This window comes from Tachypleus tridentatus, chromosome 9, assembly GCF_004210375.1.
Source record: "Tachypleus tridentatus isolate NWPU-2018 chromosome 9, ASM421037v1, whole genome shotgun sequence".
Classification (NCBI taxonomy): domain Eukaryota; kingdom Metazoa; phylum Arthropoda; class Merostomata; order Xiphosura; family Limulidae; genus Tachypleus; species Tachypleus tridentatus.
Genome location: NC_134833.1, coordinates 91,450,597 through 91,522,685, shown reverse-complemented (window position 1 = coordinate 91,522,685; position 72,089 = coordinate 91,450,597). Strand labels below are relative to the sequence as shown.

Sequence of the window (72,089 nt, the reverse complement as noted above, 5' to 3'; positions counted from 1 at the left end):
TTTATTTTTTTCACAGACTAGGTAAAATAGTGATTCAAGAACAACGTCAGTGTGGTGGTACAGCGGAACAATTTAGACTAACAGGACTAATGATCACTTTTCTACATCTGCTTGCAAACCATTTCAAGTGGACGAAAGTGATGACTCCCACAGTGAAAGGGGAGCTGTGGTAGGCCCTGGAAATGGTTTCGGGATAGTTATGAACCAGCTTGCGTTTGCTCACGATTTAGACTTCAGTAAAAGTTCTGTTATACCACAGTCAGCTACACTGCGATAAAGAACGTGCCATACCCACTGGAGAAATATTTTCGGAGATTTATTCCAACAGTTAGCCTGAGCTCACGACTTGGAAGTCGGTCGGCCTCAAACTCCTACCGGGGGTCATTGTAATAGCATAAGTTCTCAATCACGACCAACTGTTCCATCTCATGAACAAAACTACAATCCCACAAATACTATTCAACAAGTTACTGAGCCCTCTGCCATTTCTAAAATAAATACTAAAATCTTTTTCCCACCGAACATAGTGAACAAACCTCAGATCCAAAGATTCCAAAGATGAGCATGGTAATACAACAAAAGTAAACACTATGTATGGAATAGATAATACTGCTTTTGTACGTGATGCTGGGACATCTGCACAGCCGTCATAGTTGGAACAATTAGTGATGTCGAGAAAACCCACTTATAGAGAAATATATATGTAAAAACACCTGACGATGACTGAAAAAGGTCGAAACGTTGTTCACTCCTCTACGTAAAATATTTTCTCAACACAAACGAGCCGTTTTTACATATATAGAGAGTTGGAACAAGCTTTTAATCTTGAACTTCCCCACAAAAATCTGATGCCAAAAATTTTTATACAGCAACAATCTGACTTGGATAAAACACAGAACTCAACAACCAGAGCAATAAGAAGTCCATTAAACGTAAGGGACGCAAGAAACGTAAAAAGATGTGTTATTGGGGCAGAGTGGGAGCAGAAATCGAAACTTGTAGTCAGAAGTTTTCTAAATCGAGATGTCACAAAAAATCCAAATCTGCCAATAACTCTTCGTCTCACTCAAGATCTCAGAAACACGTGAAATTCAGTGACAAAAATGAGCATGCGCATCAAATGAAAAATTACAGTAACATCAGTGAAACATCATGGAGTTGTGATAATCCCAGGTCAAGAACAACATCAACTTTAGTGAGCAGTACTAGACACGAAAATTCACATAGTGAACGACAATTTTAATCCGTCTACGAGCTTACGTGGTGGAGCACTAAAAATGTCGTTCCTATGAAGTAACTTTTTCCATCGAACGACGATTTGGAACTATAAAAATAACATAAAATTTCGTCCGGTGTCATGCAAATATATGTTCTTCAAGTTTGTGATTTCCTCATGAACCACACCATGTTTTTAAATTACTACAAATTTAACTTCATATTTTATGAATTATATAAAAACATTGTTTCATTTAAACATGTATTATATATGTTAAAATGCTCGGAAAGGTTTTCGTACAATCAGTCATGTAACCGTACAACTATATATACATTCCTTGACAAAAGTAGTATAAAACACCGGAATTAATAACTAAAGTTTGTATTTTTCAAATATTATTTCCTACAATTAAGAAGAATTTTCAAATATTCCAAACGAAACGTAGTAAAAATCGCTAAAATACTTCAAAGAAGCAACAAGCCACTAACATTTCTAGAAACACGAGCTATTGTAGCAGTCTATCTGGTTTCTAATCTCCCACTTTACACTAACAACATTCATTCTGTTATTCTCCATAAACTTGATAATAAATTAAATAGAGGTTCGTTAACTCACCAGTAGGGATTAAGCATTATTTTAACACTAACACATCTTCAATACGTTTGTAACCTAAATAACATGTTGTGAATACAAAACTCAAACGTTCTCTTTGTTGAAAATATTCCTAATTTAATACTTTTACACTCCTAAGCAACATAGTAAAGGGAAGAATTGTACTTTCAAATATTCTAAAATATTAGAATTATTACTTATCATAAAATATTCCAAACTTAAATTTAGAAAGTTAAAATCTGAACCTTGAATCCTCATAATGTACAGATCAAACATAATCCACTGTTTAGCTTTACGTTAAGACAACAAATAAGCAAATATTTTAAAGTAAATAGCAATCAAGCAGTCTGGGATTCAATTTTGTTTGCTTTCACTTCAGCTTCAACGTTTATTTTTCAATTAGAGCTAAAAATATACAGATACATATTATACATTAGAGTGATTAACAGAGTATTAGATATAGATTTGTATTTGCTTATAATTCCCACATTTCCTGAAACATAAGTTCTACTCACATCTTTTACAAGGATCATATTTATCTACAACTCAGAAGAAAAATCACTTTCAGCCTAATTTTAAATGAGTAAAAAATCTTGTTATAAGCATTTTAAAAATCATTATTTATATTAGAAAATATAAGTAATTACTTTTAAACAGCGTATAACAAACGCCAAGGTAAAGCTTGTGAAATGAAACAAAACGTAAATCAATTATCTTTATTAGCTGTAAATTTTATCGACTTTTTCGACAATTTTAAACATTATTATACATGATGTTCGAGATTTTTCTCAGATGATTAATTAAATAATTGATTTCTCTCTCTTTCTTATAATAAATTTTACTTGTGGCAGTGTCATCCTTGCGTTATTAATTTAAATAACTTTACATCGTTAATTTAAATTTGTACAACGTTTTTATATAAGCTAAAGAATAGTACGTACAACTGATACATTTTATAAAAGAGTTTAAAATATTTAAAAGTATAAAGTGTTTGGTTTGTATATTTCCTATCAACAATCACTTCTTGCGACAGATAACGAGGAAAAACTGAAACTCAAAAATCTTGCACAAGTAATTTGAGACACTAGATGACATCATATAACATTATCGAAACGTGGCTTCTCAACCTTTTTTTAATATCAATTCCTGTCAGTTTTCGGAATAGCTCTCTCATCAGAGTTCGAAGAAAAAAAAAGCATTAAATTGAAAGTTCAAATACTTTATCATAGCTCAAATATACATCAGACTAGAAGTAGAATAACTACAACAAACAATAAATATACTTAAGAAACTACTTATATAATAAAATAACAGCGAACAAAACCTTACAAAGGACTTTTTTGTTATTATTAAGACGACCGACTTCATCTATAGCAAAATAATAATGAAACTCTCTGTTAATATATTTTTTAAAACTTCAATAATGTACGAGATACACAATTGTTATTTAACTGTTTTAAAACACGATAATAAATTCATTGTTTCAGAAAATAAGTAAAGATCTCATTGATTACTAAGAACAAAATTTACTTCTGGGATTTTAGACTGTTATTTTCTATTGTTGTTTTGTCAGTTTTGAGTCCTTTTCATTAAATTGTAATAACACATTTCTGATAGGAGTAGATAATCAGTCACGTGGAATCACTTACATTAGAAATGATTTCACATTTCATCTTGCAGAGTTCAATTCTCCTCTACAAAACAGGGTTAAGAAAACTAAATAGAGAACAACATATTTTTATCATATCAGAATATAAAACGTTTTATTTCAAACGAATGTTTTACAAAAACAAAAAAACACTACATATTAGTACGGGTAATATAGGATAACAAGTTATATCAACTGAAATTATTAACCGTAACTGTTTTGTTACCACGAAAAGTCTTCATCGGGTTACCTGTTGAAGTAAAATATTCTAATACATAACTTTATCCGAAACTTAGTCTATTCTAATTTTTAAGGTACAATATAGAAAGTATCCAATTCTCAAAACCCAAAGCCAGAGTAAAGATCTAATTTGCGATAATGAAACGTGTGGAGGATTATGTTACGCAAAATATTTTGTGATATAACTTTACGACAAACAAAGAATAAGTAACCATTTCTTCATTTTCTTTGCTTTCGTGAAAGAAGTTTTCCGCTTCTTACATGGAGTCCTTACTTTCGTATTTATAAAAAATATTGAAAACAGCTACTGATGAAAAGGTTGACTAGGGCGGGATTTAATGGGTCTTAAGGGCTTCCCAGATTTTGCCAGTAGGTGATATATTAAATTCGAATGTTAATTTGCTAACTTTGCTGGATCGCGTATAGCCATCATGACAATGTGTAAACGCAAACTGAAATTGTTGATGACTGTTTATTGCTAATGAAATGCGAGATACACGTGCAACGTTATGTGCGTAAACCTTTGCGTAATGTGCGTAAAAATATTGTTCATTGTATCAGACCACACAAACAGTTTTTTCAGTTATCAATTTTTATGTGTATATTATTTAAATATTTCCTTGTTTACTTCGCTGTAATCCTGAATCTAAGAGAAAAAAATGACTTTAACTAAAGGAAGCACCAGAACGTGCTTCCAAATTAACACAAACAAAATAAACACACAAAATTTCACCTAAACCAAAAATTATTCTCTTTATGTCCCTCATTTCTTTCTATTTTTGTTAAGAATATAAAATATAAAAGTTTATAATTTTAATCTTTTAATTACAAATATTATAAACTTTGATTGGCTGCTTTATTATCAAATTTAATTGCAACGTATATTACAGTAATAATTGTCTTTATTTTAGAACTGAAGTGTTTCTCATATCATTAAAGCCTTTACTTTTTAGCTTAATATATAATATGTCCTTATATTTGAAAGCACAGTTATGTAGACATTTTTAATGTGCTTTGTATATCTTGTAGTTTTTATATTTATGATAACAAGATAAATAATTATTCTTGTAAACATATTTTATTTACTATACATTTAGAAGGTGTTTATTATTCATAACAATAATAGACATGTGTTTACAAAAACACAAGAACAATACTGTTGTATGTGTCTTCACTTTCTCTTAATTATATATATATTTGTTACATATATTATTGTTCTTAGTTCTTAGTACAAAGCTACACTCAGGACTAACTGTACTTTACCCACAACTGCTGTTGAAACCTGGTTTCTAGCAGTATAATTAATTTTGGTTGGTGTATGTTTTTGGTACTCTGAAGGTCTTAGATCAATGTTCCACTTGCAATATTTATACCAACTGGACATCATTCGTTATTGTGGAATGAAACTGATGCTGTTACAACTATTTATATAAATTAAACGTTTATCAGTTTGAAAAACATACTATTTAGGAAATCATACAGCAATGAGAATTTCTTTTCAATTGTTTTTCTTGAGAAAAAATTTTTTTTCAAATATCGCAAACGCTTCTTCAGGTTCAGTTATTATGTTCTCTTCAATTGTTTTTTTTAATGGATTTAACTATAATCTCCAGAAAAGTACTGTGTTTTTTGTCTTAGAAATATTTAAGTGTCTCGCATACGTACCTATATAGTATTTAACCCATATTTAGTTATAGTCACTCGAACGACTGCGTGTATTCGTTCATCTTAGATTTGTATCTAACGTAAACACTAAGAAAAACATCTGTGGCAAAAACTATTGTTACTGACTAAAACCAACGATAAAGAAACGTGTCTTTTTCATATTGCACTACTCATCTTTCATACTTATCTTGTACAAGTCGTGGACTCATTTTGTACCATGAGATTTCTAGAAATTTCCCATTTTTTGTCCTGGAAAGAATCTTTAAATTATATAGTTACACTAAAGACATTAGCATTTTAACAGTTTACTTATATTCATAACCAGAATAAGAACAGAAATTATCCGTTCAAGTGGGGAGATGAGATTGAAGGGCATGTAATAAAGTTGAATCACAAAGCTAACACAGCGAAACTAAGCTTACGTGTTACGACAATCTTAAAACACTTGAAAGAAAATGGTAAATCTCTTCTTGGCTTGGGGGCAGAAGAATGTCTTAGGTCGATGTTAGAAAGCTGCCCAAAATAACCATATAAAGACGTTTCCGAGACTGGATATTCAGGTATTTACTGAACCGTATTATACGCCTACACAAATTCATGTATCACTATGTCACTCTTAGTTCCCGATGAATTAATCTGTAAAAATTACCCGATGTATAACTCCTGTTTGGAAGTTTCCAAGTTTATACACAACCAGTTGAGTGTCTTAGCTCCAAAAATGATGACTTTAAGTACATCTTTTCCAGTAGGAAGAAGTTACCTCACAACCCATGACTGTAAATGGCAAGCAATGGCTGAAGATTTTCAACGAACAGGATGACAAATAATCCATTCCGAAACATCAGATTACACTATGCAACAACATTTTTACTTTTTCTTCTTCCTCTGCAAAAAAGTGTTATTTCCCAATTGCTTGTGACTACAGTAAATGGAAAAGAACTATTTTATCTTCAAATTTAGCTTTTGTGACCTGGGTGAAGAAATTTGCAAAATTACCCATTTTCCTGAATATTCCAGGTAGATTCAATGCTGAGTAATTGAAAGACAATTTTTTCGAACTATAATAATGTTCAAGAATTTTCTAGAATGTTAAAGAACTTCAAAGAATTTTCAAGTATGTTGTAGAGCTTACAAAAAATTTTAAGAATCCTGTAGAATTTTCTAGAATTTTGCGTAGTAATATATTTTTAGGGACTCACCACTCATCACTTCAGTTTAGTTCTAGCTGCCTAAGTGAACACATACACCTATCTGATTTCATCAGAGATGGCATCAAGAAGCTGCAAGCATTCACTAGACACATTCTTTTAATTTATTTTTATTTCCAATACTATTGAAAAATATCACATATAAAATAATTTGCATGAGCCTCTTACACATTAGTTGTGGATGAAATAGATTTATTCTTCATAATAACAATTTTATTTTGCTCTTTTGCAGCATGGTACAGAGCCGTGAAGTTTGCTATTCAAGGCATTTTGCGTAAACACACTAATTACTCAACCAACTACTACTTCTATACGGTGGGCTTTTCCAAACCTCGGATTGGTAAGAATGCATTTGTTATCAGGTATCCGGACCTTCCATCATCCATCGCTCCAGTGCCACACTGACCTGAGCTCCCTGTACCCACTCCGCCAGAGTGCAAGCAGCCATCCTCAAAATAGAGAAACAAATCAGAAGAGAAGGTAGACGTTGAAGATCTAGATTACAATTTCAGTGATGCAGCTGGTGAAAGAAGCCCATACTACCCCAACCAAAAAAAACCTCAATTACTTGATCAGAGATCTCGGTTTAACAAAGACGAATGCCAACATTTTTTGACATCTAGACTCAAGGAGCGGGATTTTTTTAGATGAAACTGTGCAACTTGCAAGTCAGAAGAAAAGTAACCGACCTTTTTCAAGCTTCTTCACTCGTCAAGGTGGGTTGTGCTTCTGTTACAATGTATTCGGTCTGTGCGAGGCAATTGGAATTGCCTGTAAACCGAACGAGGGGCGATTCTTCATTGATATCTCATCTAGAAAACAGAATAATTTCTAAATTTCCTTATCCAAGTTACAAAAGCAAAGCTTGAAGGGAATAATGGCCATTTTCTGTACTTTTACAATATAAACAATTAAGAAATATCACATACTATCCAAGAACAAAATCTGTATTACATAGTGTTATAAAATTCCTACCCACTCTTGTTTGGAATCAATAAATGGAGTACATTTAAATGATTTACCCACTGTACACGGTGAACAATATTATGAAAAACTTACTTCGAAAAGAATAGATTCTGAGATTGTTCTTCAAGTGGCGTGTCTCTTTTGTGGTCTCAAAAACGGTAAGCTGGGGACAGCAAAAAAAGATGATGAAAGTGGAACAAGTAATTCTCTCACTCTTTTCCGTGTACAAGCTACTTCATTAAGAACCCCTGAGTATCACATCTCAGCATTCTGGCGTGTTGAATTCAAACCAATAACATATTTTGAGAACGCTGCTTATAATGTTTTCGTAGCTCTTTTCTCCAAGGTTGTTTCAAAAAAGAAACTGAGTTAGTTTATTCCCAAGTACAAACTTCAAGAAAATTTCCAGGCAGCACAGAAACCAGACGCTGGTCGTGGACAAAAGTTTTCAATTGTCCAATATCTACCTTTAACTGAAGGAAATGGAAAGCACACTGATAGAATACGAATATACATCCTCATACATCCTGTCTTTTTTGTAAAATTCACGTCTTCTTGTCTCAATTAATATTGCGTTATAACATTTTGTGAAAAATCTATACGTAATCAAAAAATAAATATAATTTTTGAATTCTGCGTAAATATATTACTGTTGAATATGTACAAATTTTAAGGCAATAAAACTATTACAGGCTTAGGTAGCAAAGTCTTACATTCACAAAGCATTAGATTTTTATGTATAAAAACAAACACAAAAACAGTGACACATAAAATCGTAAAAGATTCCAGAATTTTTAGGTTATTTGAAGAAAGATATACCAGGTTCTACTTTACATAAAATATCGAAAGCAGCAAAAAACTGCCATAAAATGTAAAGAGCACCAGTGGGCGTGTTTCGACCAACCCGACCAGTGCCACCACTCGTTCTTGGAAAATAATGAAAACGAAAGTTATTTTCGTGTTTCTTACCAACTCCAGGAGGTAAAAAAAGTAAGTCTACTGGAGGTGATGAAATCTTTAATACAGATACCTTAGTTTAAAATACGTTAGAATGTACGCTTACAAAAGAAATAACTTACTTTTATATGATCGGTTGAAATATATCACATATATATATTTAAATGACGAAACAAGAAAAATGTTAATTCTGAGCAACTGATTTGCATCGAAGCTGAGGATGCGAACTTGGATGAAAATCAAAATAATTTACACAATAATAATGTAGATTTAATTAAGCCGCCTAGCGGCTCAGCGGTATGTCTGCGGACTTACAACGCTAAAAACTGGGTTTCAATACCCGTGGCGGTATTTAACATTTCCGCGATATTTTCCCACACGTTTTTTCTGGGAACGATGGCTATAGATTGATTACATTAGGATAATATTTCGTAATCAGATTATATTTTTATTACAGGTTCAAGGACCATAGGGCCAGTTCCAATGAAAATCAAGTTGTTAACTGATGTGGTATGTCATGTGAATTTTTTATGTGATCAAATTTCGGAGCAACATAGTTGTACAACGAAACCATAAGCGATAATTGTAATAGTCACTAGTTTCTTTGAGAACATAAAATAAATTTCAAGTGGATCTATGATAGAGAGTTTTATTATCGATATACAAACTTATTTCTTTAGTAAATACACTTCAGAAGCAAAGAATAATATACCGTAAGCTGTAGGAAATTTTAATCAGTCCATAGTCTTTTATAAGTTTGAAATTTAATTTTACAAATTATCTAATCATATGCCCTCGAGGTGAAAAAGAAACCTATTGGCTAAGGTTGATTCAGGAAATTAACCAATGGTCATTACGAACGTAATGAGTCAGTCTTGTTGCAAGCGTTAGAAACTCGTTTTATAACATTTCTGGATTATAAGACTGTGTTTTACTACAGAATGTGATTTTCAAACAATATCCTTCTATCTTCTAATTATTAGTGCAAATAAAGTTGTTGTTTTTTTCGTGAGTTGTATATTCTGTTGCTGTACTTTCCAATCAACGTCTTCTTTGGTATGGTGATAAAATTTTATTATTTTATTTGCTTGTTTATCGCTTAGTACAAAACCACACAGTGTGATAGGTCTGGTATCGATATATGGTTTTTAACAAACATAAACTAATCTATGATTTGGTAGGTAGATAGCGACTACAGTCTGATATTCCACGTACGATTTATGTGTTAGCGTTTATTTATTTGGACACTGTGCCACGATGTATATTTCTTTTTATACAAATTCTATACCCTATGAACTATGGTGAACAGTGCTTTTTTTTTTTACCTGCCATAGTCAGGTGGTGAAGGCACTCGACTCGTAATCCGTGGTTTGCTGGTTCAAATCATCGTCACACCAAACATGTCCGCCGTTTCAAACTTTGAGGTCTTTATATGTGACGGTCAATTTCCTTCTTCGTTGGTAAAAGAGTAGCCCAAGAATTGGAGGTGGGTGGTCTTACCTTGATTTATTAGGGACTGCTAGCACAGATGGCCTTCGAGTAGCTTTGCGCGAAATTTAGAACAAAGTAACCTAATACTAGTAATTTCAAAGTATTTTATTAACATTTAACCATCTCAAACCGTGTATGAGCTTAAAAGGTGGAACACTAAAAATGTCGTAGCTATGACGTTACTTCTAGCATGGAACGACGATTCGGAACTATAAAAATAATGTAAGGTTTCGTCTGGTGTCATGCAAATATGTGTTCTTCGAGTTTGTGATTTCTTCATGAACCACACAATGTTTTTGGTTACTACAAATCTCATTTAACTCCATATTTTATGAATTATATAAAAACATATTTCATTTGAACATATATTATAATTTAAGTGGAAAATTTACATGTTTTATAATACGAATTTAAGTAAAAGTTCGGTCCCTAAGTGCTCTGACAAATACATAATGTTGCGTTCGGATGTTCGGAAATTTACTTAAGATCTCACGATAACATTTTCAGTTGAATCTTTCTCTCTTTGCCTTTACGTTAAAATACTCGGAAAGGTTTTCATGCAATCAATCATGTATCCGTATAACCATATATACATTCCTTGACAGAAGTAGTATGAAACACCGTAACTGATAACTAAAGTTTATATTTTTCAATGACCATTTTAAAACTCTCTACAATTAAGCAGAATTTTCAAATATCCCAAACGAAATATAGTAAAAGTCGCTAACATACTTCAAAGAAGCAACAAACCAGCAACATTTGCGGAAACAAGAAGTCTTGTAGCTGTCTACCTGACAAAAAGTATTAAATTAAAATGTCAAATACTTTATTATGGCTTAAATATACATCACACTACAACTGGAATAAATACAACACCGGAAAACAAGAACTCTTGTAGTTGTCTACCTTTACTCTTACTCTATTCTAATTTTCAAGATACAATATTCTGAAAATACAAAAACAGTAAAGTGCATTGTATTAAACTTGTCTCTATACAGAATAAATAAAAATAATATTGTGATTCTCAACTTTATCATATTAAAACACTTTTCAATATACTATTAATATTATGTGACATGACTGGCTCGTAAATACTATTCTACACAATTATTTTAAATAATGTGCTTAGAAAAAGAACAAAAAACATAGAAATACCGATAATATGTAATTCTTTAACCTCCTCCTTTGCTTCTGAGCTGACTATGTGATCTATAATATCCAAAATCTTCACCATATACACTATGTCTGTTAGAGAAGCGTGTTCTTCTTCCCTGGCCTTCAGCTGTAGGAAGGATAAAGCAACCCAGGAGCATACAGACGATAAGAACCACAACTAGCGTTGTTTTGTTATTTAAGCTATTCAAAGAAAAAATGATAAATGACTAAACATTTCATTATATCATAACATAATCAAAAGTCAGAGGTAAATTGTAGCTACTGCTATGATAAAAAGTAAACCGAAATTCAATCGGATTCAGTACGATATTTAAAGAATTTAATAAAATGTAGCTTCATTAATTACGTTTCATTAATTATCAGTGACACTATAATCAATAGTTTGTAGTTTTTGCAATGAATTTTGGTAGCTAAAATATTTCCAACAATCTAAATATTACCATTAATTAAGGTAACTTTTTTTTTTTCTCAAACTAAACATTTAATTTTCGATAATGAACGTGTGCAGGATTATGTTATGTAAAATATTTTGTAATAACTTTACGACAAACAAAGAGTAACTAGCCTTCTCCTCATTTTCTTTGCTTCCATGAAATAAGTTTTCTGTTTCTTACATGAAGTTCTTACTTTCATATTTGTAAGAAATCTTGAAAACTACAAACGAAAAAGTTGAGTAGGGCGGGATTAAGTGGGTGTTAAGGACTTCCCACATTCTGCCAATAAGCAGTATTTTTAATTCGAACGTTAATTTGCTAACTTTTTAGATCACGTGTAACCATCATGAGAATGTATGAAGGTAAAGTAAAATTTATAATGACTGTTTATTGCAATTGAAATGTGAGATACACAAGCAACGATATATGTGTTAATTCAAATATTGTTCATTGTATCAGTACGCAAGGCGTTTTCTACAGAATTCGCATTCTATGTGTATATTATTTAAATATCCTCTTATATATTTCACTCTAATTCTGAATCTAACAAGAAAAATTACATTAATCAAAGGATGCACCAGAATATATATCTAAATAAGTGTTTATGTGTACTTTTTATTATAGCAAAGCCATATCTGGCTATCGGCTAAATCAACCGAGTGGAATCGAACCCGTGATTTTAACATTCTAAACCCGTGAACTTATCGCTGCACCCGCGAAATACATATCTATCTTAACAGAAACACACAAAATTTAAACCAAACCAAGAATAATGATGTTTATGTTCGATATGGTTTTCTTTTTTTCATTAAGAGTATAAAATAAAAATATATAATATAAATTATAAAAGTTTCTAATATATATATGAATCTTTTAATTACAAAACTGATAAACACAGATTAGCTGCTCAATTATCATATTTAATTTCAACATATATTACAATACTAATTGTCTTTCATTTTAAACTAGGGTGTTTCCAATACCTTTCAAGTCCTTACTTTTTACCTTAATAAATAATATGGTTTCACATAATATTATAATAATGAAAAGATAATTACTTACTTTTTTATCAAAAATTTAAAAACCACAAGATAATAGAGCATATTAAAAACATCTAAATAATTGTGCAAATAAATTTGAACAATTCTTCTTGGTTTCATTTTCATCTTATAAAATATAAAGTAATAAAATACTAAATGTTATTATTTAATTTACTTTACTTGATATTATTTTCGTAGTCAAAAATACTGAATAATCAGTTCTTGAAAACAAACCGCAAATTATGTTTGTTTGTTTTTTTCAATATTCGTGCAAAGTTATGCAAGGTGTACACACACCACTCCTCACTATATTTAAGCTCATAGTTAAATAGAAAGTAATTATTAAACGTACCCGTCGCCAACTCTTAATCGGCTAGTAGGATTTCACAAGTGGTATTATAATGCACCGTTGGTACCAAAGTACGAAGCGCGATTGTACGTCAATTAAACATATTAGATGTTACATGATCATATACATCAACAACCGACACGGGCACTGCTAATTCTGTTTATACATTAATAAAACTCGATGAAAACACATAAGTTGATATTTTTCATTATAATATTCAGTTAAAATACATGTTGAATTCATTAGATTTAATATTGTAAATTGTATAAACATATATAACACGTTTTATTTAGTTTGTGACACGTTCCGACAAAGTCTCAACAGAATAACAACACAGGCTGAATATATGTAACCTCCCGTATTTGTTTTAAGCCGTATTGTAGCACACCAACGGGAATTGGGCATATTAAAAGTCATCTAGTCACACAGTTTCAAAAACACTAATGTTACTAATTTTAGTTTGCATAAAGTGTTTTGTATTGGGCACAGAGAAAGTTTAAAATATTTAGTTTAGTACATTTAATACGAGTTAAAATAGCTGTACTGGAGATTAATTTAACTAAATTTAACACAGTAATTTACCATAATATAACAAAACTATTTCAACGTATGTAGTGTTATCCTGTTTGGTTGGTAAGGTTATTGTTTGGTTTGGTTTGTTTTGAATTTCGCGCAAAGCTACACGAGGACTATCTGCGAGAGCAGTTCCTAATTTGCCAGTGTAAGACTAAAGAGAAGGCAGCTATTCATCACCACCAATCGCCACCTCTTGGGAACATGGGACACTCAGATTACGACGAGTGCCTTAAATACCTGGCCATGCTGGGCCTATATTATTGTTAGACATAAACCCTACAGAACTGACTACCTGTGCTCTGCCTACTATCACTATCGAAATCCGAGTTTTAGCTACTTAAGTATTGAGGCTTACACCTGAGAATCGGGAAGAAAGAAACAATACATAGGATGTTTGTCAGTATTTTAAAATTTTTATGTTATATATTACATTTATATAATACAATAATCAACTGAAATAATCCTCGATAGTGTATGTCCAACGGCCAGATTTGAAAATAAACTTTATGAAGAGTTCCCAGCGAAAATTAATTTTTTAAAGCAAAAAGATAATTTAAAAATAACTGGTACAGAATTTGAGATAAGTGTGATTTAACAGATATAGTTTTAGTATAAAAATACTCATACTTGTGAAGGAGAATATGAGAATAAAAGAAAGTTGTTTACATCATGTTGTTCCAAAGTTAATTATGCCAGCTATATTGAATCAAAAACCACATGGAGGTAAATTAACAAACCTTCCATGGAGTAAAAACAAATATGTGTGAATGATGAAATATTTTGGTTTTCGTTGAAATGTTTTCGTCTATATTGGCCATACTAATTATGCAAGGTATACTGATTATATGATTTGTACTGAATTACAAATAATACAGTTAACTCAGAATAACTTGTGTTTAGAGTTAAATAAAATGATAAGATTGAAAGTAATGCTTAGGTATATGCTAAATTGTGTAAGACATGTAAAAATAAAGTCATGCGAAATAAATTTGTTCTGAAGTTGTACAGCTTTACATTTTTATATTTTAACCTACCGAAATACTCCTACTAGCTCGGAAGGAACCTCATATGCAAGGATGGAAATTGTCGAATTAAAATAAAACGCAAGTATCACAGATATGAGAAAACAACATTTATTCTCTCATTTACACTAATATAAAAATATAATAGCTTCAGTATAAAAAAATACATGATTCAAACTACCATCAAAACTCAACGGAATAGCTTACACATTCTTATAGTGACTTTACAACCACTAATAGCAATTTTACCAACACGTATTTTTCATGTCTTTAAAAAAGATGATTCTTTCAACGCAGTAAGTCAGGACACTAAAGAACATCACATTGAAATTGGTCACTAGTAGTTAATAGATCGTAGGTTTTCTCCTCGATAACCACCGAATCTTCTCTATACTTCTTGTGATTCTTGATGAACTTGCGGATCCATGCAGCTCCTGTCATGGTTTCTCCAGCAGCACGTTGTTGTACAAGTTTCAGGTATCTTTCAAGTTCAGTAACAGTTTCGGAACGAACCTTTTCGTGGAGATAATCCTTTATTAGTGGGATGATTCCTGAAAACCCATCTTTGGATCCATTTATTGTCTCATTCACTCTAACAAGCTAACCCTGGAAAAAAAGAGTTACGAAAATTGCATAAGCAGCGTTCTCAAAATCCATTAATTGGACATCCATTGCTTTGAATTCAACATGCCAGAATGCATACATATGATAATCGGGGACTCTTAATAAAACAGCTGGTACACTGAAAAGAGGGAGAGAATTACTTGTTTCAGTTTCATTTTTTTCCACTTGTTCCCAGTTTACCATTATTGGAAACCTCAAAAGAACACACTTCACTTTAAGAGCTTTCCCAGAATCTATTTCTCTCGAACTATGTTCTTCATAAAACTGTTCATCATAAACAATGGGTAAATCATTTAAATGTACTCAACCTCATCAGAAATATAAGAAGTTTTATTCCCAACGAGAATGGTTAGAAATTTTATAATTTAATGTTTCTGAATGGTTGATTTCTCTTCTTATTCGGTCATCAAAACCTTCAACCATAGCTTGCCTTCAACAGTTATGGTCTGTGAGATAACCTCTTCTTACTGGAGAAGATGCACTTAAAGCCATCAGTATTGGAACGAAGACACACAGCTAGAGGTGCATAAACTTGAAATGTTTTACACAGGAGGCTTGTATTGTAGTCTGTAAGGAACAACTGGCTTGTCCAATCACTGAATAATCTTCATAAACATCGTTTGGTTTGCCTTCATCTCCTGACTGGCAATCACCTCCATGTGCTTCTAGATTTTCAGTGAAGGGGTCAGGTGTCATTCTATCTTTAAATATTGGAATATTAACATTCGCTCGCTTTTCTCTTCTTTTTTCAAGACAACTAAAGGTAGCTTTATACATTGGGTTATCCTGACAGATCAATTCATCTGGAACAAAGAGTGACATAGTGATATCTGAATCTGGTGTAGGCTTATAAATCGGTTCAGTAAATGCCTAAACACCCAGTCATCATCTTCTGAACCTGTTAACACTTCTATCCTTCTTTTTTCGTGTTCTCTTCCACCTCATGAAAACATTCCAAAACATCTCCATACGGTTCTCTTGGGCAGCTTTCTAACATCGACTCAAGACATTCTTCTGCCCACAAGCCAGCAAGAGATTTACTATTTTCTTTCAAGTGTTTTAAGATCCTCGGGGCACGTAAGCTTAGTCTCCCTGTTTTAACTTCGTGATTCAACTTTATTACATGTCCTTCAATCTCATCCCAACACTTGAACGGATCATTTCTGTTCTTATTCTGGTTATAAATATAAGTAAACTGTTAACAAGTTAATGCCTTTAACTTAAAAGTATGATTTAAAGATTCTTTCAAGGACAGAAAATGGGAATTTCCTAGAATACTCATGGTACGAATTTGTACTTTTGTATAAGATAAGTATGAGAGAACAGTAGTGTAATATGAGAAAGACACGTTTCCTTATCTTTGCTTTAAGTCAATAATAGTAGCTTTTCCACTGATGTTTTTTGTTAGTGTTTACGTTAGATACAAATCTGCGATGAACGGATATACGCAGTTATTCGAGTGACTATAACTAAATATGGCTTAAGTACGATATAGGTACGTATGCGAGACACTTAAATATTTCAAAGAGAAAAACCACAGTTCCTTTCTGGGGATTGTAGTTAAATCCCTGACAAAAACAGTTGAAGGAGAACATTATAACTGAACCTGAAGAAGCGTTTGCGACATTAAACAAAAAATTTCTCAAGAAGAACAAATGAAAAGAGATACTCATTGCTGTATGATTTCCTAAATAGTATGTTTTTCAAACTGATAAATGTTTAATTTATATAAATAGTTGTAAGAGCATCAGTTTTATTCCACAGTATCGAATGATGTCCTGTTGGTATAAATATTGTAAATGAAACATTGAGCTAAGCAGTTTAGATTGCTATAAACATACATCAGCCAGAATTATTTATACTGCTATAAACCAGGTTTCGACACCAGTTGTGAGTAAAGCAAAGCATTCCCTTTGTCGCACAAGCTTCCTTCTACGCCAAGATCATCAGTACTCCCGGTAATCCTTGGTGGGTTACCGTTGGATTTCTCTCCTCGTCAGATTATTGCCTTCATCGACCAGTTTAAACCCAACGACTCAGTTGATCCCGGGAAAACAAGAATCCTGAAGGTATATTACTGCAGCCTTCAACACTCCAGGACCACGCTTATCCATGTAAACCGTGGAATGCAAATATCAACGTTCAGTGCTCTCCTACCAAATATTCCATTAGCTTATACTCGGTATTTATTAAGAACATTTATTTGCCTATAACTCCAGCTAAAATTCAACATTCTCTGGTAACAACAACTTCCACGAAATTCCAAGACCACAGGATTACCAACTAACATTGTTAAAGTCGTGACCGAACATAAACAGTTAGTTGATTCTGTACTTAACCACGGATGTACCCTACAAAATTTCCATTTTAATAAACGCCCCCGACGCCGACCAACTACTCTGCAACATGTCAAGTCTGTCAATCAGAATACCCCTCGTCCAGTAAGCTTTTCATCTCCATGTATGCCCATGATCTCTGCTGCCAGCAGCATTTCTATACGTAATGCTAAGAAGAAAGATAAGGATACTCTGATCAACGTTGACGTTACTCTTCAACAGCAACCCAAACCAAAGAAGACTCAACCCATGCACCTCTAGACTACAGACATCAACATCTGGTTCATCAAGAAGACACAAACCAGATTCGTAAGAAGACATCAATCGTCCCAGACAGAAAATAAACGATCATCGAATGATCACTCTGTTTTATATTCACGAACATCCTTCCTTTATCGTCCTGGTGACTTAGACCGGTCTTTTCTGTGTTTTCTTCATATTTTAAGGGTCAATATTAACCTCTTGTGAACCACCAACGGACCTTTGCCACCTGATTGCAGCAGAATTTCGTTAACTTTAAATCTTGTCGGTTTAACCTTTAATCACTAGCCCAGTTAAATTTAACTTCACGAGTAGGGCGAAGAGAAAATCTCTTCAGAGCGCCCTCGATTGTTTTGCATCTCTTTTTGAGATGCTAGGTGTTAATTCGGAATACCTGCCATAAACAAATACATAAAAATATAGAGAACTAAAAAATATGTTTGCAAGAAATTAGCAATAAGAAGAAAATAAAACAAGAAGAATTACTTATCTTGTTATCATAAATTTAAAAACTACAAAATATACAAAGCACACTAAAAATGTTTGCATAATTGTGCTTTTAAATATAAGCACATATTATATATTAAACTAAAAATGAAATGCCATAATGATATGAGAAACACTTTAGTTCCAAAATAAAGACAATTATTGCTGTAATATATGTTGCAATTTGATAATAAAGCAGCTAATCTAAGTTCATTACTTTTGTAATTAAAAGATTCAAATAATAAACTTTTATATTTTATATTCTAAGCAAAAATAGAAAATAAAACGATGTGCGACGTAAATAGAATAATTTTTAGTTTAGCTGAAATTTTGTCTGTTTATGTTGTTTTTGTTTATTTGAAATTATGTTTGTTGCATCCTTTGATGAAGGTAATCTTTTTCTCTTTGATTCAGAATTACAGCGAAGTAAACAAGAAGATATTAAAATAATATACACATAAAAATTGAAAACTGAAAAACTGCTTGTGTACAGATACAATGAACAACATTTCTAAACTGACAAACATAACGTTGCATGTGTATGTCACATTTCATTTGTAATAAACAGACATTATCAATTTCAGTTTACGTTTGCACATTGTCATGATGGTTACAGGTTATCCGGAAAAGTTAGCAAATTAATATTAGAATAAAAAATATTACCTGTTGGCCTACTCAACCTTTCCATCAGTAGCTGTTTTTAAGATTTCTTATAAATAAGAATGTAAGGGCTCCATGTAAGAAGCAGAAAATTTATTTCACGAAAGCAAAGAAAATGAAAAGATGAAATTAGAAGTCATTTCTAATATGAGTGATGCCACCTAACTAATTATCTATTTCTATCTGTGTAATTACAATTTGACCAAAAGGACCGAAGACTTAATAAAACAACAACAAAATAATAGTCTAAAATCTAAGAAAAAATGTTTCTTCGTTAAGATCTGTATTTATCTTCTAAAACAATGAATTTCTGATCGTGTTTTGAAACATTAAAATAACAATTGCTTTTCTCTCTCTTTCTTTACGCCAATTTTTAAAAAAATATTTATAGTGAGTTTTATTATTATCTTGCTATGGATGAAGTCGGTCGTCTTAATAAGAAAAAAAGTATTTTGCGGGTTTTTTGGCTGTACAGTGAACATGACAGGTTATGACAATAAAATGAGAAATCTTTCGACGATATGACTTTGAAATTTTTGTATCCTAAATTATCAAATATGGCTTAAATAATAAATTCATATAAATGAAAAGGGTGAAGGTTGAACTCATGAATGACCTACAATATTGTTTAATTAAAGTAACGTTTGTTTGTTTGTTTTTGTTTTTTGAACAAGTAAGAACAATAAGGGTAATTTAAACTGCCTTAAAAGTGTATCTCAGAACAGCTGGGATGAGTATTAACACTTTTACTAATAAAGCAGAGATTGGTTTGTTTTACATTTCGCGAAAAGCTACATTAGGGCTATCTGCGCTAACCGTCCCTAATTTTGCAACTAGTCATCAAAACCCACCGCCAACTCTTGGGCTACTCTTTTACCAACAGCAATGGGATTGACTGTCACTATATAACGCCCCCACGGCTGAAAGAGCTAGCATGTTTGGTGTGACGGGGATTCGAGTGCCTTAACCACCTTGCCATGATGATCAGAGTAAAGCAGATAAACCTTCCTAGGTTATCTTCAGGTTAACAAAACAAAGGAAATGGACTGCCTTAATAAAAAGGACCCTGCTAGAATTGTTAATGAATTTCAAGAAAATTCTCATAGGTCGCTTGTGAACAATGTAGGATTTCGATGAACAAATACTCTTACACAGGCAGGAGAATAACATTCTAAACAGCTCGAAAAACATAATATAGTTAAATATAGTAGCTCTTTATTCTAAATACTTATTATGAACTAATACATTTTGGTGAGAGGAAGTATGTGCCGAAGAACTAATTAAACAAGTTCAAGATTCTCATGGTTTCAAGCAGTATTGTACTTCATATATTGTAACACACATACACAATTTGTTTTCTTTTAATGAGCTGTTAAAATATATGAATACTAATTCTGGAAGAACACAATAATTATATAGCATTGACTATTTTGCTATTATGTTGTGTTTACTGTTTGATATATTCTCTGGAGATAACTTTATAAATTCATGGAATGTTTTCAAATCTTATTTTCCTCTTTCCTATTCCCAATACACATCGCCACAAGATATTTTATAATAAGAAGTCGCCGGGAAAAGATTTCACTCGGACTCCAGATAAAGGTTTACTGTATGATAGTAGATATTAACGAAATTGTACCAATATCATTATCGAACGAATAAGACTGAGAGTAATGTACAGATTTTCTATTGAGCAACACAATCATCACAATCTCATAATTGTCTTCACCACCAAAGACACCAATGAAAAGTAAACACCAGGTGTGCACTTCTTTCAATTCAAAAATATATTTCTTACTTCAATAAAAAAATATATCTTTATTCAGAAACAGCAGAGTAGTGGCACAACATCATTCAGAATAGACATGACAATACCTCAGATTTCGACCTTTCTTCTAACTTTAATACAATCACCACATTGGCTCCAGAGTAATGCTTCTCAACCAGGTGAATGATTCATCCACGGGTTAATAAGATTAGAATTAGGGCAGAGGAGTACTATCAATCATACAACAAATTCAAAAGTATGAATGTAATTAGATATTATTTACTCAATATATGTAGTTTAATAAATATATTTATTGTTTGTTGTATTTAATATAATTGTAATCTGATGTATATTTAAGCTATAATAAAGTATTTGACATTTTAATTTAATCATTTTTGTCTATTTTTCGAACTGGGGTGGGATAGTTATTTCGAAAAACTGACAGGAATGAATATTAGAAAAAAGGTGAAACGCCCTGATCTCGATTAAGTCATATACTGCCATCTAGTGTCTCACATTAGTAGTTTAGCTTTTTGAGTTTCAGTTTCTCCTTGTATCTGTTGAAAAAAGAAGTGATTGTTAATAGAAAATATAGAAACGAAACTCTTAACGATTTTAAGTATTTTTAAACTAATTTTCAAACTAATTCAGATGTATTTACTATTCTTTATAATATACATCAGTATATTTTTACCTGTAATTGAAAAAGAAACGGTGAAGCTGCGGTGAGAGCAAACAAAACTTGGAGCCTAAACAACTTGATTGTTATTTAATTTAAAATATTTGTTTGTTTTTTGTCTTAACGTAAAGCTAAACAGTAAAATATCTTTGATCTGTCCATTGTGAGAACTCGAGTTTTGAATTTTAACATTAAACAAAATTCAAATCATTTCATCAAAATAGGATTTCGTGATAAGCAATAATTCTAATATTTTAGAATTATTACAAGTACAATTTTTCCCTCTAATATGTAGCTTAGCAATGTACATGTATTATCTTAGAAATATTTGTAACTATGTAAACGTTTGAGTTTTTTACTCAAACCATGTTACTGAGGTTACAAACGTATTGAAGATAACATGAGTATTTTCCAACACATTTGATATGTATGGAAAAGTGTTGAAGAACCATCCAATACATGTTAAAATACATAAGTTATTGCTGCTTAATCCCTACTGGTGAATTAATGAACTTTTATTTTATTTGTTATCAAGTATACAGTGAATAACTGAATGAACCTTGTCGGTGTAAGGTGGAGGATTAGAAACCAGACAGACAGCAAAAAGAGCTCGTGTTTCCACGTGTTGCTGGTTTGTTGATCCTTTGAAGTATGTTAACGACTTTTACCATATTTCGTTTGGGATATTTCAAAATTCTGCTTAACTGTAGAGAATTTTAAAATACTAATTCAAAAATACAAACTTAACTATCAATTACGGTGTTTTATGCTACTTTTGTCAAGGAATGTTTATATAGTTATACGGATACATGATTGATTGCATGAAAACCTTTCCAATCATTTTAACATAAAGGAAAAAAAAAAAAAGATCAGATTTAAAATATTATCGTGGAATATTAAGTGAAACACCGAACATCTGCACACAACATTATATGTTTGTCAAAACACTTAGGGACCGTACTTCTGCTTGAATTCTTTTTACAAAACATGTAAATTTGCCACTTAAATGATAATATATGTTCAAATCAAACAATTATTTTATATAATTTAAAAATATGGAGTTAAATGAGATTAGTAGTAATCCAAAACATTGTGTGGTTCATGAGGAAATCACAAACTGGAAGAACATATATTTGCATGACACCAGACGAAACTTTACGTTATTTTTAAAGTTCCGAATCGTCGTTCCATGCTAAAAGTTACGTCATAGCAACGACATTTTTGGTGCTCCACGTCGTAAGCTCTTAGACGTGATGAGATTGTCATTCACTTTGTGAATATTCGTGCTTAGTTCTGCTCACTAGAGCTGATTTTGTTCTTGTTCTGGGATTATCACAACTTGATGATGTTTCACTGCTTTCATGGAAATTTTTCATTTGAGGCGCATGCTCTTTTCTGTCACTAAATTTCACCTTTTTCCCAGATCTGGAGTGAGACGAAGAGTTATTGGCAGATTTGGTTTTTTTGTGACATCTTGATTCAGAAAATCTATGACTACAGGTTTCGCCTTCTGCTTGCACTCTGCTCCAATGACACATCTTTTTATGTTTCTCGCGTCTCCTACGATTACTGGACTTCTTATTACTCTGATGTTCGAGTTCTGTTTGACTTGGTGTGTTATCCAAGTCAGATTTTCGCTGTATGACAATTTTTTGCATCAGATTTTTGGAGGGAAGTGCAACATTGAAAGCTTGTTCCAACTCTGACTGCTGTACAGAAGCCCCAGCATCACATACAGAAGCAGGGTTGTCTATTTCATGCACAGTGTTTACTGTGGTTGTATTAACATGCTCATCTTTAGAATGAGCCTCATTAATCTGATTTGGAATGCGGGATTGTTCATTTTGTTGGGTGAGAAAGGATACTTCAGTATTTATTTTAGAAATTGTAGAAGGTTCGGTATCTTGTATAACAGTATTTGAGAGATAGGTATAGTGTTCAGGAGATGGAGAAATTGATCGTGATCGAGAACTTACACACTCACGATGGCCCCCTGTAGGAGTTGGAGGCCAACCGACTTCTTAGTCGTGAGCCCAGGCTAACTGTTGGAATAAATCTCCGAAAGTTTTTCCTCCAGTGGGTGTGGCACTTTCTTTTTCGCTCGGTGAAGCTGACTGTGGTATAACAGAACTTTTACTGAAGTGTAAATCGTGAGCAAATGCAAGCTGGTTCAGAACTACCTCTAAACCATTTCCAGAGTTTATTGCAGCTATCCTTTCACTGTCAGAGTCATCACTCCCGTCCACTGAAAATAGTTTCAAGCAGATATAGAAAAGTGATAGTTAGTCCTGTACTTCTGTCTAAATTGTTCCGCTGTACCACCACACTAACGTAGTTCCTGAATCACTATTTTACCAAATCTTTAAAAAACAAATAAAACCATCCAGCCATTAATTGCAGGACCCTGTGTGTGTGTTTATTCAGCAAAGCCACCTCTGGCTATTTGCTTAGTTCACCGAGGGGAATCGAGCTACTGGTTTTAGTGTTGAAAATCTGTGGACTTACCGCTGTACTAGCGAGGGATTGGTAGGACCCTATAAGACTCAATTCAAAATAAATAACTTATCTTCACACTATTCGTAGGTAAAAGGATGGTGATGACTAGCTGCCTTCCCTCTAGTCTTACACTGCTAAATTAGGGACGGCTATTGCAGATAGCCCTCGTGTAGCTTTGCGCGAAATTCCCAAACAAAGAAAACTTCTGTCCTAGCGCGGGACTCTTTATAACCGATATATGTTGGTGAAACTAGACATGAGATAAAATAACTGCATTACCATATGATGATTGGTGTTTTTACTTCCCAATTTATAAAGTACCACAACCTGCATTTGTAAGAAATCATGATGAACGTCAAACTTACTATAATAATAACCGTTTTTAAAGGGTTATATACCTTGTGTAAAACAAAGTATCATATTGCTTTAAAAATGGAAGTGAAGATAAATTTGAAAATAGAAGGTGAGAAATTAGAAAAAAAAATGTTTTATTTATTTTAATACCTGTTTATCTTGTGTTATTGATGAAGTGACGAAATTACTTTATTTTATATTTGTCGTGTTTAATATTAATTTGTCTTTAATATCTTACAATATGGCCCTTTATTGCCTCTTATGCATATCAATATAATTGTTTTAGCAATAATAATATAAAAAGTATTTTAAAACAGATATCTGTAGGAAGGATCGTTCCAAATTGAAACATTTCATATGTAAAAAAGTTGTTCCAAAACTAGACAAAGTTTAACTTTTTAATGTCTTGAAACATTTTCAGGTTTATTGTGTTGCATTTAATTTTTTTTACTATCATATGGAGTAGTTGTGATTTGATTTTTAATAATAACAGAACAGTTAACCTTGTTAAAAAGAAATATACAACTGTATTTGAGTGTATAGTAATATGCTCGCTGTACAAAAAGTGTTGAAATGAAGAAATATATATTTTTTCTTATTTAAACATAATAATACTGTCATCTACAAATTCTCAGCAATAAAATGTTTTGAAATCATAAGAATAAGACAGATATAATAAGACTAGCTGTCTTCCCTCCAGCTTTACACTGCAAATTTAGTCCCGGCTAGCACAGATAGCCCTCGAGTAGCTTTGCGCAAAAAAACAAACAAACCAGTTGTATTTCCAATGTAAAATTTAATAATAAAATGTTTCATTAAAACATACAATAAATATAGTTTTTTTTTAAAATTCAGTTTCCTTTTTCCTAGTGGTACAGTAGTATGTCTGGGGACTTACAACAGGTCCTAACACAACGGTTGACCCTGCAGTTAGTGTTACACTCTGAACCTTCCACAACTTCTTACTTCCAGTTATTACACAATATCGTATTCTCCTTCTGAACGTTTTATATTAACAGCTTATATTAACATCAATTTGTTCTGAATGTGTGCAGTTTTACATTTTTATACGTTTGCCTACTGAAATACTCCTACTTGCTCATAGAGCCTCATATATAAGGATGGAAATAAAATAAATGTCACAGTTATGAGAAAACTGCATTTATTCTCACATTTACACTGATACAAAAATTCTAATAGTTTTAGTACAATCTACCATACCAACTCTACGGAATAACTTACACATTCTTATAGCGACTTTACAATTACTAATAACTATTTTACCAACACGTATTTATTGTAAGTTAAAAGTTGATTCTTTCAACCCAGTAAATCAGAACACTGGAGAACACCTTTTTGAATTTGGTCAATAGTAGTTATTAGATCGTAGGTTATCTCCTCGTTCACCACCGAACCTTCTCTATACCTTTTGTGATTCCTGATGAATTGGCGGATCCATGCAGCTCCTGTCATGGTTTCTCCAGCAGTACGTTGTTGTATAAGTTTAAGGTATCTATCAAGCTCAGTAACAGTATCGGAGCTGACATTTTCACGAAGATAATCCTTTATTACTGGGACGATTTCTGGAAATCCATCTTTGGATCCATTTATCATCTCATTCACACTAATAAGCTTCCAGTTTTTCTGATCTTGTTCAGAACATTCACCTGCAGTTAAAGTGAGGTCTTGAACAATTCAAAACTTCTGTCCACGAACAGCGTCTCTTTCTGTGCTCCTTGGAAAGTTTCATGACGTTTGCTCATGGAAATAAAGGAAATAAGCCAACTCAATTTCTTTTCTAAAACAACCCTAGAAAAAAGAGCTACGAAAATTGCATAAGCAACTTTCTCAAAATCCGTTATTTGGACATCCATTGCTTCAACACGCCAGAATGTCGACATACGATAATCGGAGGTTCTTAACGAGACAGCTGGAAAAAGGAAAAGTGAGAGAGAATTGCTTATTCCAGTTTCATCTTATTCCAATTGTTCCCAGCTTATCATTATTGGAGACCTCAAAAGAGCACATGCCACTTATACAGCAATTTGAGAATCTATTCCGCTCGAAGTAAGTTCTTCATAAAATTGTTCATCATAAACAATGGGTAAATCATTTAAATGTACTCCACCTGATGAGAAATATAAGAAGTTTGATTCTCAACGAAAATAGTTATGAAATTTATAATCTAATGTATCGAGTTGGTTGATTTCTCTTCTTGTTCGGTCATCATAACCTTCAGTCATTGCTTGCCATCGACAGTCATGGTCTGTGAGATAACCTCTTCTTACTGAAGAAGATGCACTTAAAGCCATCATTATTAGAGCTAAGACACATAGCTGGTCGTGCATACACTTGGAATCTTCCAAATAAGAGGCTTCTATTGCAGTCTGTAAAGAACAACTGGCTTGTCCAATCACTGAACAATCTTCATAAACATGGTTTGGTTTAGCTTACTCTCCTGACTGACCATCACCTCCAAGTGCTTCCAGATTTTCAGTGAAAAGGTCAGGTGTGTTTCTATCTTTAGATATTGGAATATTAACATTCGTTCGCTTTCCTCTTCTTTATTCAAAAGAACTAAAGGTCGTTTTAGTCATTGGGTTATCCTAACAGATTTATTCATCTGGAACAAAGAAAGACATAAAGACACCTGAATCTGGTGAAAGGCTTATAAACCGGTTCAGTAAATGCCTGAACACCCAGCGGTGGAAACATCCCTACAGTTAAGTAAGATTCATCATCTTCTAAAGCTGCTAACACTTCTTTCCTTCTTTTTCTCATGTTCTCTTCCATCTCACGAAAACACTCCAAAACAGCTTGGACAGCTTTCTATCATTAACTCAAGACATTCTTCTGGCCACAAGCCAGCAAGAGATTTCATATTTTCTTTCATGTATTTGAAGATCCTCGGGGCACGTAAGCTCAGTCTCGTCGTTTTAGCTTTGCGATTCAACTTTATTACATGTCCTTCAAGCTCAACCCCCCACTTGAACTGGTAATTTCTGTTCTTATTTTGGTAGTAAATGTAAATAAAGTGTTGACAAGCTAATGTCCTTAGTTTAATTATATGATTTAAAGATTATTTACAGGACAAGAAATAGGGATTTTCTAGAAATCTCATTGGATTTTTTGTTTGTTTGTTTGTTTGTTTTTTGGAATTTGCACAAAGCTGCTCGAGGGCTATCTGTGCTAGCCGTCCCTAATTTAGCAGTGTAAGACTAGAGGGAAGACAGCTAGTCATCACCACACACCGCCAACTTTTGAGCTACTCTTTTACCAACGAATAGTGGGGTTTACCGTCACATATACGCCCCCACGGCTGGGAGGGCGAGCATGTTTAGCGCGATGCGGGCGCGAACCCGCGACCCTCGGATTACGAGTCGCACGCCTTACGCGCTTGACCATGTTAGAAATCTCATGGTACAGAATAAGTCCACGACTTGTAACCTTGTGTAACCACGATACAACGTCATGGAGATCAACTGTGCAGTATGAGAAAGACTCGTTGCGTTATCACTGTTTTATGTCAGTCACAGTAACCTTTGGCACTGTGTTTATACCAATATACGCAGTCTTTTATGGGGCTTCAACAACAAATGGCTTAAGTTAATGTTAAAACTTCCAACAAGAATACCGTAAAATATTAATATTAAAGCTGTTAGTTTCGCCGGCTGAACGTAACAAAACATCACAAGGATGCGAGTAAGCAGTGATTTATGTGAAACTGTGTTCTCGAAGAATGTGAGCTAATCCTCAACATGCCCTTCACAGACGTGTATTTGCCTGCTATGAAGAATTCGAGCACCTTCTATTTCTGACGTTTTGTTCAACCATTGAATATTATAGGTCTTTAACTTCGCTTGGCGTACATTTTATACCACACTCAAGTCCTGTTTCAATTTAGTTACGTCTTGAAATGGTTATTAAAGTAAAATAAAAAAGGTGATGTTAAAACTTATATTTGAGGTAATTAAAAGAAACAGAACTAGCTGTAAAAAAAGCTCGATCACTGGAAACAATGAGGTTATAACAGAACAAATGTAATATTTCTTGTCGTGGAAACTACTCAAGTTAGGCAAAATTACACCAGTTGTAATATGTAGAGGTTATTAATTCTAACCTGCACCACTATTTGTTTATGTGTTTACAATTATTTAACCTATTATAACAACTACACTGTTAATTGTTGTACTGCTTTCACTTCTCACTTATGTAATGTGTCACATTTGAATGAAATATGTGCACTTGTTTTATTCCTTTCAGCAGTTTGTGATAAACGAAACAAAAAGTGTGTCTCTTCCTCACTCTTTTACAAACATTGCAGCTAATAAAACATCTAAAACATTCCCTCAAGCTCTCTGATGTGTGTACTGGATTTATACATGAATATACTGACTATGGTTATGGTTAAAAATATCCAAGAACCATGGATATATAAGTAAGAAAATGTGTAGGAATTTTTGTCTTTAATAATGTACAAATATTTTTGATACTTTCATAAACAGAAAATGGTTTATTCAAAAACAAACAAGCTGCTTACTAGATACGTCATAGCATTAACAAATAAACATAACTACACAAGAAACACTTATTATTGACATGAAATACCAAAAAAGCTTAGTTTTAAAGCTTAGAATGGATACAACTGTTTCTGCTAGCAAGATAAGTGAAATTTCCCAACTAAATATAATTAAATATCAAACACACACCATTACAACCTAAAATAAATTATTTTTTTTTACCAAGCAAGCAGTTCACATATAGTTAACATAAAAATAAAAATATCTTAATTATGCAACACAGATTTGTAGAGAATGGATCACTTCTAACGTAAAGAATACTAGTGAAAGTTTTTCTTGATAACGAGAAACCCACTTGACATAAAAATGTATCTCAAAAGGGCTGGAATGGTTATTAAAAATTTTATTGATAAGGAGAGAATAATGTTTCGACCTTCCTAGGTCATCTTCAAATTAAGAAAGTTCGTTTGTTTTGAGAATTTCGCACAAAGCTACTCGAGGGCTATCTGTGCTAGCCGTCCCTAATTTAGCAGTGTAAGACTAGAGGGAAGGCAGCTAGTCATCACCACACACCGCCAACTCTAGGGCTACTCTTTTACCAACAAATAGTGGGATTGACCGTCATATTATACACCCCCCACGGCTGGGAGAGAGAGCATCTTTAGCGCGACGCGGGCACGAACCCGCGGATTACGAGTCGCACGCCTTACGCGCTTGGCCATGCCGGCCAATTAAGAAAGAGTTTAATATGAAAGTTGATGGAAACATGTCTTTGGGACGATAGTATAAACAGGTACTGGACTTTTTGGGTCGTTGCAGGTGGATGTTGGGTTATTAATTAGTATAGGTATAAAGGTGTTCCTTTACATTGGTTTAATTTTGGTTTTAGTTACTGTATGAGTAGCACTTCTTTGACAATTAAGTAGTAAGTTGCTATATAACACTGAACAGGGATTCATATATCTGAGTCATTGTACAGAAAAAATCACTAAATGCTATGAGTTACCTAGTACGTTACACACTTTTATCAATCATGATTTACCTTTCACATTTAGTGATAGTTTAGTTCAATAACTATTCACACATTTCTTATCATATAAATAACTCGTTATAATAATTTACTTCAAGAACCATGAATAATTTATCTCTTTCTATGTAATTAATCTTCTATAATGGTTAAATTCAACAACATTTAATAAGACTTTTTCTTATGTAACTAAATTACTATTACAATATTACCTTTCATATCATCAGTGATGTACATTAAAGACTTAGCTCATTAATAATTAATACATTTTCTTTTATTAGTAATACGCATTTTTGTCACTTAATTAATTTCCTGTAATGGTTTAATCCAGCAATATTGACTGCACAGTCTTATATTAGAAGACTACATTATCCTTACATTACAGGTGTTATGCTTTACATTTTGTACACAATAATATGATTTTGTTTTTAATTTTCTAGTGATTGTATAACAATAAATGCACAATCCTGACACTACTTTTTTCAGTAATTTTAAAAGACTACAACTAAAATCTAAAGAAATATAATGTGTCACAAATAATTAATTTAAGTAACAATCAATATGTTTTGGTTGTAATTATGAGTTTTTTTATTAATACTATTAAATGTTATTTCAAACAAACAAAGATCAAATAATATTTTTAAGCTATACTGTTTAACAACAGAATAATTACAGCAAAAAGCAAGAACAATATGAATATAATAACACAGTAACTTTAGAGCATTACTGTTCAACTATAGAATCGTATAGTTCAGTGGTACATAATATTTCAGGTACTGTGTTGCTGTGATTCTCCAAATATAAAAAAAAGATAAAGCACTAGATGTCCAGGATTCCAATATGTTTTAACAATTAAGTGTTATAACAAACTGAAGAAAAATCTTCAGCTTTTCTTGCAAGACAATTCTATAATGCTACAACATCCAGATGTTGGGGTTTTAGGTCAGAAAGACATATGAATAGAATAGGTTTGGAAAGTACAATATTACAAAATATTTAAGTACTATAGTACTTTTACTAATCTTAATTAAAATACTAACTTTAGTTGCAATCAATTGCATTCCTAACAAAGTAACACTTTAAGTGGAATTGTACGTTTAGAAGAGGTATGCATACATATTTCTAAACAAGAAACAATTCTTTTGAAAGCACTGTAGTATCCATATGTCACAGAGAGTGTGGGTAGTACAGTGACTACCAAACATATTCATGACACTTAATCCCGTGTCATCTTATAAGATAGAATGTGCAGTGAATATGAGAGATATCTGAAAAGACATTAACATTCTTGAACTTTGTCTTTCCAGTACTACTAATAATAAGGTAAATTATCAATGTAGACAAATGGTAAAATGTTAAATTTCTAAAGATCATGAAATGTGGAATATAGAGCTTAATATGTGTTACTTTATTTATTGTTTCTTCACAGTCTCAGAAACTCACATATGCAGAAACGTGAAGCAATGAGATATTTCTACTCGTATATAACAAGATCTGACTATCAAAAGGCTCCACTCAACACATTTTAAATTTCACATTTTTTAAACACAAAATACTAATTTTTTTAAACTTTATTGTGATAATTTAACACAGGATTTTCAACTTATGTTATCCTTCTACATCTAGAATAACTTTATATAACAACCTATATGATGCTTATTAAAGCTTACCATATGTGGAAAAAAGATCAGAAGTGATTTTCTTGAGATGGAGACCAAAATGGTTCATCACTAGTATCTGTGCTTCTGTAATCATCATGAAAAGCAACATCTCATTGTTGAACTAATTGTACTTTATTAGTCTTAACAAGTTCCACTGAAAATTAGTGGTTTTATATCAATTAATATAAAGTGTAATTAATTAAACATGAGACCACTGTATGGCATTTCATCACTCAGCTGACACCAATACATGATATCAGTGTATAACAAAACTTTACACAACTGTACTGAACTTATGATTAACTCAATGTATAATAAATAACATGTGACCTTACCTAGTTGTACTAGGGTTAAGATCAGCTGAGTGTATCACAAAATGACTTTACACATCTGTACTAAAGTTCCAATTTATTCAATGTATAACAAAGTATGAGCTTACCTGGGATGAAATAGAAGCCATTTTAACTCATAAGGTGCTGTAACTTTATATCTAATTAGTTAGACACAAGATTAGCATATAAAAAAGTATAAATTTATCTGTACTGAAGTAAAGGTTAGATTAGTTAATGCATTCTGACATTACCTAAATTTCTTAAACTTGATAATAATTTATATCAAAATGTGAGTTTATGTGTACTGGAAGTAAATGTCAGTTCAGCAGTTGTACTGTGTATTTATTTCCACTGAATTAGATTAAGGTAAAAGTGAGATTAATTTATAGCCTAATATGATGTTATCTGTACAGAACTAGAAGTGAGAACAGTTACACAGTATGATATTACTCTACTGATGAGGATACAAAAATTATAGTTTATTACACGACTTACCTGCATTCAAGTGGATATGACAACAGTTGCCCTTATGTGATACTACTGTATCAATGAGGATACAAGATTACAGTTTATTACTTGACTGGAGTATACAGAAGCAGAAGTAACAACAGTTGCCCTAATATATTACTGTACTGATGAAAAGATCAGGTTATACCTTACCATGACCTTACTGTTCTGAAGTGGAAGTGAGAACAGTTTACATAATATCTTTCTTTACTGGTATCGAAATCAATTTGCTGTTTATAACAACAAAAGACCATACCTTTACAGAAATATAAGTGAGGTCAGATTATATCAAAATATGACCTTACTGTATAGAAGTGAAGGTTATATCACTTTCTAACATATGACCTTATTGTAGTGCATTGAAATGGTGATGAGATCAATTTATGAAATGATTTTACTGTCCTAATGCACAGAATAGATTATTTTATAGAATAATTAGCCTAATATGCACTTCAATGTACAAATTTGAGAGACAAGTTTCCAGAATAAAGTGACCTTACCTGTATCAAAGTAGAAGTGGCTTGCTATAAAGCAAGATATGTTCATAAGATAATATGACCTTTCTGTCCAGAAATAAAGCTGAGATCAGTTCCAAACAAATTTCATCAAAAAATGAAACTATCTGTTCAGTATTAGAAATTAAACCAAGTAATATATTTTGTCCTAACTTCTGTAATATCATCAATAAAATGAGGTTATAACATAACATAATGTTTAGGGACAAGAAAAGCCCTTTGTTCATCTCAACAATTCTATCCTCTGAACTAAAACTATCAAATAAAATTAAACTTTAAAGACAATCCTTATCATTCATGTAGTTATCAAGCTTTATTTTATTAAACTTGTTCAAATTTACTACCACCTCAACATCCAAAAGCAGCCCATTCTAAAGACCAACTACCCTGTTAGAAAAATATTGTCCGAGCTGAAGATGGCTCCTACCTTCCCCAAATTTATACTTGTGTTGCATAGTCATGCTATTCTTGCAATTAAGTATAAGAAAAAGCATGAATCACCATTATAAATTTCATGTACAATTTTAAACACCTCAATAAGATCCTTTAGGACTATTCTTTTTTCAACATAAAACAATTTCAAAAAATTTAATCTCTCCACTAATATGATAACCCCTTCATCTAAGGCACCATTGTAGTAAACATCCTCCTGAACCCTTTCCAACAAATGAATATCGTTCCTAAAATAAGGATTCCATGATTAAACACAATAATCCAAATCTGGACTAACCAATGATTTACACAGTTAGATTATAACCTCTTTAGACTTATACTCAATATTTCTGTAGACACAACTACAACACTAATATCCTATTTGTTCTACCACTACCGATAACACACTTCTTGGATGATTTAAGTACTTGGTTGCACATTACACAAAGATTCCTTTCTTTCATGGCACTAATTAATTATTCCCATCCAAATTTTATGTATAATTTTAATCATGTTAAACCACATGCAGTATTTTGTATTTACAATAAATCTACCATTTATTTGCCTAACTCACTAAATGATTTAAACCCTTTTGTAAAGTAGCAACATCTTCCCTATAGATAAAAACATCCAGAACCTTGATATCATCACCAAATTTAAGTAATTTATTGACCTTTCCTTCATCTAGGTCACTGACATAAATAAAAAAGAGCAAAATTTCCAAGACTGAGCCATGAGGTACCTCACTTGTGACATTAATCTAGTTTGACTGACTTCCATTTATAACAACCCTAACTTTTCTTTCATCATATCACTCTTCTATCTAATTAGCTAACTTACACCTAAAGAAATCACTTTTTACAAGCCTTTTATGTGTCACCTTGTCACCCTCATCATCATAAGCAGTAACATTTTCAAAAAATGTCAAAAGAATTGTAAGGTAATATATTCCCTATCCAATAATATTCTAAACCTTTTCAAATTATTTTGCAAAACATTTTTTTTATAATAAAGTGTAACTTAGTACTTCAAAGTATACATAATACCAGTTTATAATACACTGAAACTTTACCTGTGGTGAAGATCAGCCTCTGAGTAAGAAAGCTATTTAGGTTCAGTTTCCTGTTTCTCTTTTGTCATTTCCTTAACACTACACTTTTCACAAAAAATTTATACCCTGACTGAAACATTTATACGTCCCACATCATTTTTTTCATGACTAGTGCAACTTTATGACCCAGCAGTATTTGACTCTGTTGATCCAAACACAAAAGAACTGTTTAATGAAATTAAGAATAATTTATGCTATACATTTATTTAGCAAATAAACTTTTATATCTTAAACAAACAAAAACTCCTTCTAGTGAGAAAATAGATGCTCTCAGAATGACCTATACATTATACAGCTTTTGTTTTTAAAGAAGTATTGTTTGTTTTTGAATTTTGTGTAAAGCTTCATGAGGGCTATCTGCAATAGCCGTCCATAATTTAGCAGTATAAAACTAGAGGGAAGGCAGTTAGTCATCACCACCCCCTGCCAACTCTTGAGTTACTCATCTACCAAAAAATAGTGGGATTCCCTGTCACATTATAATGCCCCATGGCTGAAAGAGCGAGCATGTTTGACGTGATGGGAATTCAAACCAGTGACCCTTGAGTTATGAGTCGAGCTCTGTAACTATCTGGCCATGCCGGGCCTTTTAAGAAGTTATTGCTACATTTATTTTGCTCTAACTCAAGCCTATTAAGAATACCTACTATAATAATTAAAATTTGTTTTGTTTTGTTTTTTGGAATTTTGCACAAAGCTACTCAAGGTCTATCTGTGCTAGCCGTCCCTAATTTAACAGTATAAGGCTACAGGGAAGGCAGTTATCATCACCACCCACCGCCAACTTTTGGGCTACTCTTTTACCAACGAATAGTGGGATTGACCGTAACATTATACGCTCCCACGGCTGAGAGGGCGAGCATATTTAACGCGACGCGGGCACGAATTCGCGACCCTCGGATTACGAGACGCACGCCTTACGCGCTTGGCCATGCCAGGCCCTTACGGGTTACATTGTCAGATCAATAGTAGTATTTGGTCGTCACTTTTATGACGCACGCATGGTTCCAGAATGTTGACCGAAGTATTTTCATTAACGGGAGACGAATTATAGAACATCAGATCCACAGTCCAGAACTCTGATGTAATACCACACATACTCTGTTCTTCACTCAGTGCACATTATAAATGTTTGTTTCATCTAAAAGAACAATCTTGAATTTTTTTATTATTGTTTTAGTGCACTATTTCACCATCAGATGTTATTTCCAACTGTAAATTTAATTACAATTTTCGATTGCGTTTCTGGTTGTTGTATTTATTTCTAAGATCATTTTTAGAATGATTGTTGCTCCTACAACTGGTGGTATTCTGATAAATTCGTTCTTGAAAATTTGTTTTAAATATAATTCTCTTTTTTATTGATTTCGTCTGTCATCTTTCAGTTTTAACAAGAAAATAAAAAATTGCTGAAGCGTAGGATAAACAGTATATCAGATCTTTTAAAGTAAATTTATCCAAGTGTGAAAATTGAAAGATAATAAAATAGTTGCCCTAAGAAATATACATATCTGTACATAGAGCAAAAAATGCGATCTATCAAATATAGAAAAAAGAAAGCAAGTTCTAGACATCTCCGTAACAAGAGACAACATTGCACGAGATTAAATCTACAACTTCCAAATATATGCCTCTCACTTAGTAATGGAATTCAATAAAAATAACAAAAACAAACCAACTAAACGACCTCTATGCCATAATAATGGCCATGAGGGTAGTCACATGACAAAACATTCTTTCGTAAATATCGTTTGCACAACGAGTTAACCAGATATTCATCGAGAAAATACTAATTTTAATTTCAATCGATTAAATTACAGACCACTTACAGATGTTTTATAAATTTTCATTTAAATCAAAATCAATTATATTTTGGAAAGTTTTCGGGTAGTAACAGACTTGGAATTTAGCAATATTTTTTAATTCTCACTTACGACCAACATACGTCTCTTTTGTTTAATTAACATTTGATAAGAAGCACAGTCAACAGCAACTTCTTACAAGTTCTTTTGTCACTGAACTTTTACCTTTCCAATATCTGCACGTTTATTCACCACACCACATCTTGAAATCAATGTTATGTTTAATTGTTGTAAACCTATGTTTATTGTGACTGTTCGTTCTGCACTATTTCAAGTAGATATTGGATAATATCTGCTTGGATATTATCAAGATATAGATATTGGATAATATCAATCTAAATAGAGTGATAAGATCATGTTATACTTGCAGTGATTGCCCAGAGACAGTTTTTGAATTAATCGATTCTTTGTAATTACAAGCAACTCAGATCAAGTTAATGTAATTTACTGAAATTGTCGTAATAGGACTGTAAGAAATTATTATACTAAATATGTTGTCATGAGTTATTAAAATAATCATAACGTTTAAGGTTAGAAAAAATGAAAACAAACAAACAAGAAATACTTCACTTTTATGAGAACACTTTTATTTTTCCGTTAAAAACATACTCAGCTATTTAATATACATTATCAAAAAAATAGTTTATCTCTAAAACTAAAATGAAGACTACATTTAACGTTAGTTTAAAATCTCAACTTTATTACCAAAAATAACGTATTTGTTTTTTTAACATATTCAATGTCTTAACTTCCTTACTAAAGCTACGATACGTAACTCTTTCTATAAGAGATTTCATCACAACTACATCCTTTTATGTGATTTTCAATGATGTTTCCGTCGTCTTCCATCTCAGTACTCTCATCTTTTGATCCAAATCGTTCTACACACAACACATTAGCAGAGATACTTTACAGCTGTCTTACTTCGACAAAAAAAAAAAGAATAAATTTTCTGCAAACATAAAACTGGTTGTGAACTAAAGTAGCATTGAAATTTTCTGTATAAGTAGTGACACAAAAGTAAAGCTATATATTTTTATTGTAATAAAGCAACAAAGTTTTAATTCAAACAAAACTTCTGACCAAATCGTCACATTTTAGATAATACGCAACGGCATCTGATAAGTGAAAACATTGTTTAATTATATTATTATATAACTAATGCTCTCAAAAAGACTAAAAAACGTAACAACATCCTTTTTTGTCTGATATAAAGAATTAAAAAACAGTTGAATTACAAGTCTTTCTCAGTAGGTATATGTGGTAAAGATTTGGTTTATATTTAATATATTAATAAATTTGCATAGTTTAGTATCTGCTCTCTAAAAAGGTAACGCTCGTTGTACATAAGTACCTTATCTTATATATCGTAAGTTGTTCAGCTCAAGACACTAAGAAACAATATAAGTATTAGTATATTGATTATATTTGCCTCATGAGTATCACCATCCTACTTAGATTGATATTTTTAAAGAAATAAAAAGAAGAAAATAGGACTAAAAATAAATGTTTTTTTGTGTTTACTATCGTACAGAAGAAAACTGATGTATGTTACTGTTTCGGTTGAAATAACAACAAGCTTATTTTGTCTGTCTTGATTGCATTTGTTTTTAAGTGTATCCAGGTGCATTCTTTAATGTGTCAGTTTCAATGTTAGATTTAGAATTAGAGTGCAGTAAACAATAATATATTTAAAGAATATATACATAGATCGTAAATTTTCTTCTTGTTCACTATTCGAATGATTTAAATTTCGCGCAATGCGACACAGATTTCCAGAACACCTACCTCTGCATTAAATAATAAAAATATTACAACAGAACCAAACATGATATTCCTTGAGTAAATATAAAATACATATGTGTGTGTGTGTTTGCATTTTCCAAAAGAAAACTGGAAGAATAAATCATGAAGAACAATAATTGTCAGTACACAATAATGTATATTTTTGTCCTCCGTGAATTTATAAAAACGAAAAAATTGAAATGATATACAGATATAAATAGGGAGGAGTTTGGTCAACCTATTGTAACTTATGTAATTCAGGACAAGGAATAATTGTCTTCAGTATTGTGCAATTGTTGTCCAAGTGTATTGTATTAAGCAAGTAAGTGTTCCGGAAGAGTTTTAATTAGATTTCCCCAAGTTGTCGAGTACCCTCACACACTTTGAACGAGGTTTCACGAAGCTGCTAAGTGTTCCATAAAAGTTTCAATGATCTTTCACCAAGCTGGTAAGCGTTCGGACGTTGTAAATGATGCGTTACAGAGCAAACGTATCTCGGAACACTATTAATTAGGATTTATAAAGTATAAAAGCGTCCTGGAACAGTCATTTTGAACAAAGTTACATCTAGCAGATGAATGTCCCGATACAGCCTGAATGAGGCATTATCAAGCAGATAAATGTGCTGGAAACATTTAAATAAGGTTTCATCGGGTAGGTGAGTGTCCCGGAATCGTGTAAATAAGATGTCATCATATTGATAAATGACTAACAACTGTTTGAATGAAAATTTGTAAAACAGGTAAATTTCACTGAATACTTTGATGCAATAACTAAATTACGTCTTCAATAAAAGTGAATATTGAATTTTCCAAACTCACACACTGGAAAGAAAAAGAGAAAGAACTGATACAATAGAACCATGCTTTAATCCTGGTCATTAAAGCACCATATAGGTGTGTATATCTTGTTATATGCGTTTACGGTATCTAGTAATAACACAATAATGGTTAAAATGTCTTTATTGCACTCAGAAACATAGCATACAGATAATTAAAATGTTTTAGTGACAGTAAAATCATCAAATATTTGTAAAAATAGTTTTATTCATTTTCGTTTATAATACTTAATATTACCAGTATATATGGTAGAATAATGTTTATAATAGCTATTGGAAATAATAAACTATTAGGGAGTGTATTTGAGATTAATATCACTAAATATTGTGGTGGAGATTCTTTATAATGCTTATTTATATCAATATATACCGTTGTGAAAAATATTTACTATAGATATATTAGCAGAAAATATAATTAAATATAATAGTATTTGAGTATTCTAGCTTTCACTTAATTTTAAATTGATTTTACTTTTCATGTAAAATGATTAGATTATACCTGAAATATATTGATATTTCTTAATTTATTTCTAATCTACATTTTATTAATACAAATGGTTAACATTGAGAATAAAACTTAAAAATATTATGCGATATGAACTACTAATATAAATAATGTTTTCTGAACACACCCACAAGAAAATTTTATTCAATATTTGTGTATTTATAATTTCAATACAGTTGTAGGTTTAAAAACAGAGCTTCATAAGGGTGTTCAGTTTTCTTACTAATTTTAAATCTTCTTTACGTTTTGAATTGCACAGTTTTAGTCACTGAAACACCACCTTAATCATATTATTTTACACTAATATATGATATAAAATACATCACGACTCACAATATTATAGTTAATATATCAAGTCTTGAGATATAACGAGTAAAACGTCAACACTTAATATACTCTTCAAAAAAAAAAACGCAAAAGGCAAAATATGAGACAAATTGTAAACAAGTTTATTCCGGGTAGTTCTGTATGACATGTGTGAAACTTTGCACATTTACTGCTGAACATCCAAAGTCTGCAAAGGCGAAGTCCACGCTCACTAGGTGAAGTTTAACGTCAATAACGAGTATGCCTTCCGTGAGCATCAATAACTGCTTGGCATCTCCTGCCCATGGAAACGACGAGATGACGAATCACATCCTGTGGAATGGCTGTCCACTCAGCCTACAAAGCTGCTGCAAGCTGAGGTAGAGTCTGCGGTTGATGTTGTCGCCGTCGCAGACGTTGGTCCAACTCGTCCCAAAGATGTTCGATAGGGTTTAAATCTGGTGATCTGGAGGGCCAGGGAAGAACGTTGATGTTGTGGTGTCTCAAGAAGACAGTGGTGAGTCGGGCTGTGTGAAAACGGGCGTTGTCATGTTGAAAAACGTCGTTAACGTTCGCCATGATGGGTTGCACATGGGGCCTAAGAATCTCATAGACGGTTGCGTACGGTTTGATCGAAAATTCTACATAGCCCTGGTATGGTTGAGGCAGTAGACGTCGCAGTGGTGGTTCTTCCCGAAGGTGACGTAACTGGATGTAGCGATCTTGTGCGGGGTGGTCACACAAGGTCTGCCAGATCGTGGACGGTCACGAGTTGATCCATGTTGTTGGTGACGATTTCATAGCCTTGTGATGGTGCTTGGGTGGACATTCACAGCTCTGGCAACATCTGATCGAGATTCGCCGGCTTTCAAGCGACCAATGGCGTTGTTGCGTTGTGCTTCAGTCAGTCTTGGCGTAACTATATTGCGTGTCGGTGGCTTAACACTGAGCTATGGAGACCGAGAATCTGTCACTTTTATAGAGAATTTGCACATGTTGCACTTGCAGAACATGCAGATCTCTCAACCAAATTTATTGGATACGAATGCGTTTTGGCGAAAAATCCGATGTTTTCCTCCGTTTTCAAAGTGCACAACTTTTATTGTCATTTTGGTCTGACAATCAGTGCCTTAACACGTGTAACATTACATACTCTGAGCTTGTAACGTTATTACATATATTTCTCTTTAAAATAACAAAAATATCCCTTTTGCGTTTCTTGTTTTGAAGAGTATATATAATATTATGCACCAATACGTAATAAACATAACAGTCAATTCGCCAAATCTAAAATTAAACTCAAACTCAAATAAATGACTTTCTAGTTTCAATACCTCTAAACAACAATACTGATCGATACAATGCTTGCATTTAAAAAAGTACTGATAAACGAATTTTAAATAATTTTGTAAAATTATAGAATAAACAAAGCCGTCAATTAACTTTATTAAGCTCGTAGTAAAAACTAAGATCATACTTATGGTAAAATATTTAATATATATTAAATTTCTCTCTCAGAATTTGAGTATTTTTTAGTGTTCCCTTCAACCGTTCCAAAACTTCTTACGTTTCTGTTCGTTTTTTTACAATTTTGTCAAATCAAAATAATACTAAAATGTTGATGCAATCTCATTAAAATTGTTTAAGGATTAGTAAAAAAACATCGTACATTTCACTTGTAATTAATAAAATCAGTTTTTGCACTGCTTACAAACATTTAAAAAAACACTCGCTAAATAATCAAGTTATATCTCGAAATATCGTCAAGAGAAATGAAATGTTCATTAGTAAATATAGCTTTATGTTTTACCGTATTGTATTGTTTGCACTTATGTTTATTTGCATCTGTGTTAAGAAACTGCATACTCGGTCGTCTTCCACTGGCTATCGTGCATTCCTTTGTTTTTCTTTCTTTTTTCAGAGAAGTTGTTACTACTTATTAGTAACACAACTCATGCTCATTTTATGATTACAAGAAAATTCCATGTTATTTGAGATTTACATTATTACACAGATTAATGAAAATTACTTTAAAAAACCACAGAATGTGAGGAAAAGTAATTTATTCCGAGGTGAGCCTTCTAGTGTTCAACAATTAATGACTGGCTGAATTTTTTTCAGAGGCTTGATAAAGTAGCGATTCCTGAAATAAGTCAGTATATTGGTACAGCGGAACAATTTAGACAGAAGTACAAGACAAACCATCACTTTTCTACATCTTCTTGCAATCAATTTCAAGTGGATGGTAGTGATGACTTCGTAGTGATGATAATTCATAACTAGAATTTATATTTTTCAATGACCACTACTCTACAATTAAGCAGAATTTTCAAATATCCCAAAAGAAATATAGTAAAAGTCGCTAACATACTTCAAAGAAGCAACAAACCACCAACATGTGTGGAAACACGAGCTCTTGTAGCAGTCTATCTAATTTCTATTTCTCCACTTTACACCGACAAGGTTCATTCAGTTAATCCCCATAAACTTCAAAATAAATGAAATAGAGATTCGTTAAGTCACCAATAGGGCTTAAGCAACAATAACATATTTATTCTCACACGTATTGGATGGTTCTTCAACACTTTTCCATACATATGAAATGCGTTGCAAAATACTCAACTTATCTTCAATACGTTTGTAACGGGAATAACATGTGAGTACAAAACTCAAACGTTCACTTTTGTTACAAATATTTCTGAGACAATACTTGTACGCTCCTAAGCTACATATTAGAAGGAAGAATTGTACTTTTAATAATTTTAAAATGTTAGAATTATTGCTCATCACGAAATCCTATTTTTTTAAGAACTATTTTTAATTTTTTCCGAACGTTAAGATCCAAGGCTAGAGTGCTTACAATGGACAGTTCAAATATAATCCATTGTTTAGCTTTGCGCTAAGACAACGAACAAACAAGTATTTTAAATCAAATGATAATCAAGCAGTCCAGTGTCCAAGTTTTGTTCGATGTCACCTCAGCTTCAACCTTTATTTTTCAATTACAGCTAAAATATACAGATGTATATTACACACTAGATCGGTTAACAGATTATTAGATATCGTTTTGCGTTACTCTATAATTCTAACACTTTCTGAAACATAATCTTTGCTTCATTATTATGTGACAGTTTGTTAAAATTAAATATCCTCACATCTTTTACAAGGTTCATACTTAACTACAACTCAAAAGAAAAATTACTCTCAGCGTAGTTTTAAATGAGTAAAAATTCCTAAGAGTTATTCATGTATAAAGTTCAAATGAACAGATTTTTGAATTTGGTTTTATTGATAATTAACCTAATTATCGTGATTCACAACATAAATTGAATGGTTCGAAAATGTTTATGTATTTTTTATCTTCAAAGAAAGGAAGAATATTAACAAATATTTATAATTACTGTTATATAAAGTTTATAACAATGCCAGTGCAAGTCTTGTGAAATGAAACAAAATGTAAATAAATTTATCTTTCCTAGCTCTAATTTTATAGGCCTTTACGACAATTTTAAACATTATTATACATGATGTTCGGGATTTTTTTTAAATGATCAATTAAATCATTGTTTCTCTATATTTCTTATAAATATAACGAGTGTAATCCTTGCCATCTTAATTTAAATAATTTCACATCGTTGATTTAAGATTGTACAACTTGGTTCATATAAACTAAAGAATAGTACCTACATCTGAATTAGTTAACAAATGAGTTTAAAAATATTTAAAATCCATTCGTTTGTACATTTTTCTCTTAAAAATCACCTTTTTCCGCGACAGAAACTAAAACTCAAAAAGCTAGCACTTCTAATCTAAGCCATTAGATGGCAGTATATGACATTAACTGGAACAAGGCTTCTCAAACCTTCTTATATTCATTCCTGTCAATGTTTCAAAATAACTCTCTCACACCAGTTCAAAGAACAGACAAAAAGTGTTAAATTAAAATGTCAATACTTTATTATGGCTTAAATTCTAATTCTAATCTCATTAAACCCTGGATGAACCATTTACCTTGTTGAGGAGCATTTATCTGGAGTCAGTGTCGTGATTATATTGAAATTAGGTATGCACACCGTAACGCCACAAACAGAAGTTTCAATTAATATATGTTATAGGTTGAAAATGTAATTAATACAAGATGGATATCATTAAATAAAGGTGTACGTACGTAAGAGTACAACACTAGTGTCTAGTTTCTATTTCCTGTTGTTATGGAAAAAAGTGGTAAAATTTCCTCCTATCTTCTTTATCTTTACCATTTGAATATTACATCTTTCCATACATACACATCTTTATATAAGATGATTCTTTTTGTAGATTACATCTAAAAGAGCTTCACATTTATATCATTTCCAGTTTTCCTTTATATTTTCTATATCTATCAAATTTTTACATGTTAAATCTCTTTGTTGTAGCCTGGTGGTGTTTTTAGATGTATTTTGTTGAGAAATGAATGAAAATTGCGCTCATGATTTGTCAAGTCTTCATAGCTTTAGATTCTTCACAATAAGTGTCTGTGCCTTATTGGCAATACATTTCAATAATAAATGGCAAGCTCACAATCCGCTTTTGTAAGAAAAAAAAATAATTACACTATAAGTTATTACAGTTTAATTTAGATAATTCAGTTTTTTGTCAAAAGCCCATACGAGGTTGATTCAGTTACTATATAATTCAACTGACAAGAAGATTGTTTGTTTTTGGAATTTCGCACAAAGCTACTCGAGGGCTATCTGTGCTGGCCGTCCTTAATTTAGCAGTGTAGGACTAGAGGGAAGGGAGTTAGTCATCACCACCGACCGCCAACTCTTGGGCTACTCTTTTACCAACGAATAGTGGGATTGACCGTCACATTATAACGCCCCCACGGCTGAAAGGGCGAGCATGTTTGGCGCGTCTCAGGCGCGAACCCGCGACCCTCAGATTACGAAGCGCACGCCTTAACGCGATAGGCCATGCCAGGCCCGTGCCAAGAAGAACTATTTCTTTTGTGTCTCTGTTGTTACAGTACAATCTGTGAAATTCACTTCTAAACCACTACCATAAATGCTAGTTACCACAGTTGTATTGTTACCAGAGATTTAAATAATTGTCTCCTTTCGTCAAAGTACACAAATCTGGTTCAATTACTTTAGAGCGACATTTTATTAACAAGACAAATTCTTCTTCTTTAAATCTGTTATTAAAATACAAGCTATGATATCTTATAAATTGCTCATTACGCTAAACTCACACATTGTCTAACTTCACTTATACTTTCACATTCAACTTAACTTACCATCTCTTTGTATTTGTACATATTTATAACATGCGACAGAATAAATCTACCCATATATATTCCTCTACTAACAATAATATTACATATAACATAGAAGCTTCGAGTAAAATGACGCCAACAATATAAAAAGTCAAGTACAACAATTAAACTACATTTACAACTTATGACTTATACGGAGTTACGTAACAAAACTTGTCATAATTGTGGCTTTTAAAATACATTAGCTTTTGACACTATTGTTAAGAAAAATAAATAATCATTGAATATTAAATCACCAAACAAACCAAATAATAACTTTTAAATTGAACAGTCTTGTATATCCAACATCATGAGACTTTAGTATTAGGCCACTTACTTTTTAAACACCATATAATTTATCTAGTTCCTTAGGAAATTATGTGAATTGATAAAAATGTATAATATGAACTGGCTCATATACATTACTGTAGCCAAACTATAGTTTAATTAATACGCAAACAAATATTTATTTACTATCTATACATAGTTATTTAAAAACCTTTCAAATATCGCATTTATAATTATTCATAAGTATAAATATATAGCGAAAAATGTTTTTGATGAAAACGTTGAGTTTTAGTTTCATGATACATAAATATTTTAAGCATTTTTCTGTAATTGTAATTGGTCATTGATTGTTAAGGAGAAATAGTTGAAAGCAAAAAAAGATCATCGTATATTAATGGCATTTTAACGCCAGCATCCCTAATTTTGTACTGCTAGCCAGGGAGAAATCAGCATCCTACCCTCTCATTATCCATGCTAAGATATTAACTGTATTTGTTAAAAAACATCCAACTCTGAAAGTGTTAAGAAAATTTAGTGTTAAGGCTAGTTAGTTGAATATCTTTCGGTCTCCATGATGTGTTGATTTGTGTATCTATGGATAAGTGAATCTTGATGTGTTGATATCTGTATCGTTAAAATCTTGAAAATCTATTGATCGACTTGGTAGCATTTAGATTTAGATTAGATGCCAGAAGTTGTTGCTGAAACTTAGAAGTATCCTTCATATTTATGAACAATAACGCAATATGTGCTTTAAAATAAATTAGCTAAATCTTTTGCTTTTGTTTGGACTATGAAAATGGTTACAATTTATGAGGATGTTCAGTCTGCAGTAACATTATTGTTAGATCAAACAATATTGTTGGATTAACAAAATGGTTAAAAGTTAAATTTTGTACAACTTATGCCAATACACAGTCAACAATAGCTTAATATTCTTTTAACCAATTGATAAAATAAAATAAAAAATTATGTACATCTTACACCGATACAGAGTCCACAGTAACTTAATATTATTTCAACTCATTGATAAATCGAAAAGGTTGGGTGCAAGTTAAGCTGATTAAAAGTCACCAGTTAATTTGACTAACAAATGACTTTCTTTTTGCTGAAAGTGAATAGGTTTCAAATTAATGTGTATGTTTTTTAATGATTAAAAAGGTTTCATTGGAAGAAATGATATCTGAAGTGTGAGTAGAAATATCTTCACTAAATAGTGAACATAAGGCAGACCACTTTAATAATCCGAAAAAATTACAATCATCAAAAACGTTTCAAAGGGTTACATTCTTCTAATTTGCTGTAATATCAGCAAAGATCGGAAAAATAGTCCTAGAAACGATTACATTCAACTATAGTGTTGTTATTACTTAACCAGAATAAAGAAGGATAAACTGATAAAGTAGCTCATAATACATACCAAAACTAATAAGTTTTCTACACCATCCAAAAATATCAATGTTATAAGAGAAAATAAAATGATTAAATTCTTCCTGTATCTGAAGAAAATTATGACATTTATAATGATGTTATAACCGTTGGTTCCGGTATAGACACACTTCGTGGACTGCTTAAGAGTCACATATCTGATTGCCCAAATAGTCCTACTGTTCCCACTACGAACCATTCTAACTGGAAACTGTTGGATTCTCATTGTTGTTTTTCACTAATTTTACCTTTAATATTAATTCAAGTGAGATAACTTTTGAGTTCGATGAAGATCCTTATTTAGCTTGTCTGGTCCTTTGTGCTATATTTTTCACAGACAATGAATGTTAATGGTGTTACCACTCAATCATCAAAACAACTTATGGAGTTTTTTACAGTAATTTTCAATACTTTTTGTAAGTTATTCCGTTGCCTAACTGTGTTCACCCCAAAGACATTTTCTGTACCTCCTGTCAATTGAGAGTTTCTCTTCCAATGTCCAAGAAGCAATGGAAATACAATCCACATTTTCACTTATGAAACATAGTTGGATTCTAAGTTCTGTAATAGTGTTGTTGTCGTGGTATAAAGGCCCGGAGAGCCCTGAGAACTTAGTCTTGTGACAATAAAAATATGTTGGACGATTTTATCATGATGGAATGTTGACTTCTACGAAATAATATTGTAGTTCATTTATGAGTTCAACTCCCACCCTTTGCATTTATATGAGTTTATTATTAAAGCCACTCTTAATAGTTTATGGTATAAAAAATTCAAGCTGATATCGTCAGGAGATTTATCATTTTATTGTCATAACCCGTTACGTTCACTGAGCAGATAAGAAAACCCTACAAACGTTTTATTATTATTATAATTAATATTGAAATGACCGACTTCAACCATAGCAAAATAACGACAAAACTCACGATATTTATTTTTTTTAAATTAAAGTACAAGGTACAAAAGTAATTGTTATTTTAATGTTTCAAAACATGAAAAGAAATTAATTATTTTAGAAGATAAATACAATACTAAGAAAAAACATTTTCTTCTGAGATTTTAGACTATTCTTTTGTTTTTGTTTTTAAGTCTTATGTTATTTTGATCAAATTGTAATTACACATTTGTGATAGAAATAGATAATCAGTCACGTGGAATCACTTATATTAGAAGTGATTTCTAATTTCATCTTACAGAGTTAAAATCTCCGCTACAAAACAGGGTTAAGAAAACTAAATAGAGTACAATATATTATTATTATATCAGAATAAAAAACGTTTTGTTTCTAACGAATGTTTTACAAAAACAACAAACACTGCATAGTAGTACGGTTAATATAGGATAATAAGTTAGATTAAATGAAATTAATATCAGTAAAGGTTTTGTCCCCAGGAAAAGTCTTCATCGAGTTACCTGTTAAAAATAAATATTCTAATAAATAACGTTATCCTAAACTCGGTCTATTCTAATTTTCAAGGTACAATATAGAAAGTATCCAATTCTCAAAACACAAAACTAGTAAAGCGCATTGTATTAAACTTGTTTCGATACAGAATAAATAAAAATAATTTTGTTTCTCAATAATGTACAACTTTATCGTACTAAAATAGTTTTTAATATACTATTACCATGACTGGCTCGTATATACTATTCTACACAATTGTTTTAAATAATGTACTTGAAATAAAGGACAAAGAACATAGAAATACCGAAAATATGTGATTCTTCACATATTTCGCTTCTGAGCTGAAAATGTGGTCTATACTATCCAAAATCTTCACCATATACACTATGTCTATTACGGAAGCATATTCTAATAATCAAGCCTTCAGCTGTAGGTAGGATGAAACAGCCCAAGAACAAGCAGATGACAAGAACCACAACTAATGTTGTTTAATCATTTAAGCTGCCAACGAAAGAAATGGAAAGTGACTAAACATTTCATTATATCAAAATATAATGAAACGTCCGAGGTAAATTGTAGCTACTGCAAGGATAAAACAAAACCGAAATTCAAACGGATTCAGTACAATATTTTGGGATATGATAAAATGTAGTTTCATTAATTATCAGTGACATTATAATCAATAGTTTGTAGTTTTTGCAATGAATTTCTGAAACTAAAATATTTCCAACAATCTAAATATTACCATTAATTAAGGCGACTATTTTTTTTTTCTCAAACTAAACATCTAATTTTCAATAATGAAACGTGTGCAGGATTGTGTTACGTAAAATATTTTGTGGAATAACTTTACGACAAACAAAGAGTAACTAACCTTCTCTTCATTTTCTTTGCTTTCGTGAAAGAAGTTTTCTGTTTCTTACATGGAGTTTTTGCTTTCGTATTTGTAAGAAATCTTGAAAAACTACAAATGAAAAGGTTGAGTAGGGCGGGATTCAATGGGTTTTAAGAACTTCCCACATTCTGCCAATAGGCAATATTTTTAATTCGAACGTTAATTTGCTATCTTTTCTAGGTCACGCGTAACCATCACGACAACGTGTAAACGTAAACTGAAATTTATAATGATTGTTTATTGCGAGTGAAATGTGAGATACACAAGCAACGTTATGTGTGTTAACTCAAATATTGTTCATTGTGTCAGTGCACAAGGAGTTTTCTACAGAATTCGCATTTTATGTGTGTATTATTTAAATATTTCTTATATATTTCCCTCTAATCCTGAATCTAACAAAAAAAATTACATTAATCAAAGGATGCACCAGAATATGTATCTAAATAAGTGTTTGTGTATGTTTTTATTGAACGACCATTGGGCCAGTTCCAGTAAAAATAAAGATGTTAACTGATGTGGTATGTCATGCGAATTTTTTATGCGATCAAATTACGGAGTAACACTGTTGTACATAAATAAACGTAAGCGTTAATTTTGATACTACACAATAGTATATCTCTCTAGTTTTCAGTTAGTGATAGTAGATGGCCTTGGAATGTATCCCTCTTCTCTTACACTACTAAAATAGGGACGTCTAGGGCAGATAGCCCTCGTGTAGCTTTGTGTGAAATTCGAAACAAAACAAACCCAACCAAATGAGGAACTTAAATGGTTAAATCGGCCAAATGGTTCTGTATTTATGAGGGGAAAAACAAAGTACAATAAAGATGGTCGATAAGATATAAATTACTTTCATTTACAAAAGCTTTGAACTTTTCGGAATACACTTATTCCTTCTCCAGCGAAGCTTAAAGTATTTGGTAAAGCCTTAAATAGAAAGAAGTACAGATTATAGAATATTTGACAAAGTAGCACAAATAATACGTTGCATGAGGCACTGGATTATAATTATAATTACTCTTAACAAACGGCTGGTTGTAAGTAAAGCTATTTAGAATTATTTGTGGTATAAGAATGTTGTAATTCATTAACGGCCTGGCATGGCCAAGCGCGTAAGGCGTGCGACTCGTAATCCGAGGGTCGCGGGTTCGCGCCCGCGTCGCGCTAAACATGCTCGCCCTCCCAGCCGTGGGGGCGTTATAATGTGACGGTTAATCCCACTATTCGTTAATTAAAGAGTAGCCCAAGAGTTGGCGGTGGGTGGTGATGACTAGCTGCCTTCCCTCTAGTCTTACACTGCTAAATTAGGGACGGCTAGCACAGATAGCCCTCGAGTAGCTTTGTGCGAAATTCCAAAACAAACAAACAAACGTAACTCATTAAGAACTGAGCGATCTTTTGCTATAAGTAACTTTTTTTTCAATACAAAGTCCAAGGTCTGGAGATGTTGTATAGCGTTAGAAAAATCGTTGTATGAAATATTGTAATATGATGCTTATTTATGTGAACGAGTGTCTGGTTTCAGTGATGGATGACCAGTCCTATTAAATACTTGGAAATACTATTAAAGTCCTATTAAATACTTGTGAGCCAAGTCTAATTTTTAATTGGTTTTTTGCAATGTGACCCTGTAGTCTCCATACGTAATCTTAAACCCGAACATTGAACTTTGAACTAAGATCGTTGGTATTCGATCCTTATGTTGAAAAAAGTGTCTGTGGGTGTGTGTTTTCCATATAGCAAAGCCACAATGTGTGTGTGGAAGCTAGGTCTTTATATACAAACATCAACTGAATTTGAGGGTAGAAGTTTGTACACTATGGAAAAGAGATTTTTTTCTGTTATTATTATCTTTAAAGTTTTTGACACAATAAAACTAGAGGAGATCACGAGAATGAATCCATATACGATATGAAAATTAAGGGGTGGTGAGAATTTGTTGTTTAAAGTGAGTAATGTTTATTGTAAAACCAGTCAGATGTCCATTACTCAACAAATATTTGTGCAGAAGTGTAATTTCAAGTAATTTCGATTAAAAGTAACGGGTTAAATTTAACTTCAAGAGTTAAGGATAAAGCTGCTAATGTTATTACACTTAAAATTATTTGAAACAGCTTCACATAGCACTTATCCGTTTGTTTAGAATGGGTATAATTACAAACTGATGTCTCATTCAACTTGGAATTTGGAGTATTTTTGTTACATTGTCTACAATAGGTAGTTTCTTCCCTTTATCGCTTTACTAAATATTTTAAATAAATTAGATATTGTAATTACTATACCATTAAATACTAAATGTAATTATAATATTATTTCTAAACTGCAATTAATATAGAATAAGTGTATTCCGAAAACTTTGAAGCTTATCACACGTCTTCGTCTTTATGCCATGACGCAAGTTCAATCAGTTGACGGTCAATTCGTTGGTTCAAGAGTAGCTCAATAGCTGGTGGTGGGTGGTGATAACTAGCTGCCTTCCCTCCAGTCCTACACTGCTAAATTAGGGACGGCTAGCACAGATAGCCCTCGAATAGCTTTGTGCGAAATTCAAAACAAACAAACAAACAATGAGTTGAGTATTGTGTAGCAAAATAATTATCACAAATTGTATTATCCCTGAAAATCATAAAGATATAGATTATTTACACAATAAAATATAAACCTTGCATAATTCTTACTATTGTTTAAGGCACTTGAGATCGTGAATTATATTTCCGGCCCAGCATGGCCAGGTGGGTTAAGACATTCGAGTCGTAAACTGAGGGTCGCGGGTTTAAATCCCCGTCGCACTGAACACGCTCGCCCTTTTAGCCGTGGGGGCGTTAAAACGTGACGATTAATCCCACTATTCGTTGATAAAAGGGTGGTGATGACTCGCTGCCTACCCTCTAATCTCACACTATTAAATTGGGGACGGCTATTGCAGATAGCTCTCGTGTAGCTTTGCGCGAAATTCCCAAACAAAGAATACTGCTGTCCTAGCGCGGGACTCTTTATAACCGATATATGTTGGTGAAACTAGACATGAGATAAAATAACTGCATTACCATATGATGATTGGTGTTTTTACTTCCCAATTTATAAAGTACCACAACCTGCATTTGTAAGAAATCATGATGAACGTCAAACTTACTATAATAATAACCGTTTTTAAAGGGTTATATACCTTGTGTAAAACAAAGTATCATATTGCTTTAAAAATGGAAGTGAAGATAAATTTGAAAATAGAAGGTGAGAAATTAGAAAAAAAAATTGTTTTAATTATTTTAATATCTGTTTATCTTGTGTTGTTGATGAAGTGACGAAATTACTTTAATTATATTTGTCCTGTTATATCTTAATATCTTACAATATGGCCCTATATTCCCTCTTATGCATATCAATATAATTGTTTTAGCAATAATAATATAAAAAGTATTTTAAAACAGATATCTATAGGAAGGATCGTTCCAAATTGAAACATTTCATATGTAAAAAATTTGTTCCAAAACTAGACATAAAGTAAAACTTTTTACAATTTTGAAACTATTTTAGGTTTATTGTGTTGCATTTAAATTTTTTTTTCTATCATATGGAATAATTGTGATCTGATTTGTAATAATAACAGAACAGTTAATCTTATAATATACAACTGTATATGAGTGTCATTGATTCAGGTTATTTTTCTACAGAAAATTTAATAATAATATGCACGCTGTTCAAAAATGTGGACGTAAAGAAATATATATATATATATTATTTAAACATAATAAAACTATAACCTACAAACTCTTAGCAATAAAATGTTTTGAAATCATAAGAATAAGACAGACAAAATAAGACGAGCTGCCTTCCCTCCAGCTTTGCACTGCAAAATTAGAGCCGGCTAGCGCAGATAGCCCTCGAGTATCTTTACGCAATAAAACAAAAATTTAATAACAAAAATGTTACATTAAAACAGACAATAAATATAACTTTTTAAATTCAGTTTCCTTTTTCTTAGTGGAACAGCAGTATGTCTGGGGACTTGCGACATTAGAAACTATGTGGCGATACACAGTTTGGACAAAGGCTTATAATAAATATTTGTAAACAATTCTCCGTTTCCATTAACTTCAAAATATCTAGAAGGTGAACATTTTTAATATTTGCCCAAACACGAAACTTTCTTAACTGTTTCTTCTTCAAGATTATTCTTTTAATTTTTGTTTAATTTAAATATTTCTTCCTTGATTCGTGATGACTTTAAGTAAATAGCAGATACAGCTGATACGGCTATTGAAAACCTTTATTTACAAACAAGGTCTATCTCTCTATCTCTCTTCACTGAAATTTTCACAATTGGTGTTAATTACAAACTTTCACTTACAACAGGTCCTAACACAACCGTTGACCCTGCAGTTAGTGTTATACTCTGAACCTTCCACAACTTCTTACTTCCAGTTATTACACAATATCGTATTCTCCTTCTGAACGTTTTATATTAACAGCTTATGTTAACATAAATTTGTTTTGAATTTGTGCAGTTTTACATTTTCATACGTTTTTCTACTGAAATACTCCTACTTGCTCACTTAGAACCTCATATGTTAAGATGGAAATTGCCGAAATAAAACAATTGTCACAGATGTGACAAAACTACAATTATTCTCCAGTTTACACAAATACAAAAATCTAATAGCTTTAGTATAAAGAGATATGCACGATTCAAACTACCATAATAACTCTACGAAATAGCTTACACATTCTTACAATGACTTTACAACCACTAATAACTATTTTACCAACACGTATTTATTGTGTGTTAAAAGTTGATTCTTTCAACCAAGTAAATCAGGACACTGGAGAACACCTTTTTAAATTTGGTCAATAGTGGTTATTGGATCGTAAGTTATCTCCTCGCTCACCACCGAATCTTCTCTATACTTCTTGTGATTCTTGATGAACTAGCAGCTTCTGTCATGGTTTTTCCAGCAGCACGTTGTTGCACAAGTTTCAGGTATCTTTCAAGCTCAGTAACAGTTTCGGAGCTGATATTTTAACAGAGATAATCCTTTATCACTTTTGAAATCCTTTATTACTGGAAACCCACCTTTGTATCCATTTATTATCTCATTCACACTAATAACCTTCCAGTTTTTCTGGTCTCGTTCAGAATATGCACCTGTAGATAAAGTGAGATCTTGAACAATTCAAAACTTCTGTCCACGAACAGCGTCTTTTCTGCGCTGCTTGGAAAGTTTCATGACGTTTGCTCATGGAAATAAAGGAAATAAGCCAGCTTAATTTCTTTTCTGAAACAACCCTAGAAAAAAGAGCTACGAAAATTGCATAAGCAGCGTTCTCAAAATCCGTTATTTGGACATCCATTGCTTTGAATTCAACACGCCAGAATGTCGACATACGATAATCGGAGGTTCTTAATAAGACAACTGGAAAAAGGAAGAGTGAGAGAGAATTGCTTATTCCAGTTTCATCTTCTACCAGTTGTTCTCAGCTTATCATTTGTGGAGACCTCAAAAGAGCACACGCCACTTGAAGAGCAATTTGAGAATCGATTCCTCTTGAAGTTAGTTCTTCATAAAACTGTTTGTTTTGTTTATTTTTGAATTTCGCACAAAGCTACTCGAGGGCTATCTGTGCTAGTCGGCCCTAATTTTGCAGTGTAAAGCTGGAGGGAAGGCAGCTAGTCTTATTATATGTCTTATTCTTATGATTTCAAAACATTTTATTACTGAGAGTTTGTAGATGACAGTTTTATTATGTTTAAATAATATATATGTATATATTTCTTTACGTCCACATTTTTTAAACAGCGTGCATATTATTATTAAATTTTCTGTAGAAAAATAACCTGAATCAATGACACTCATATACAGTTGTATATTATAAGATTAACTGTTCTGTTATTATTACAAATCAGATCACTATTATTCCATATGATAGAAAAAAATTTAAATGCAACACAATAAACCTAAAATAGTTTCAAAATATTAAAAAGTTAAACTTTATGTCTACTTTTGGAACAACTTTTTTACATAATAAATGTTCCAATTTGGAATGATCCTTCCTATAGATGTCTGTTTCAAAATACTTTTTATACTTTTATTGCTAAAACAATTATATTGATATGCATAAGAGGTAATAAAGGGCCATATTGTAAGATACTAAATTAATATTAAACAGGACAAATATGATAAAAGTAATTTCGTCACTTTGTTAACAACACAAGATAAACAAGGATTAAAATAAATAAAACAACTTTTTTTCTAATTCCCCCACCTTTTGTTTTCAAATTTATCTTCACTTCCATTTTCAAAGCAATATGATACTTTGTTTTACACACGGTATATAACCCTTTAAAAACGGTTATTATTACAGTAAGTTTGACGTCCATCATGATTTTTTACAAATGCAGATTGTAATACTTTATAAATATGGAAGTGAAAACACCAATCATCATATGGTAATGCATATTACTCTATCTCATGTCTAGTTTCAGCAACATGTATCGGTTGTAAGGAGTCCCGCGCTAGTACAGCAGTTTTCTTTGTTTGGGAATTTCGCGCAAAGCTACACGAGGGCTATCTGCAATAGCCGTCCCTAATTTAATAGTGTGAGACAAGAGGGAAGACAGCTAGTCATCACCACCTTTTTACCGCCGATTAGTGGGATTGATCGTAACATTTTAACGCCCCCACGGCTAAAAGGGCAAGCGTGTTCAGTGCGACGGGGATTTGAACCCGCGATCCTCAGATAACGACTCGAATGTCTTAGCCCACCTGGACATGCTGGGCCGGAAATATAATTCACGATCTCAAGTGCCTTAAACAATAGTAAGAATTATGCAATGTTTATATTTTATTATGTAAATAATCTATATCTTTACGATTTTCAGGGATAATACAATTTGTGATAATTATTTTGCTACACAATACTCAACTAATTGTTTGTTTCTTTTGAATTTCGCACAAAGCTACTCGAGGGCTATCTGTGCTAGCCGTCCATAATTTAGCAGTGTAAGACCAGAGGGGAGGCACTGCCAACTCTTGGGCTACTCTTTTACTAACGAATAGTGGGATTGACCGTCACTTTATAATGACCCCACGGCTGAAAGGGCGAACATGTTTTGCGCGACGGCGATGCGAACGCGCGACCTTCAGATGCCGGGCCTCATAAAACTGTTCATCATAAACAATGGGTAAATCATTTAAATGTACTCCACCTGATGAGAAATATAAGAAGTTCGATTCCCAACGAGAATGGTTAGGAATTTTATAGTCTAATGTTTCGGGATGATTTATTTCTCTTCTTGTTCGGTCATCAAAACTTTCAGCCATTGCTTGCCATCGACAGTCATGGTCTGTGAGATAACCTCTTCTTACTGGAGAAGATGCACTTAAAGCCATCATTATTGGAGCTAAGACACACAGCTGATCGTGCACAAACTTGGAATCTTCCAAACAGGAGGCTTGTATTGTAGTCTGTAAAGTACAACTGGCTTGTCCAATCACTGAACAATCTTCATAAACATGGTTTGGTTTAACTTCAACTCCAAACTGAACATCACCTCCAAGTGCTTCTAGATTTTCAGTGAAAGGGTCAGGTGTGTTTCTGTCTTTAAATATTGGAATATTAACATTCGCTCGATTTCCTCTTCTTTTTTCAAGAGAAATAAAGGTAGCTTTATATATTGGGTTATCCTGACAGATCAATTCATCTGGAACAAAGAGTGACATAGTGATACCTGATTCTGGTGTTGGCTTATAAACTGGTTCAGTAAATGCCGGAACACCAAGCCGCGGAAACATCCCTACAGTTAAGTAAGTTTCATCATCTTCTAAAGCTGCTAACACTTCTTTCCTTCTTTTTTTCATGTTCTCTTCTACCTCACGAAAACACTCCAAAACATCTCCATACGGTTCTCTTGGGCAGCTTTCTGACATCGACTCAAGACATTCTTCTGCCCACAAACCAGCTAGAGATTTACTATTTTCTTTCATGTATTTGAAGATCCTCGGGGCACGTAAGCATAGTCTTGCCGTTTTAGCTTCGTGATTCAGCTTTATTACATGTCCTTCAATCTCATGTCCCCACTTGAACGGGTCATTCCTGTTCTTATTCTGGTTGTAAATGTAAATTAGCATGTTGACAAGCTAATGTCCTTAGTTTAACGAAATGATTTAAAGATTCTTTCCACGACAGAAAATGGGGATTTTCTAGAAATCTCATGGTACGGAATGAGTCTACGACTTGCAGCCTTGTGTAAACACGAGACTACGTCCAGCAGATCAACTGGGTAGTATGAGACAGACGCTTTGCATTATCCCTGTTTTATGTCAGTCACAGTAACCTTTGGCACTGTGTTTCTAGGTGAACGTTATATACAAATTTGCGAAAAACGAATACACGCAGTCCGTTAAGCGGTTACAACAACAAATGGCTTAAGTACTGTGTAGGTTTTGTTCAACCATTGAATATTATAGGTCTTTAACTACGCTTGACGTACATTTTGTACCACATTCAGGTCCTGTTTCAACTTAGTTACGTCTTCAAAGGGTTTTAGAGTAAAATAAAAAAGGTAATGTTAAAACTTATACTTGAGGTGATTAAAAGAAACATAACTAGCTGTAAAAAAGCCCGATCACTGGAAACAATGAGGTTATAATGGAATAAATTTAATATTTCTTGTAAAGGAAACTACTCAACATTTGTAATATGTATAGGTTATTAATTCTAACCTGCATCGCTATTTGTTGTGTTTAAGATTATTTAAGCTATTCTAACAACTACTATTCATTGCCGTACTGTTTTCACTTCTCACTTATTTAAAGTGTCACGTTTGAATGAGAAATGTGCACTTGTTCTATTCCTTTCATTAGTTTGTAATAAATAAATTAAAAGTGTGTCTTTTTCTCACTCTTCCACAATCATTGCAGCTAATCAAATATCTAAAACATTCCCTCAAGTTATCTGATGTATATACTGGATTTATACATGTATATACTGACTATGGTTATGGTAAAATATATCCAAGAACTATGGATACGTAAGTAAGGAAATGTGCATGAATTTTTGTCTTTAATAATGAACAAATATTTTTATACCTTCATAAACAAAAAATGGTTTATTCTAAAACAAACAAGCTACTTACCAGATACATGATAGTATTAACAACTAAAAATAACTACACAAGAAAACACTTATTATTGCCATGAAACATCAATAAAGCTTAGTTTTTAAGCTCAAAATGGAAACAACTGTTCCTGCTAGCAAGATAAATGAAATAGTTAAATATCCAATACATTTCAATACAATCTAAAAGAAATTATGTTTTTTTCACACAGCAAACAGTAGACATATAGTTAAAATAAAAATAGAAATATCTTAATTATGCAATACAGATTTGTAGAGAACAGATCACTTTTAACGTTAAGAATACTTGAATTCTAGTGAAAGTTTTTCTTGATGATGAGAAACCCACTTGAAATAAAACTGTATATCAAAAGGACTGGTATTGGTATTAACATTTTCACTGATAAAGAGAGAATAATGTTTCGACCTTCCTAGGTCATCTTCGGGTTAAGAAACAGTTTGAATATAACTGTTGATGGAAACACATCTTAGGGACGAGTGAAAAACACGTACTAGATTTTAGTGGTTGTTGCAGGTGGATGTTAGGTTATTAATTAGTATAGGTATAAAGGTATTCCTTTTCATTGGTTTAATTTTTGTTACCATATAAGTAGGACTTCTTTGACAATTAAGTAGTAAATTGCCATTGCTATATAACACTGAACATGGATTCATATATCTGAGACATTGTAAAGAAAAAATCACTAAATGCTGTGAGTTACCTTGTACGTTACACATTTTTACCAATCACGATTTACATTTCACATTCTGTAATACTTTAATTCAATAACTATTCACACATTTCTTATCATATAACTAACTTGTTATAATAATTTAGTTCAAGAGCCATTAATAAGTTATCTCTTTCTATGTAATTAATCTTTTATAATGGTCAAATTCAACAACAATTAATAAGACGTTTTCTTATGTAACTAATCTTCTATTACAATATTATCTTTCGTATCATAACTGATGTACTTTAACGATTTAATTCATTAATGATTAATACATTTTCTTTTATTACTAATATGCATTTTTGTCACATAACTAATTTCCTATAATGGTTTAATTCAGCGATAATGATTGCACAGTCTTATATTGGAAGACTACATTAAACTTTCATTACAGGTGTTATACATTACCTTTTGTACACAATAATAGGATTTTGTTTTTAATTTTCTAGTGGTTGTATAACAATATATTTACAATCCTGACACTACTTTTTTTCAGTTCTTTTGAAAGACTATGGGTAAAAGCTAAAGAAATATAATGTGTCATAAATAATTATCTTAAGTAACAATCAATATGTTTTGGTTGTAATTATGGGTTTTCTCACTAGTACTATTAAATGTTATTTCAATCAAACAAAGAGACCAAATAACATTTTTAAGCTATACTGTTTAACAACAGAATAATTACAGCAAAAAGCAAGAATGATATGAACATAATAACACAGTAACTTCAGAGCTTCACTGTTCAACTATATAATCATATAGTTCAGTGGTACATAATATTTCAGGTAAGGTGTTGCTATGATTCTCCAAATGTCAGAAGAAAGATAAAGCACTAGATATCCAGGATTCCAATATGTTTTAATAATTATGTAATATAACAAACTGAAGAAAAATGTTCAGCTTTTCTTACAAAACGGTTCTATAAAGCTACAACATCCAGATGATGAGGTTTTAGGTCAGAAAGACATATGAATAGAATAGTTTTCAAAAGTGCAATATTATGAAATATTTATGTACTATGGTACTTTTATTAATCTTAATGAAAATACTAGGTACAATCAATTGTATTCCTAACAAGGTAACACTTTAATATGGAATTCTATGTTTAGAAGAGGTCTGCATACGTATTTCTGAACAAGAAACAAATCTTTTGAAATCACTGTAGTATCCATATCTCACAGACAATATGGGTAGAGGTACTTTATGTACAGTGACTACCAAACATATTCATGCCACTTTATCCTGCATCATCTCATGAGCTAAAATGTGCAGTGAGTATGAGAGATATCTGAAAAGACATTAACATTCTTGAACTTTGTCTTTCCAGTACTACTAATAATAAGTTAATTTTCAATGTAGACAAATGGTAAAATGTTAAATTTCTAAAGATCATGAAATGTGGAATATAGAGCTTAATATGTGTTACTTTATTTATTGTTTCTTCACAGTCTCAGAAACTCACATATGCAGAAACGTGAAGCAATGAGATATTTCTACTCGTATATAACAAGATCTGACTATCAAAGGGCTCCACTCAACACATTTTAAATTTCACATTTTTAAACACAAAATACTAATTTTTTTAAACTTTATTGTGATAATTTAACACAGGATTTTCAACTTATGTTATCCTTCTACATCTAGATTAACTTTATATAACAACCTGAATGACGCTTATTTAAGCTTACCATATCTGGAAAAAGATCAGAAGTGAATTCTTGAGATGGAGTCCAGAATGATTCATCACTGGTATCTGTGCTTCTGTGATCATCATGAAAAACAACGTCACATTGTTGAAAGAATTGTATTCATTAGTCTTAACAAGTTCCACTGAAAATTAGGGGGTTTTATATCAATTAATATAAAGTGTAATTAATTAAATATGAGACCACTGAATGACATTTCATGACATTACTGACACCAATACATGATATAAGTGTATAACAAAACTTTACGCAACTGTACTGAACTTATGATTAAATCAGTGTATAATAAATAACATGTGACCTTACCTAGTTGTACTAGGGTTACGATCAGCTGAGTGTATCACAAAATGACTTTACACATCTGTACTAAAGATTCCAATTTATTCAATGTATAACAAAGTATGAGCTTACCTGGGATGAAATAGAAGCCATTTTAACTCATAAAGTGCTGTAACTTTATATCTAATTAGTTAAACACAAGATTAGCATATAAAAAAGTATAAATTTATCTATACTGAAGTAAAGATTAGAATACTTGATGCATTCTGACGTTACATAAATCTTTTATACTTGATAATTTATATTAAAAATTGTGTGTTTATGTGTACTGGAAGTAAATATCAGTTCAGCAGTGGTACTGTTTATTTTTTCCACTGAATTAGATTGAGGTAGAAGTGAGATTAGTTTGTAGCCTAATATGATGTCATCTGTACAGAACTAGAAGTGAGAACAGTTACACAGTATGATATCACTGTACTGATGAGGATATGAAAATTAATTAATGTACTGATGAGAATATGAAAATTATAGTTTATAAAATGACTTACCTGCATTGAAGTGGAACTGACAACAGTTGACCTAATATCATATTACTGCATTAATGAGGATATGAGGATTATAGTTTATAACCTGACTTGACTATACTCAAGTGGCAATGACAACAGCTGACTTAATATAATATTACTGAAGTGATGAGGATATGAAATTATAGTTTATGACATGACTTAACTGTACTGAAGTGGAAATGAAAACAGTTGCCCTATTATGATATTACTGTATCAATAAGGATATGAAATTATAGTCTTTATTACTTGACCTAAGTATACTGAAGTAGAACTAACAACAGTTGGCCTAATATATTACTGTATTGATGAGAAGATGAGGTTGTAGCTTAGAATGACCTTACTGTACTAAAGTGGAAGTGAGAACAGTTTACGTATATCTTTTTGTACTGGTGTCAAAATCAGTTTGCAGTTTGTATCAAAACATGACCTTACTCTATAGAAGTGGAGGTCATATCACTTTCTAGCATATGATCTCATTGTAGTGTATTGAAATAGTGATGAGATCAATTTATGAAATGACTGTACTGTACTAATGTACAGATTACATTATTTGATAAAATAATTAGCTTAATGTGCACTTAATTGTAAAAATATGAGATCAGTCTCAAGAATAACGTGACCTTACCTGTATCAAAGTAGAAGTAGCTTGTTTTAAAAAAGTGGAAGCAAGATATGTTTATAAGATATCACCTTTCTGTCATTATGACTTTACTACTAAAGTACAAGTGAGACCAGGTTACTACAAAAAATGAAACTATCTGTACAGTATAAGAAATTAAACCACGTAGTATATTGTATCCTTACTTGTGTAATATTATGAATAAAATGAGGTTATATCATAACATAATCTTTATGGAGAACAAAGGCCCTTTGTTCATCTCAACTATCCTATCCTCTTAACTAAAACTATTTACTATAAATAAACTAAAATTTTAAAGACAACCCTTATAATTCATGTAATTATCAAGCTTTCTCTCATTAAACTTATTCAAATTTACTACCACCGCAACATTAAAATGCAGCCCATTCTAAAGACCAACCATCCTGTTAGAAAAATACTGTCTTACCTGAAGATGACTCCTACCTTGCGCAAATTTATACTTGTGTTGCATAGTCCTGTTATTCTTGCCATTAAATATAAAAAAGCATGCATCACCATTATAAATTTTATGTACAATCTTTAACACCTCAATAAGATCCCTTAGAACTGTTCGTTTTTGAAGAGAAAACAATTTCAGATATGGTAGCACCTTTGCCTGAGGCACCATTGTTGTAAACAACCTCCTGCACAATTTCCAACAAATGAATATCATTCCTAAAATAAGGATTCTATGATTAAACAGAATACTCCAAATCTGGACTATCCAGTGACCTACACAATGAGATTATAACCTCTTTCGACTTGTACTCAATATTTCTGTAAACACAACTACAACACTAAAATCCTATTTGCTCTGCCACTACCAATAACACACTTCTTTAATGGTTTATTTACTTGGTTGCACATTACACCAAGATATTTTTCTTTCATGGCACTAATAAGTTATTCCCATCCAAATTATATGTATAATTTAAATCATGTTAGCCCACATGCAGTAACTTGTATTTACAATAAATCTACCATTTATTTGCCCAACTCACTAAATGATTTAAAACCTTCTGTAAAGTAGCAGCATCTTCCCCATAGTTAGCAACATCCAGGACCTTGATATCATCACCAAATTTAAGTAATTTATTGACCATTCCTTCATCTAGGTCACTGATATAAATAAAAAAGAGCAAAATTTCAAGACTGAGCCATGAGGTACCTCACTTGTGACATTAATCTAGTTTGACTGACTTCCATTTACAATAACCCTAACTTTTCTTTCATCATGTCACTCTTCTATCTAATTAGCTAACTTACACCTAAAGAAATCACTTTTTACAAGCCTTTTATGTTGCACCTTGTCACCCTCATCATCATATACAGTAACATTTTCAAACAATGTCAAAAGAATTGTGAGATAAGATTTTCCCCATCCAATAAAATTCTAAACCTTTTCAAATTATTTTGCTAAACATTTTTTTATAATAAAATGTAACTTTGTACTTGCTCAAGTATAGATGATACCAGTTTATAATACACTGAAACTTCACCTGTGGTAAAGAAGAAGATCAACCTCTGAGTGAGAAAGCTATTTAGGTTCAGTTTCCTGTTTCTTTTTTGTCATTTCCTTAACACTACACTTCACAAAAAGTTCTTACCCTAACTGAAACATTTATATGTCCCACATCATTTTTTTAATGACTAGTGCAACTTTATGACACAGCAGTATTTGACTCTGTTGATCCAAATACAAAAGAACTGTTTAATGAAATTAAGAATAATTTAAGCTATACCTTAAAATTTATTTAGCAAATAAACTTTTATATATTAAACAAACAAAACCTCCTTTTGGTGAGAAAATAGATGCTATCAGAATGACCTACTCGTCATACAGCTTTTGTTTTTTAAAAAGTATTATTTGTTTTTTGAATTTTCTGTAAAGCTAAATGAGGGCTATCTGGACTAGCCATCTCTAATTTAGCAGTATATGACTATAGGGAAGGCAGTTAGTCATCACCACCCCCTGCCAACTCTTGAGTTACTCTTCTACCAATAAATAATGTGATTGACTGTCACTTTATAATGCCCCATTTTGGTGTGATGGGGATTCAAACCAGTGACTCATTGTCTTTCTATTAAATGTTCTTTCTTAAACTTACTACGATCATGGAAGTAAGTATATAAGATATGCACATTTATTTTCATTAACTTTTTAAATTCAGCCAAAACCTCACTGCTGCTTGTATTTTTATAATTATTAGTGATCATATCAAAAGGTGATATTAACTTTAAAAAATACAATGGATAGTAATCTTTCACCTGACTGAGCAAGTAAGGATAACACAGAAGAAGTTTTAGCTTGAGCTAAGACATCAGGGAAACAAAGTTTAACTAGAAGTTCATCGTTAGAAGAAACAATGTTACTGTTTCTCAAATCATAACAAGTTGATCATCCAATATCATTAGATACAAAAAGAAATTGAAAATTAGTATTCAAAAAGAGTACATTAAACATGGAGAAAAATAATAAAATATCTCACTGAACAGATAATCTTTGCTGTTTCTAAAAAAATATCAAGTACTTTCATGTTCATAGTGATTGTCAATAGTTATTTTTCTATACAATCCCTATCACAATTCTGTGCCTGCAGTTAATCCAAGTCATAAAACGTATAACCAAAATAAATGGAGATTGTGACAACCCCAACGTAAACTTAAATTACTGTTTCTATAAAAAGTTTAATTTCTTTTTACCAATAGTGTTCAGAGACATACCTAACAAATGAATTCACTTTGGATTGAAAAATTATTTCGTACTATCTTTAGGCTAACACCAAAATTAAAACGTTCAGTTTAAGACTGCTGTAAACCTGATATAACATTTCTAATCTACATAAAATAATTATTCATACTTCAACCAAAAGAGTGAAAATACTGACAATTATTACAATAAATATTTTAAACCATAATTATGAGTGCCTCTCTTACTTATCAACATTAACAATATTGAGAAACAAGTAGCAGAATGATGGAAAACGTAATTTAAGATCTTTCTAATCTGATTGTGTCATCTGACAGAACAATTATCATGTTCAACAAATTGGGAATCTTCAAAAAAGAAAAACTTTCAAAATACAGGTATCCAGTAAGTTTGCTTTCCTCACAATGAAATCCTAAATTAAACGTAAAAAAAGGGTAAAACCAGAAGCAAGAAAATTGTTTTCAACTACTAAATTTTTTTTTGGCAAAACTGTAGAATTAGTAGCCTATAACTGCATTTCCACATAAACATAAAACCTCCATTACATAATACTGATACCAAATGAAAAAAAAAGTAATGAGAAAACAAATTATCTCATGTTGTGTTTAGAATTCAACCAGAAGCTCAAACACAACTCATAAATCGTCACAATATTTGAAAATTCTATTTTAAGTTGTTTTTTTTCATTGTCTTAAAGAGCTTTTAATCATTTCTAATGCATTAAATAAATAAATATACATATTAAGAAGATAATGCTATGATGCAAATAATTTTTTTTACATTGATAAACATTATTCAGTCAAACTGCTACGTTTTTCTAGAATATTTTCAAAATGTTTTGTTGTTTATTCTGTATAAAGTTATACCATGGACTATCTGTATTCATTCACAAAGTGGATATTACTGTTACAAGAGAAAACCTCTCCAATCCAAGAAAAATTGTGAAAATGGCAGCAGTAGTTCTTGGTACCATTAACATCAAAACCAACTGCTATTTCATGAGAAAGATATACGAATTAACTAAAATAACAGCAATCCCATTCAACTACACACTCAACACATCCTCCAATACTTTTAATTCCAATACAAACAGAATTTTACAAGCTTTTTGTCTACTTAATCCTTTCTAGGCAACCTCAGTACTACACACGTTCTTTTAACCTATCAAGTTTTCTTAATGGAAATGTTTAAAATATTTCAGATTGGAGAGATGTCAATGATGTTCCAATTTTTTTTTCTTCCTCGCATCAGAAATCCTTAACCAAAATACATAAAACTTAGTAATAGGATTTAGTTTCTCCTTTCAAGTCATACAATTTATTTAGTATTTATTTATTTATTTGTAAGTATTTCAAAATTTTGTTGTGAGGCATTTTTGAACTATAAACATTGAAAATTTTTTATCCTATCAATTCCTTTTATTGGTAGTTAAAAAAATTCCATTTTACATACCTAATCAGTCTTAACTTGATATTCATTAACATATTTCTTTTTGCAAATTGAATTATTAGAATGATTTATATTAATTTACTTCTTTCACTAAATTTACATATACTCTTGTAGAATATATTCCTGTGGTGTTCATATTGATTAAATTTAGCAAAAAATATCAGCAAGTGTAAAATAATGTCAAATTTTGTAATTGGACTCTGATATAACAACAAACCAGAACTTCTTGCTTGTTCTACCATAATTCATATAAATTTGAATTTTCTGTATTCAATTGTACCATCAACACCCAAAGTTCACATGCTTGTCTCAATGGGATTAAAGACATTCTTGAAAATTAACATCCACATAAAAGAGTGTTTGTAGACAGTATTTCAAGATCTAAAATTTGCCTTACTAACCTCCTCTGGAGCTGGTTAAAATACAGAGAAATTCTTGAGTTGAGTAATGACTGATATTAAGTTGAAGCTCCTGATCAAGGGTCAATTTTATTAGAGCTACCATATGAACTTCCCTGCTCCTTTTATTCATGTTTTGAAGAATAGTCCATTGTTTAAAAAATGTAAATTAAGTCCTCTAAATAGTTGAATGTTATACAATTTCAAAATCAACTGATTTTCTTACATAGCATTCCATTACCGTTTACTTGCAAATTACATAAATCTTTTCTAACAACAACATTCAAAGTTTTAATAATTAATATTTTACTGATATAGCAACGAACAGTAAATGATGGAACACACCTCTATAGTGAAATTTTATAACCAATTAATCATCAAGCTCATTAACCCTTAAAAAGCAGGAATGTTGTAGATAGTAGCATCAATTAATGATGACCACCGTTTAAGGATTAATCAAGGGCATTTAACAAACTGATTATTCTCACTAAACTTTAATAGTTTCAATTATCAAAACTAGTAGGATTCAGCAGGCAATTGGGCTGCTAAGAACATACAGAATGTGGCAATTCTAATTAGACTTTAATTGCAAAAGATTCCTTGCATTGAAAGAGAATTCAGAGTAAAAGTAATTGTCTAGCATTCTAAAGGTATTAGTAGGGACAACAAAACCTACAAGATTCTCATTCAACATGATAACAATCAAAATCTGATTGGACACAGAAGTGGTAAATAATGATCAGATGAATCTCTGAAAAACTTTATCCCGTTCCTGTCTGAAAATGTCTTTGGTAGAAAGAACCAGCCTGAGGATCTAGGTAAAATGATAAAATAATCCATGGACAAACAGTGCAAACCACTCTTACTGGTGATGTTTGTAGGCCAACAGCAATGAAAAAGAACCCTTCAGGTAAAGGTGATACACAGCATTTGAAAATCTGGTCATAAACAGATGTTGAAAAATGGCATGTGATGTAACCTTAATATACCAGTTAGGTAAATGGAATAGTCATATGGGACAAAGGACCCACAGTGACTTCAGGAATCCAGAGAATACTGAACACAAAAAAGAATATTTTGTTACACATATCAAATGGAAATCAATAAGGTTGGCTTATAGATGCCAATTGTCGAAGATGCAAAAATTTTTGCTAAAGAGCCAGGTCAAAAAACAAATTATAGTAGACACTCCTAACTGAAATGGGTTCAACATCTATTTGATACACCATTGCCAATGCGTGCATCATTTCTGTTGATAAATGTTTATTGAAGGACTAAGCAAATAATGAGAAAGGTATTTGGCAGCCTTAAAAATTAAATACTGATGCTGTGCAAAAAACAGTATAATCTCTGGATAGCCAAATATACCATACCATATCATCTCTTAGCTGTCTCAACTGAGATAGCTTAAGAAAAATTGAAAGAAATGGACACTCATGAAAGTATTGCAGAAACAGAAACTAAAGTGTAGCTGCCAAGCCAGTGCCATTCACAAGATTGACAATGGGTTGGAGCAAATCAAAGTTAGTACCTTGTATAACATATGAATTGGAGGGAATGCCTAGAGGTTTTAGCTTGTCTCATCCTGACAGAATGCATCCATTGCCAAAGCCCAAAGGTGACGTACTGGAGACCAAATTCTCAGTAACTGGGAGTTTTGATAAGATCCCAACCAACCAGTCACAGTTACAAAATGAGTATAATGAGTTTGTGTGTGTGTGTTTTATAGCTATCTGCTGTGTCCATCAAAGTACTTCAAATTCTTTGATTCTAGTGTTATTAATCCATAGATTTATTAATGTTCTACTGGGGGGACTAAGTGCAAGACATTGAAAAAAACAAAATCCTTGCAATGCAGCATCTATTCTGTTTGGACAATCTGTCTGTGTTGAGACAATTGATCTGTTGCCTGCAGTCATCACCCATGAAACACATCAAGCTGGTAGGATATGATAAAGATGGTCCCAAGATTAAAAACAAGGAGTCCTGGACCAAGTGTCTTCTCAATGAGAAACACGTGGCAGAGTAACAAAACTGTGAGACTGAAGACTGATGATTTTCCCCTCAATAAGTGCAGACCATGAGGCATAGTCTTTTGAGAAGAAAGAAGGGCAAAAACATTGTTTAGGGAATCTTCTTCATCCTTGCATCGGCCCTGGAATTCTTTACCGTTGCTATATGCACCTTATCTCTGAAGCAAGACATTCATGAAGAGATGCAACTTTGGATGATGTGGAAGCAGAGGTACCCATATCTTAGTAGTGTTCCAATTCGACAACCTCTCAAGATGAAAAAATGAACATGAATAAGGAAACTGGATAATCCAGGGAATCAATATTTATGATCCCTTTGTTGCACAAAATTCTGGGCCCCATCTGTTAGACTTAAACTCTACCAATTCCTCTGTCACGTGATTTATTAACTCTGTATACAGATATTATGTAGTTCTCTTCCACCAACAGGAAACCTTTTCTCAGAAAGCTGATAATCTCACCTACCTTGTTACATAGGATAAAGAAAAGAAAATCACAAAGTTGGAGAATGTAAGGAAAAGAAGAGTCTACCCAGAAGTATATAAATAATATATGTTAAACTTATTTCAATTTTAAAAGAGGTATATTCTAACATTTAAATCAGCATTTAATACTGGTAGATTATTCGTATCGTGTAATGTTGAGTAATTTTGTGTACTTTCTTACCTACAATAATATTCAAAGTAAAGATTTCACCAAAAATATTGTGTGACATTACTCACTTCCCATGTAAAATACAGATTCAGTTAGTGGGATCAATTGCAATAATACATTGATTTTTTTCTTTAAGTTTATTTGTGACTTGTACATCAAAAAAGACTCTGTAACCAACAATTTTTACTTGTGTGTAGTTTTAATATTATGACTTAATATATAGTATACTTTTACAAAATTTGGCAAACTTTTAGTGTACATTAATTAACATTTGTAAAAAAGGAATATTTTTAATGAAGTATTTTTGCAAACAGTTTGTCCATAAATTAATAAAAAATGTTTCACTACTTCAACAAGGATTTTTATGTAAAAGTTCAAGATACTTCTATCTCAAAAACCTGTCTTCATTTTTGTAAATTCTACAATCCTCCAAATAAATATAAAACATTTTATAGTAAGACTATATTTCATTCACTGTTACCTCTACCCTAACAGTATATTCTATTCTTCAGCCAGTAGACAAATCAAAGTAAAAGTTATAAAACAAGAATTAAAATGAGGTACTTTACCAACTTAATGGTTACTGTTCATAAGATTTTAAAGTACTTCTCTTGAGAGCTTCAATTGTTGGTGGAGGAAGAAAATTTAACAGAGTTGAAGAAAAAAATTGGACGAATACACAAGTAGTAACAGATGGTTATAGCTGAGAACCAGAATGTCCCGACATCCATAAACTGCTGCCATACAGTTTATCGATGAATGATTGTGATATATTGTTCCAAGTATTTAACACTAATTTCCAATAAAACAAATGTCATGTTTTGATCATCTCAATTTTTGTAGAAGCCCGAATAATATCATCTCCAACATAGTTTCACCAAATTTCTGTATGGTTGGATCTTTCTTTTGTTGGAAGATGAAGACAAATCCTCAACCGACTAATACTGATCCCCACTGGGCTTTACTTTAGATGTTGTAAACGAAGTATACTGTTCTACTTTTTATCATTGGTTGTTAGAAACAGAGCCAAGTGATCAGTGGTATTTGAAGATTGATTAATTTTTGGCTTATTCAACAACTAATAAGTTATCTTCTAATCAGCTGTAAGTTCTTGACAGACATGACACCAGGAAGCTAAAGTTATGTTGGCATATCTTATAATTACAGTTCTAGTGAATATACTGAAATAAATTCAAGGTGAATTTAGCAATGCTAGAAGTGAGTTGACTATATCAAGTGGTGAATCTGTCAATCCAAAACTAAAATTGAGAAATAACGAAACTTGATGTATCCCCCACAGCGAATTCACAAATTCTTGTCAAAATAATTGTCTTTTCCGTAATAAACTTTTCCAAAACACCCAGTGTTCAGCTACAACTACCAATAAACCAAACAACTAACATACATCTTTTTTGTTTAGTTCACATTTGATTAAAAACTCAGTCAACAGCAACTTCTTACAACTTATTCTGTCACTGAACTTTTACCTTTCCAGTACCGGGCCCGGCATGGCCAAGCGTGTTAAGGCGTGCGACTCGTAATCTGAGAGTCGCGGGTTCGCATCCCCGTCGTGCCCTTTCAGCCGTGGGGACGTTATACTGTGACGGTCAATCCCACTATTCGTTGGTAAAAGAGTAGTCCAAGAGTTGGAGGTGGGTGGTGATGACTAGTTGCCGTCCCTCTAGTCTTACACTGCTAAATTAGGGACGGCTAGCACAGATAGCCCTCGAGTAGATTTGTGCGAAATTCAAAAACAAACAAACTTTCCAGTACCTGCACGTTTATTCACCACACCACTTCTTGAAATAAATATTACGTTTTATTGTTATATATCCACGTTGATTGTGACTGTTCGTTCTGTAAAACAAAAAAGTTACAAGAACAATCTCTTCACTTTATATGTCTGTCAATAAGATCATGTAGTACTTGCAGTGATTGCCCAATGATAGTTTTGAAATAATCGATTCTATGTAATTAGAAAACTCAGATCAAGTTAATGTAATTTATTGAAATTGTCGTATTAGGACTCTAAGAAATTATTACACTAAATCTGTTGTCATGAGTCATTTAAAATAATTATAAAGTTTAAGACTAAAAAAAATGAAAAGAAACAAACAAGAAATACTTCACTTCCATAAAAACTTTTTTATTTTTCCGTTAAAAACATACAAGGCTGTTTAATCTATATTATAAAAATAGTTTATCTCAAGAACTAAAATAAAGACTTTTTCTGACATATTCAGTGACTAAACTTCCTGACTGAAGCTACGATACTTAACTCTTTATGTAAGAGATTTCATCACAACTACATCATTTTATGTAAACTTCAATGATGTTTTGCTCATCTTCCATTCCAATGCTCTCACATTTTGATCCAAACCGTTCTATACGTAATGCATAAGCAGAGATACGTTACAGTTGTCCAACTTCGAGAAAAAAAAAAAAAGAATGAATTTTCTACATACGTAAAACTGGTTATGAACGACAGTAGTTTTGAACTTTTCTGTATAAGTAGAGATACGAAAGTCAGGCTATATATTTTTATTTTTAATAAAGCATCAAAGTTTTACTTCGAACAAATTTTCTAACCAGATCTTCACATTTTGGATAATACAGAGTGATATCTCGCAAGTGAAAACGATGTTTGATTATATTATCATATAAACAATGATCTCAAAAAGACTAAAAACTTAACAACATTTTTTTATCTGATATAAAGAGCTACGATACAGTTGAATTACAAGTCTTTGTCAATAGATATATGTGGTAAAGATTTGTGTTATATTTAAAATATTAATAAACTTACATGGTTTAGTATCCTCACTTGTT

The 72,089-nt window shown here is 32.1% G+C and overlaps 1 protein-coding gene and 1 long non-coding RNA gene across 2 annotated transcripts; both read right to left on the bottom strand.

Moving 5' to 3' along the window:
* Nucleotides 1-14,764: 14,764 nt before the first annotated feature.
* LOC143225746 (uncharacterized) lies at nucleotides 14,765-70,189 on the bottom strand. The gene is made up of 3 exons (XR_013014053.1): nucleotides 69,830-70,189; nucleotides 60,514-60,586; nucleotides 14,765-15,206 (listed from the first exon to the last, which is right to left on the bottom strand). It is a non-coding gene; the product is annotated as an uncharacterized LOC143225746 (long non-coding RNA).
* On the bottom strand, nucleotides 47,592-57,239 carry LOC143225745 (glutamate--cysteine ligase catalytic subunit-like). The gene is made up of 2 exons (XM_076455684.1): nucleotides 56,182-57,239; nucleotides 47,592-48,090 (listed from the first exon to the last, which is right to left on the bottom strand). Exons 1-2 carry the CDS (start codon nucleotides 57,101-57,103, stop codon nucleotides 48,032-48,034), a joined length of 981 nt encoding a protein of 326 aa, XP_076311799.1. The 5' UTR covers nucleotides 57,104-57,239; the 3' UTR covers nucleotides 47,592-48,031.
* Nucleotides 70,190-72,089: the final 1,900 nt, after the last annotated feature.

Excerpts from the sequence above, each read along its gene's own strand:
- LOC143225745 (XM_076455684.1), bottom strand. The coding sequence starts at position 57,103 with ATGCTAATTTACATTTACAACCAGAATAAGAACAGGAATGACCCGTTC. Across the intron at positions 48,091-56,181 it reads CTTCTTATATTTCTCATCAG|GTAACTCGATGAAGACTTTT; the intron begins GTGGAGTACATT and ends TATTTTTAACAG.